Consider the following 72,089-nt stretch of genomic DNA (forward strand, 5'->3'; position numbering starts at 1 on the left):
GTATTTGTAATATAAACCGCTTAAACATTGCCAATCTAATAGTAAACATTTTAATAAATTAATTTGAATAGTTTTATTATGTTTAAATTTATTTGAATATTCTTTTGTTCGATGACGTCATGGATTTACGAACCAACAATACGTACAAAATCTCTTTCGAAAATATATATTAGATTTTATTATTCCTGTATCTATGGTTCTTCGAGTAAGTATGTACATACATAAATGGATTATTTCAGTTTGGTGTTTGACGGTTGGGTCTTTTATTGCCAATAAAGGACCCAAACGTCAAACAATAAATTATTGGCTTACTGACAATCACTTCATCAGTTTTGATTACTTCTTGAAAAATCAAGATTTCCAGCGATCATTTTTAATAGATAGAGTTCCCAAACTGGAAAGTCTATTTTGTGACATTGTAGACCGGGGATGACTTTAAATTAATTTAAGTTTCGAAAAACTACGTTCATCACTTGCTACAGTTATAGGCAGTGTCAGAAAAATTCGTTTAACTGCTCGAATCTTTCTTTCATTGATACTTATGTATGTTGTATTTAAGAGAGGATTAAAAAAACTCGACCTCTTACTATTTCTCAGGACAAATGATTAACTCGTTTTGTGTATTTTCCTAAAATTGCCGTTTCACGGATGTGATTCTTTTTAATTGTTTAAATACCGACTCTATTTGTAATTATAAAATAAAAAATTGAAGCTGAAAAAAGTGAAAACGATCTTTGGAGAATACCGAAAAAAGTTTGCATTATTACAGAAGATTTCTCAACGTCGTATAGCACAAGATTTAAATTATAGAAGCCACAGGAAAAAATGTGAAATTAATTTTTTTGAGAAGCATATCTAATCTATAATTTGGAAAGAGACTTTGTATGTAAATATCCTTGGTCGTCGTCGTCGTCGTCTTCGTCGTCTTCGTCGTCTTCGTCCGTAGATCGGTGACGTCATCGAACACGTGATTCGATTTTTTTTTTTTTCGATCCATGGGCGCCGATTTTTTTTTTCGTTTCAATGGATTCACCCCCGCGGGGGCGCAAGGCGAGTAGCTTCATGGGGCCCCGCCAGGGGCGCCACAAGGGGCGCAGCCCCGTGGGGCTCAAAAGGGGGCGCCACAAGGGGCGCAGCCCCGTGGGGCCCCGAAGGGGGCCCGGGGGGCCCAGCCTCATGGGGCGCAGCCCCATGGGGCTCAAAAGGGGGTGCCACAAGGGGCGCAGCCCCGTGAAGCCCCGAAGGGGGCGCGGGGGGCCCAGCCTCATGGGGCGCAGCCCCATGGGGCTCAAAAGGGGGCGCCACAAGGGGCGCAGCCCCGTGGGGCCCAGCCTCATGGGGCGCAGCCCCATGAGGCTCAAAAGGGGGCGCCACAAGGGGCGCAGCCCCGTGGGGCCCCGAAGGGGGCCCGGGGGGCCCAGCCTCATGGGGCGCAGCCCCATGGGGCTCAAAAGGGGGCGCCACAAGGGGCGCAGCCCCGTGGGGCCCCGAAGGGGGCCCGGGGGGCCCAGCCTCATGGGGCGCAGCCCCATGGGGCTCAAAAGGGGGTGCCACAAGGGGCGCAGCCCCGTGAAGCCCCGAAGGGGGCGCGGGGGGCCCAGCCTCATGGGGCGCAGCCCCATGGGGCTCAAAAGAGGGCGCCACAAGGGGCGCAGCCCCGTGGGGCCCCGAAGGGGGCCCGGGGGGCCCAGCCTCATGGGGCGCAGCCCCATGAGGCTCAAAAGGGGGCGCCACAAGGGGCGCAGCCCCGTGGGGCCCCGAAGGGGGCCCGGGGGGCCCAGCCTCATGGGGCGCAGCCCCATGGGGCTCAAAAGGGGGCGCCACAAGGGGCGCAGCCCCGTGGGGCCCCGAAGGGGGCCCGGGGGGCCCAGCCTCATGGGGCGCAGCCCCATGGGGCTCAAAAGGGGGCGCCACAAGGGGCGCAGCCCCGTGGGGCCCAGCCTCATGGGGCGCAGCCCCATGGGGCTCAAAAGGGGGCGCCACAAGGGGCGCAGCCCCGTGGGGCCCCGAAGGGGGCCCGGGGGGCCCAGCCTCATGGGGCGCAAGCCCTAATAGGCATTAACTAAGGGGGGCGAAGCCCTAGACGGCAATTAATCATGGGGGCGCGGAGGGGCGAAGCCCTAAAAGGCAACTGATCATGGGGGCGAAGCCTTAGACGGCATTTAATCATGGGGGCGCGGAGGGGCGAAGCCCTAAAAGGCATTAACTAAGGGGGGCGAAGCCCTAAACGGCAATTAATCTTGGGGGCGCGGGGGGCGAAGCCCTAAAAGGCAACTGATCATGGGGGCGAAGCCTTAGACGGCATTTAATCATGGGGGCGCGGAGGGGCGAAGCCCTAAAAGGCATTAACTGAGGGGGGCGAAGCCCTAAACGGCAATTAATCTTGGGGGCGCGGGGGGCGAAGCCCTAAAAGGCAACTGATCATGGGAGCGAAGCCTTAGACGGCATTTAATCATGGGGGCGCGGAGGGGCGAAGCCCTAAAAGGCATTAACTAAGGGGGGCGAAGCCCTAAACGGCAATTAATCTTGGGGGCGCGGGGGGCGAAGCCCTAAAAGGCATTAACTAAGGGGGGCGAAGCCCTAGACGGCATTTAATCATGGGGGTGCGGAGGGGCGAAGCCCTAAAAGGCATTAACTAAGGGGGGCGAAGCCCTAAACGGCAATTGCTCATGGGGCGTGGAGGGGCGAAGCCCTAGAAGGCAAAGGCTCAGGGGGGCGCCGAGGGCGAAGCCCTAGAAGGCAAAAAAAAATTTTGATTTTTTTTTTTGATTTTTTAAAAAATTTTTTTTAATTTTTTTTTTATTTTTTTTTTATTTTTTTTTTAATTTTTTTTTTTTGATTTTTTAAAAAATTTTTTTTTTAATTTTTTTTTTATTTTTTTTTTATTTTTTTTTAATTTTTTTTTTTGATTTTTTTTTTTATTTTTTTTTTATTTTTTTTTTTAATTTTTAAATTTTTTTTTAATTTTTTTTTTTTTTTAATTAAATTAGCTTAGTCATGTTTAAGCGGTTTATATTATAAACACTGAGCGAAGCCGGGTAATACAGCTAGTCTAATCTATAATTTGGAAAGAGACTTTGTATGTATGTAAATATCCTTGGTCGTCGTCGTCGTCCGTAGATCGGTGACGTCATCGAACACGTGATTCGATTTTTTTTTTTTTTCGATCCATGGGCGCCGATTTTTTTTTTCGTTTCAATGGATTCACCCCCGCGGGGGCGCAAGGCGAGTAGCTTCATGGGGCCCCGCCAGGGGCGCCACAAGGGGCGCAGCCCCGAAGGGGGCCCGGGGGGCGCAGCCCCGTGGGGCCCCAGCCTCATGGGGCGCAGCCCCATGGGGCTCAAAAGGGGGCGCCACAAGGGGCGCAGCCCCGTGGGGCCCCGAAGGGGGCCCGGGAGGCCCAGCCTCATGGGGCGCAGCCCCATGGGGCTCAAAAGGGGGCGCCACAAGGGGCACAGCCCCGTGGGGCCCCAGCCTCATGGGGCGCAGCCCCATGGGGCTCAAAAGGGGGCGCCAACAGGGGCACAGCCCCGTGGGGCCCCGGGGGGCCGAGCCTCATGGGGCGCAGCCCCATGGGGCTCAAAAGGGGGCGCCACAAGGGGCGCAGCCCCGTGGGGCCCCGAAGGGGGCCCGGGGGGCCCAGCCTCATGGGGCGCAGCCCCATGAGGCTCAAAAGGGGGCGCCACAAGGGGCGCAGCCCCGTGGGGCCCCGAAGGGGGCCCGGGGGGCCCAGCCTCATGGGGCGCAGCCCCATGGGGCTCAAAAGGGGGCGCCACAAGGGGCGCAGCCCCGTGGGGCCCCGAAGGGGGCCCGGGGGGCCCAGCCTCATGGGGCGCAAGCCCTAATAGGCATTAACTAAGGGGGGCGAAGCCCTAGACGGCAATTAATCATGGGGGCGCGGAGGGGCGAAGCCCTAAAAGGCAACTGATCATGGGGGCGAAGCCTTAGACGGCATTTAATCATGGGGGCGCGGAGGGGCGAAGCCCTAAAAGGTATTATCTAAGGGGGGCGAAGCCCTAAACGGCAATTAATCTTGGGGGCGCGGGGGGCGAAGCCCTAAAAGGCATTAACTTAGGGGGGCGAAGCCCTAGACGGCTTTTAATCATGGGGGCGCGGAGGGGCGAAGCCCTAAAAGGCAACTGATCATGGGGGCGAAGCCCTAAACGGCAATTGCTCATGGGGCGTGGAGGGGCGAAGCCCTAGAAGGCAAAGGCTCAGGGGGGCGCCGAGGGCGAAGCCCTAGAAGGCAAAAAAAATTTTGATTTTTTTTTTTTGATTTTTTTAAATTTTTTTTTTGATTTTTTTTTTTGATTTTTTTTTTGATTTTTTTTTATTTTTTTTTTATTTTTTTTTAAATTTTTTTTTAAATTTTTTTTTTTTAATTTTTAAATTTTTTTTTTTTTTTTTAATTAAATTAGCTTAGTCATGTTTAAGCGGTTTATATTATAAACACTGAGCGAAGCCGGGTAATACAGCTAGTAGAATATATAAGGGGCGCTTCAAATGGCGCCCTATCTTACTCGTTGTGTCGTTTGCGACGTGACGCAAATGCCGTTGAGTGGGGATTGCCGTGCGACAATTATTCTCCTTCTTCATATCGTGACTTTGAATTAGCATGTAGCCATAATCTTTTGGTTTTTCTCAATTGTTCTTCTTCCTCGCATATCAAAGATACTATAATAGCGTCCGTTTCGTCCATCTTGCTACGAGGTACCGAACGAATGATTGACATAATTTATTGCGTAGTGTCGCATCGCTGCCGTTCAAGTGCGGTTTACCTAATATTGTCGCACACTGTTGTGAAGTGTCGGATCGTTCGGCTGTCGCATAGTGCGGTCAGACTTTTAAAGGTTTTATTTGCTCGCTACCATAGATGTATAATACATAGATCCGCCCTCACGCTTTATACTGGTCTCCCTTTTGGCGCATGCAAAATACATGGCGCATGCACACTTTCTCTCAGTAGGTAGTTAGCTTCTAAGTAGGAAAGGTCAATTGCGGAGATCTTGTCGTCACTAACTGAGGGGTGCGGGGGGTTTAACTAGCGGGGAAGTGAAAAAAACGCCGACCGCTGCGTCGTAGGGAAAAAAACCTTTTTTTTTCCCCAACTTCCCCGCTAGTTAAACCCCCCGCACCCCTCAGTTAGTGACGACAAGATCTCCGACCAAAATCTCGCGTCAGGGCCCATCTATGTGTATTATATTGTGGCGGCTCGCTATAAGACATGGTCGAGTTTGGTCACCTTCCTGCGAGTGGGGACCAACTCGGCTGGGTTCGCAGAGCGGCTACTCACTCTGCCTTCAGCTGTCATAAATAAAACACGTGCATTCAACATGCCAGTCGTCTCATTCGTTCATCCCCCATAATATATATGCTCGCTACAGAAAAGAGTTTTGTCTATAATTAGAGCTCACACGTGGAATTGCAATTGGGGCATAGGTACGCGACGATCTGCTCGGAATTTCGAAATACAATTTAGATAGGAGTAACGGAAAATCGATTAAGCCGGATAATATATATTTATTTAACGTTTTTTTTATGACCATTGTGGCATTACAGGGAGAACCTAATGCGCCACAATGGCCTACATAATAAAATAATATAAGAGAGGGATAAAACAAAAAATAAAATAAAAAATTAAAAGATACAACAAAAAGCAAAAGCAAAAAATTAAGATACAAAAAAATAAAATAAAAAAATACAGCATTTAACACAATCATAAAAAACTTTATAGTAATTAAAATTAAAAATAAGAAAAAATACAAATACAGGAACGTCTTGCACCTGCAGCCTGTTCCAATAAATGGAAGGCCAAAATGGAAGAGAGTAGATTAAGATTCCACTCATACATCACATTCAAATTAAGAAAGTAATGATGAGTGCAGGTTACCAGATAAATATGTTAAAATAATATCCGATAATCTACGCTCACCGAGGTGGAAAATATCGCATTCAGGGACGGCAGCAACGATTTCATTGAGAAGTCGAATAGCTCTAGGTATAGGAGCCATTCGAAAAAGAACTGTGCGAGCAGGAGGTACAACCATTAAATTATGATATCTACCACGCACATAATTATTAGGTACATAAAGTCCCAACTGTTCCAGCAACAACGGGCATGACGTATTACCACGCAGTAGCTGGAGAACGAAACGAATTAACGAGAAGTTTCTCCGAAGTTCAAGGGAATTATACCCAAGCATGCCCAAAAGGAAAGGAGTAGGATAGAGATATGGGCAATACCCAAACTCTTTCTCATATAAAAAACGAAGAAATGCTTTTTGCACTTTTTCGATAATAAGAGAGTAGTGTGCTTCATGCGAATTCCACACAATCGCATTATACTCTAGCTTACTTCTAACAAGCGAGTTGAAAAGCAAGCGAGAAGACACGGGGTTGGAGAATAACCTAGCATATCTCGAGACAAATCCAAGTCGAAGAAAGGAAACGTCAGCGACTGTCTTGATGTGGTTGTGAAAGGTGAATTGAGGATTAAAAGTGATACCCAAGTCGACCATAGATTCCACACGCTTCAACAACACGGATCCAATGGAATATCCGTGACAAAATATTGATATTGATATTGACACAATTTATTTATTCGTAAGGGCCCATCACAATACACGCAGTGCGTGTATTGTGAAATTGTGAATATTAAGTAAATTCAGTGTAGTGTATATATGTATGTGTTCAAGCGATCTTCAGCAAACAGCCCTGAAATTATCAGAAGATGAATAGTAAATGATGCAGATTCACTTGACCCGTATCTCCACCTAATCATGAGAAGGTAACTCCAGAAACAAATCCCTGTCAATGGGCAGCAGCATTGACAAGTTAAAGAAATTCAAAAGAACTACTGCGATGCAGAAGGTAAGGGAGAAACCACTGCACTAAACAAACACTCCCCTACTGCAGGTCATCAGCTGCAGTAGTACAGAGGTGTGGCGATGTATGGCGTATCATATAGCACGGCACACTTTCTGACACTCGCGGGCAGCAGTTGAATGACGACTTCACTGGCCGCGACACTGAGATGAGGAAAACAACGAAAAACTATCTCATTATCTTTTCCCGGGATGAGTAGATATCCCTGGTAGTGAGCAGCAGCACTCACCAGTAGAGGTAGGATAGTCACAGTGCTATCCATTTTTCGGCAAACCTTTAACAATGCATTTACAACCTTTGAACAATACACGGCCTCCTCAGGCTCCGGTGACTACTCACCAGTACTGGGCTAAGGTTGTAGATTATTGAAATCGAAAAAGCTTAGAACCAGACATACACAGGCGGAGTTGTGACAACGGTACGGCTGTGTAACTGCGATGTGGAAGGCAACGGAAAACCACCACATTAAATGTTCCAAGTAAATATCATGATTGACAAAAGCCTCGGCCCTAAGTCCCGGCAGGCCTTAGATCAGCGTTTCCCAACCCTTTTTGACTCGCGTACCACTTGGTAGTACATAACGCTAAATTGTACCACCATATAAAAATTATTGTTTTTCATGAAATTTGTTTTTGCAAGTATAATTATTATATATAGTATTTTGATGGTAAGGAATGAGAAGACAGGATACACGTAATATGTAGATCTGTTTTGGTAAGAAATTTTGTGGAAAAAAAGTTATTTGCGGAGTCACAATTATAATATGCTCAAAGTTTAATATATTTATCTACTATCTTGTCTAATTCTAATTTTCTAATCATATTGTGGCGGCTCGTTTGTACGACATGGTCGAGTTTGGTTGCCTTCCTGCGAGTGGGAACCAACTCGGCTGGGTTCGGAGAGCTACTACTCACTCTGTCTTCAGCTGTCATATAATAAACACGTGCATTAACATGCCAGTCGTCTCATTCGTTCATCCTCCATAATATGTACTTTCAATTTTATCTGTAACATTAAAGATTATTATAGAACTGTTCTCAAGTGTCAAATTCAAGTTATTTATTTATTGAAGCGTGAATGCGGTAAATTTAAAAATGCACTCCAAAATCCATGCCGGATCTGAGGAAAACGTATCGATTGCCAGATTTTCGATCATCGACTGTACATATTGACGTCGACGATGACTAATTAAGATAATGTTTATTAATTACTAGTTGTTTTACCCGGCTTCGCTCAGTATTTGTAATATAAACAACTTAAACTTCTTAAAATCTTCTCTTCTCATTTGCATTCTTCATTGTATGTTCGATGGATGGAATTGCTACACCGACCGCCTTGAATAGACATAAAATTATTATTATTTATTATTATTAGACTTATTTATTATTATTTATTTATTATAATTATTATTATTATTATTTATTATTATTATTATTTATTATTATTATTATTTATTATCAGTAATATTTATATATTTACTTATGTATTTATTTATTTATTTTTTGTTTACTATTTTTTAATACTTTTTTTTTATTATCTATATATTATTTATATGGGCGTTGGGGATTGCACTATTCTCCTCATCGTCTGGAATAAAAGCTATTATTATTATTATTATTATTAAACATAGCGAATCTAATAGTAAATATTCATTTGTGTTTTATAAAATTTATTTGAATCGAAAAAAATATAATATTCAACCAATTGAATTGTCGTCAAGAAAATTTTATTTTGTTTTCGAAGTTCCCAAACAAAGATACAAACTTAAAAGTCTCTTTCGAAATTATATATTAGATATAAAAAATATTTCTATTTTTATGATTGTATGGGGGATGAACGAATGAGACGACTGGCATGTTAATGCACGTGTTTTATTTATGACAGCTGAAGGCAAAGTGAGTAGCCACTCTCCGAAACTCGACCATGTCGTATAGCGAGCCGCCACAATTGTAAATCATTCATTCCTGCATGTCCGCCATTGCTGATTTTTTTTCGCGTACCACCAACCATCAACCGCGTACCACCAAGTGGTACGCGTACCACAGGTTGGGAAACGCTGCCTTAGATGGTCAGAGGGTGCTAAGAATCTCCGGGTCAATCATGAAATTAGCAACATGGAAGTCCGAACAATGTACGAAGCGGGGCAACCATGGATAGAGAGAAGATATATATCATGATATCCAACCTCCTACGAGGAGAGGAATAAAAAAGAAGAAGAAGAAGGGCCCATCTATTATTATAACATTTCTCCGGCTGGCGGTTCGGACTACAGGACGTACGGACTAAAACCAATTTGCAAAACGGACAGACGAACAGTTGGCGGAGTTGACGGCGCGACATCCTACAGTTGGCAGCCTGCCTGGAACGCGTTCGGCCGCCACTCGCCGCTCGACGCTCGCTGCTCGCCGCTCGCCGCTCGCCGCTCGCCGTTCGCCGTTCGCCATTCGCCATTCGCCGCTCTCTCGGCTTAGGTTCGCCCTCTTTTGAGACACCCTCCACCCCTCCCCTCCCCTCCCCTCTCGCCCCCCACCGCCCCTCGCCCCCCACCGCCCCTCGCCCGGCCGCCCCGCCCCGCCACCCCGCACTCTTCACAAAGCTGCGACATAATCCGTCACCTCACCAGCGCGCAAACCCGCCAATCAGCGATCGCCAATCGCCAACGGGTAAACGACGATCGATCACCCCCTCCCCCACCCCACTTTTGACACTTCAAGTGTCAGATTTTCGCGCTTTTTTTCACCGTCTCTTGTTTTCAGCGCGCTCTATAACGCATTACGCTGCGCGCCGTTTGATAGCAGGATGTCTGACACTCGTTCTAATCGCGCATTGCGTGAGTGTGGCAGATATGTCATTTGGTTCCTGCAATGTTAGGCGATAGTGAAAATATATTGTAATATTATAGATTATATATAGTATTGTATTATCTGGGATAGCCGTAAGCGGGGAGGCACTAATGACCCGAACTACCAATTTTTAAAATACTATTGCAGACAACCGACTGTGACGTTTAATATGTATCGCTTTATTGAGAAAATTATATTTTCTTGTACAAATAAATTTTGACTAGTTGGTCGATTTTCTTCTATTGTGTCGTATTGTGATTAGAGACGGGCAAAAATGGGAATTTTGAACGAACGGGGAAAAAATTTTTTTTAATTGAGAATGACCAACATATATATATTTATTTATTTATTTAATAGTTTTGGACCATTGTGGCATTACAGGAAGTACCTAATGCGCCACAATGGCCTACATTTGAAAAATATATAAAAACATGATATAAAAACAAGTAAACTGTAAATAAAGGAAAAAAGCAAAAGCAGAAAATATGGTAAAATAAAATAATACATCATTCAGAGAGAAAAAAAATAACAAAAGTGTAAAAATTAAAAATAAAATCCATAAATCCCATTCTTTGTTTACACTGAACAAAATTAAAATAGTATATAAAAATATACAAAGGAGAAAGAAAAAGTAAAATAAAATAAAACAAAATATAAATAAAAATAAAATCACAGCGAGGCCCAAATGGAAGAGAGTAGATTAAGATTCCACTCATTCATCACATTCAAATTAATAAAGTAATGATGAGCGCAGGTTACCAGATAAATATGTTAAAATAATATCCGATAATCTACGCTCCCCAAGGTGGAAAATATCACATTCGAGGACAGCAGCAACGATTTCATTGAGAAGTCGAATAGCTCTTGGAATAGGAGTCATTCGAAAAAGAACTGTGCGAGCAGCAGGTACAACCATCAAATGATGATGTCTACCACGAACATAATTATTAGGGACATAAAGTCCCAACTGTTCCAGCAACAACGGGCATGACGTATTACCACGCAATAGCTGGAGAACGAAACGAATTAACGAGAAGTTTCTCCGAAGTTCAAGGGAATTATACCCAAGCATGCCCAAAAGGAAAGGAGTAGGATTGAGATATGGGTAGTACCCATACTCTTTCTTATAAAGAAAACGAAGAAATGCTTTTTGCACTTTTTCGATAATAAGAGAGTAGTTTGCTTCATGCGGATTCCACACAATCGCATTATACTCTAGCTTACTTCTAACAAGCGAGTTAAAAAGCAAGCGAGAAGACAAGGGGTTGGAGAATAATCTAGCATATCTCAAGACAAATCCAAGTCGACGAAAGGAAACGTCAGCGATTGTCTTGATGTGGTTGCATAGGTAATAATTGAAGAAGGATCACATTGATTTGAATTAAATTATTGGCATGTCAAATATAGCATTTATTCAAAATGTATGCGTACAATTCATTTGATATAATGCAAGATCCTCTTTAACATTGAAAATTGTATGTGTTTATATTTCAACAATGGATAAAGGACAGTTTGATGCATATATTGCTTTAGTGAATGCTCGTATCGAGCTGGATGACATTCAGAATCGGTAATATTGTCAAAGTATGATTCTATTCGCCTACGTCCTCAGCTAGGCAGACGTGCAGTGGATGAAATGCATGAATGAAGATTCAGAAGTTGTGGGCTGATCTTTTGCATCTACGTAAGTCGATAATATCGGCATCCATTAGAAGTGATGTCTGAATTATGTGATTTTTTGTCTATTTTCTTGATATTTAGCGCACGTAGATATATGATTTGTCATTTTTTTGTAGCTTTTCTTACTTGTTCCGGACTCTTGCTGAATTCTTGTGATTCCTAACTGTTGATTTTGTGGTCATACCATTTTCTAATGGAATGAAAATATGAATGAATGATAGAATTATACTCTTGAAGTAATGAAACCAAATGATATTGAAAAGAATTTATTACCTTGTATGAAAACTCTTTATATCCGAGATTCCCGGGAATAAACCGGGATTTTTTTTTTCCCGCCAGCACATCTCTAATTGTGATTAAAAAAGAATTAGTTACTGATCAAGTTTATAATTAATTAGTGATGAATATTTCATTTTTTTACCGACCACTTTGGCATTATACACAAACCAAATGATTTGTTGTCTATAATATAATTTGAATATAATCTTTTCAATAAAAAAAACTTGACAAGAAGTGAGTTCCGGCATCAGGTTTTTTTATTTAAAAAAAAGCCCTCTGTATGTATATGTTAATTTGGATTTTATACGCTTGTTGCAATGAAAACAAAGATTCGATATCGATTAAATGTATGTCCAACATAATATGGGTGTTGCCTTTTAAAATATCACACCACAGTTTGATGTTTTTATTTAACCCTTTGAGTGCTGATACGTCTTTTCTGATGAAAGCCGGCCACGCTGAAAATTTCGCCAACATTTCCAACTAGAATTATTCAGATATCCAATAGATAGCAGGTGTAAAAATTGTAGCTTATCCAAACAAAGCCTTGATAACTATCGTCGAGGATTTTGAGTTTAGTAAAGGTGTGTTTAGACTCTCTAATATATCTTGCAACAATATAAAATAAACAAAATAAGTCTATTAATGAAAGCATTTTTCCAAAACTAGTTCCATCTTCTTCGTTGTTGTTAAAATGTAATGCTCGCAATCTTAATGCCAAGCCACAATCTAAAATACTCGGCAGTTAGGGATTTCCATCGAGTAATTCTGCTATGGTTATAAATTCAGATTTTCCGGGGTAAACCAGTCTTTATAGACATTGACACGGATTACACGACCCATGTTCAATGCTACCTGGAAAGGCTTAGTGGGTAGTATTCTTGTTTATTTTTATATACTCAAAAAACAACGGCTATCAGCTTATTTCAGGCACATAGACTTGTTGGCAAAACGCCGATCGGCGTCGGTCAGCATTCAAAGGGTTAAAAAGTAAAAATGTAATTTGAACCAAACTAATTATTAAATAATATATATATATATATATATACAGTAGAACCTCGATTATCCAGACTAATTGGGGATGAAGGTAGTCCGGATAATGAAAAATCCGGATAATCGATAAAATCACAATTTACAGGGAAACACGTGTACATTCAGTATGAATGATTTTTATTTGTCTACATTTACATATATAATAACATGAAGATCAATATTAAATTATTCTTTATTGAGAAATTCAATTATGGATTTTTGCTTAAAGTTAGCTGTTCTTTTTGACGTTGCCAAATCGCGAATACTTTTCATACAATAATGGACCAGATATTGGCTGTCCAGACGATCGTCTTTGAATGAACCACATAAAAATAAACTCTTCGACTTCTTCATTGTCTTTTTTTTTTCATAACCTCACGCTCTGAGCTTCCATCTTCTGACAGTGAACTTCATAATTTTTTCAGTTTGTTTTTTATATATCCGAGATTGTTGCCGTTCCAACACCATATTTATTTGACAAAAAACGTTCTAAGACACTGCTTTTTAAAGTATTGATTGTATTTAATTTGATTTATAATAATAATACAACACGTTTTCTTTTCCATATTGGTAATATTAAAAATAAATATTTAAATCGCGATCTAATTTTCAAGAAACAAACATGCTTTAAGTGTTGACTCATTTTTCCGTCTTATTTTTGAATTTTTATGTTATGCATTTCAAAGCAGCAAAATCTTAAAATTTGTGTTAGTTTTTAACAATCCGGATAATCGAGGTTCTACTGTAGTTTAATACTATTCAAGTTTGATAAATATGATTTGTTTAATAATTATATTAACCCTTTGTTCGCGGCAATAAATATAGCGAACAAGCCCTGTATGCGGCACCTTTTTCGCCAATTTGGCAATCGAGTTTTCGACCTTAAATATGGATTTTAATATTTACTCAAGTGACCAGATATGATAATTAACACACACAGTATTATTTTAAACAATAAAATACATAATATATCTCGTAGTTTTGGCTTAATTGTCAAATAATCATTCTTCATACAATTGAGACGTATCGTCGCCATTGTTCAACAGACGTGACGTCACATAAACGAGGTTTCAGTATAGTTCCACAAAACCACTAATTTTGACTGGTATATATTCATTTTAAGCAAATTGAATAGATGGCATTCAACTCTCAGTGATATATTCAACCAATTTTGAACTTTAACAGTTGAAATAGGCGCATATAAGGCTCAAAATCCCGTGCAAAGTTCAAAAAGTTCAAAGCTTCGATAGAAGACGGTCGCTGGCAAACGGTTAAAAGCAATGTTAAATTATTAACTTATTTTATTTAACAAACATAAAACAAATAATACAAATTACAATTTCATTGACAATTCTACGAAATCCTTATGTTCTTTCCGAACCAGTAAAACTATGGAATCCTTAATAACTAGATAAATTTTATTCATAGTAGTTTTTGTTTAATATAGAAACCATATATATAATATATACATCTTATAGCAGATTTCTCAAAGTCAATCAATATTGAACTTTTACGATTCCTCGTTTTTTTCGAAGAACTTATGGCTATTTTTATTTAAGTTCCGACCGATTGTTCTTTTTTTTTTACTGACACTTGTCGCTTCGGCTTCTTGCCTCATAAGGACCTATAGAAAGTTAGCTCTTTTTATAGAGCGTGGGATAAACTTCACCGTATACACTTGTGAGCTGTATACGGTGATTTGGATTTATCCACACTTTAATTAATCCACAAGAATAGTCGAAATATGATTTTTCTAAGTGGAATGTTATTTAATTCTCATATAAAGACAATTTAATATATTATCCCTATTAATTCAATTCAGATTCGTGTAAATTACGAGTAAATACTAGAACGAGTTTTTAGCTCGCAATTTTACCGATTTAAAATTCAGCACACTTCCAATTGACCCTTTTAAACGAAAACAAAAAATAGTGTGGCCAGAATACTATCCCAATAAACATATTTCAATAGAAAATACTCAATATAAAATAGTATTAACAGTGATATCCCAAGTGAAAATACGTACTTTTGACTTTTGATTTGAACTGGACGACTACTTAAAAGAGATTTGAAAGCTGAAAAGTACTACAAATGAAAGATAAAATACCCGACTATAGATTCCAATATTCATTTTGAAAGGGAAATTGACGGATTTTGAGACATCGACCGAACAACACCAATATATAGAAAAATTGCGCGATTTAAAAAACACATATACCTCCGAATCTCGAACTAATCAACATTTTTTATTACCAGATTCGTGTTTACTGGGCATAGATCTATAACAAAAGTCATATCTCGTTTCTGAACCATTTTTTGTGTCCAACAGTGTAACCAGAGATACGCGTTCGGACGATGCTTTTCGCACAAAAATGGTTCACTATCGTCAACCATGCTTTTTTGCTCTCTTGCTTTGTTAACTAATGAGATACATCGGTTTTTGTCAATGCATTGTACAAAAATTTGCTTTTGATGTTAAAAACGATTTTGGGGACCATATTTCAAAACATTGTCCGTGATAGAGATGACCCTGATGATATTCATGCATCACAATTATTCACAGGTGGAGTTGTACTATGGCGGAAGAGGCCGTGACAAACGAGGAGGCCAACGGGGAAGACGATGCGACACCGAAAATCAACGGTGTCGAGGAGAGCATCGCCGATCCCAAAGAATCCTACAGTGCGGACACATCGTCCAAGACCGATGACATCCCCGAGTCTCCGGTGGTCTTACACTTCGAAGACAGTCCCACGCGAGACAACAGTAAAGCCGGCGCCGCCGAAGAGTCGGACGCTTCGGAAGTAAATGAAAACGCCAACGGCGACGCTGATACAATCGGTATGCATAATAATTGTATGTATTCAGTTGTATACTTTTGTATATGTCGGAACTACATTTTTTTAATTTGAATTACAGAAAGCAATGATTCTATGAAGAATGGTTCTTTGAAAAGGCCGGCCAGCTTTTCGTTTGAAGACAACGATGAGGATTTGATAGCTTGCGATGGATCGACGTGGACCGACCGAGCTCTCGAAAGGCTGTTTCTGTCCATAGGTGCCGTGTTTTCGTCGCGTTTCTATTTGTCGTGAGTTTTGTTACGAATGTTAAAGATGTTTTGTATTTTTGCAGAGAGGCTAGAAAGGGAGGTGGACGAGCATGCACGAGCTAAAGGACACTCCTCTAATAAAAGACCTCGCAACTCGTCTCCAGCTCACAGCGCTACCACAGGTGAGGCTTACTATATAAGTCAGATAGAACACAAGAATTGAAGAGTTTGGTTTTTCGGTGATTTTTGTATGTTTATGTGAACATGTTTCAGATACAGTGTCTTCTCGACCCTCGTCTGGTATGTCCATTCGTTCCGAGAGTGAACTGATAAACGCCGTGAGCGAGGTAAGCTTTCAATTTGAATTGGTTACGGTACGAGAAGTATGCAATGGTCCAAGTGTATGTGTCGTTTTAGGTGTCCGGTGCTGGTTCTCGTGTCTCGTTCAGCCGCAAGAGTACCGTAGATCTGTCCAATCCCCTGTTTAAAATGCCGATGGACTGCGGCTGGCGGCGAGAGTTGGTGTACCGTGCTAACAATGATCAAAGCCTACGACGTCAGGCCGACGTTTACTACTATTCTCCGACGGGGAAAAAATTGCGCTCAACCCGAGAGGTATTTTTTATTTATTTATTTATTGAAAAATCAACAGACAATCGATGTAGAAATGCATAAGAGTAAATGTAACGAAATAAAATAATAAATTACATAAAATGGTACATAGAGACAAAAACGATTGAAAAAGAAATTCATAAAAAAAAAAACATGACTAAATATAGGGTTGCCAAGTGTCATGGACATTAAAAATTCAATTAAAAAAAATTCAATTAAAAAAAAAATTCTGTAACACTAAAAATAAACGTATATAAAAAACCTAATGTACTAAAATATAAAATATAATTATGAAATAAAATAAAAAGGCAATTTAAACAATATTTCAACAACAAATGTACAAATGTGTGGGATTTCATGATTAAAATTTCAATCAAAAAGAGTTCAATGATTGGGACTTCAATCAAAATTATGATCCCCGCTTAAACTAATGGAATTAAATATATTATTAGGAGGTTTGGGCCGCGTAAGTACGTGTGTTGATGATATAAAAGCGGCCCAAACCTGTCTAAAACGATTTTTTTTCACCATCGTAATGGCGGATGATACCTTTACTTATATTGATGAGCAAAATGGCAAAGTATGAAAACAATCGGATAAGAGCCAAAATTTTTACTGAATTGTAATCGTAAGGCGAAGTAAGAAGAGGTATGTAAAAAGAGAACATTTAACAAAAAAATGTTAATTTTTACTTGCCTCTTATTAAGTTCACATGGTTTTCGTGTTAGTGGTCGTTTTTTATATCTCTTATTACAATTTTCTTTATAATTGTGCCGGTTATTATTAAAGTGAAATAAGTCATTTGAGGTACCAAAAGTACCATTATTTTACAAGGTAATGGTAAAATTCCACCAGTGCAGGAAATATTATATATCTATAAGGCTAAGAATCGTAATGTATAAATATATTTTTATGTGGTATCAAAATAGTTTTTAAAACAAATTTATGTAAAAGTCCAATTATCTCAAACGAAATATTACATGACTTATTCCACTTTCATAATAACCGGAACATATGTACATATGTAGTTAGGAACATTGAAAGTGGGCTTAAAAATTAATTGTTGAATTTAATTTTTTTTAATCCACTTTCATAATAACCGGAACTTACGTGTGTAGTTAGGAGCATGAAAAGTGGGCTTAAAAATGAATTTAATCATCTTCATTCTCACTCTCAATTTCATTGTCTCTGTTGCTATATTTGTCTACACTGCTAATTTGGTGCAAAAGTTTCTTATTTTCTTTTATTTCTTTGTAAAATTCTAAATCTGAAATATTTTTTAACACTTTAGAAACCATTTAGTAGCTTAAAAAGGAATGTAGCATCAGTGAGTCGTCGCCTGACAGAAAGATTGTTGTAGGATAGGAGTTTTAACATATCGGGAACAGTATCATGGGCGTATGTACATATATAGGAAAACGGTAGCATAAGGATTTGATAAATTTTAGTTGGACTTTTAATACAATTAATATGGGATATATAAAAAGGTGACCAGATAATTGAGGCAAATTCAAGGTGAGACCTTACAAGGGAAAAATATTATAAATAATTTAAGTACATGAGGATCATTAAAGGGTTTAGTTGAACGGAGTAGGAATCCAAGAGATTTATATGCTTTATTAGTAATGAAGGAAATATGTTCAAAGTAATCGAGTTTATTGTTAAAAATTATACCAAGATCCTTAAATAGAAGAGGATGTATTTAGAATTGAATGGTTTTAAATGGTAGTGATGATAGATTTCTTTCTGGTAAAATTTAAGAACATTTTTCATATATGTATTGGTTGTCGTTGTTGATGTTTTTTTTTGTCTAAGTGTATTTTTATATTTGTCGTTTTGTTGTCCATAGGTGGTTGAGCATCTCATCGATACCGATTTAACTGTTGATAATTTCACTTTCTTCAAAGAACCTATCGGATTAGAGGATCCTGAAAAAGAAATAATTAGGTATATTTGTTTATATGTGTATATGAAGTAAGGTGACCCATTCGTTCTGATTTTACCAGGACAGTACTGGTTTTTTGTTGGGTATCTGTCCTGGTAAGTCGTGAGATAAAACCAGTACACTTTTTTTATCTGATAGATGGATACATATACAAATTCTTCGGCGAAAATGATGTCTCCTACAAAAATATCAATATTTTCACCAAAAAACATATCTTAGCAGCCAACACCTATTTATTTAACCCTTTGCCCGCGTCACCAAATTTAGCGAACATGCCCTGTACGCGGCTGCTTTTTTGCGGATTTTGTTATCGCGTTTTCGACTATAAATATAGGTTGTAATATTTTATAAATTATTTTAGCGTATATTGAATTTTTTTTGACTACTGTCATCTATTGAATTTGGTAAAGTATACATTTAGTAATATTTTCAATCAAGTTATAAAATTTTAACACAATAGACGGCTCTTATACAGGTTGGAACTTCCAAGACATCTATGCGTGTCTCACGCGCTGAGGGCATGTTCGCTAGGACATGTATAGTAGTCGTTAAGGGTCAGGTTAGGTTAGGTTAAGTTAGGGTTGGCCCTATTCATTTAAGATTAGGTTGTCAGGCTCGGTATTATTCTGTCTCACTGTCACACGCGAGAACTGATACAATGAGACCGAATATTAACACGATGGCGGCTGCTGACTCATATTTGTATCATGTTGGGTGCATAACGCTTGGTGACCACTGGTACATATATGATTTACGACTGCGCGAACTGTATCAGTCCGCTGATATATTTTTGTATCACGTTTTTGTTTATGACGAAATCGTGATACAAATATATATCAGTGGACTGAAAAATATATTCGCGCAGTCGTGAATCATATATGTATCAGCGGCCAGTAAGCGTTGTGCACCCAACATGATACAAATATGAGTCAGCGGCCACCAATATGAGTCAGCGGCCACCATAGATAGTGTTAAAGTAAAAACGTGAAGGTACATAGATCGCATAATAAAGTATATATGTGTAGGTAGACCATACACTAAAGTGGCACCGAAAGATATTATGTATCCGTTTTCGAATAAAAACTTTTAATTTAGCTGAAAAATCATTTGAACATATCAAACAAATAGTTTAGTTAAAAAATTTCAATGGTCTGTAATATACAAAACTTAAAATAAGCAATTGCTATTAGCCTGATCAAAAAAATAAAAATGTTTGCAGCAGTGTACATTTTTCAAATCTTAATATATATATTTATTTGCATTGTAGAGAAGCAAAGGTTCTCAATAAAAGCAGAACGGATTCGCCGCAATCGATCGTAGACGATAGTCTGACGGCTGTTTCCGAAGGAAAACGCACACCTAAACCAAAGCTCCCCAAAGGTTCATCGCCTGAACAAATAGCAACCGGAAAAGTAAAACCCTTCAAGGTATACTCATACACACTGCAATGATATGTATATACCGAGGCTTTGACTGATGCTTGACAACTATCTTAATTCTGTCGCCCTGATTGATAGGTCAAATCTGTCGGATCCAGACTGAACGCTGGCTCACCGACGACCGTAGGAAAATCAACACCGAACACGGAATCAGCAAACTCACCGCCCAAAGCCCGAAAATCTACCGATTCCGTATCCAAGTGGAACAAATCAACGTAATACTATGCATATTTTATTATTATTATCTCTTTCTCTTTCTTTTGAATTATTTCTAACGTGTATGTATTTGGCAATGTGTGTAATGTTCTTGAAATTTCTATGTGCCTTTAAAATTACTCTGTCCCCGTCGCGTTCCCCGATTTCCCAACGCAGGCCCGACTTGGAAGATTCGCTGGATTACGAGTCTCCGACCCACTCTGACAAACAACCCGACATTGCGATGAGTCCCGAGAAAGTGTATTTCACGCAGTCGGTCGATCAGCTGACCGTGCCGAAGATTTTCCCCGCAGTGTTGCAGGCATCAGACCCGCCGCCGACTGTAGTCTCGCCGCCTTCGCTGAAGAAGTATGTGGCGCCGCTCGCCAATCCGATCGCAAATTCCATCGCCAACTCAATCATCAATCATATGCCGATTGGGAATCAGATCAATAATCAAATCGCCAATCAGATGATGAATCAGATAGCCAGCCAGTTGGTGAGTCAGGTCGGGAGTCAGATGGTGACCCAGATGGCGACTCAGATGCCCGCCCAGATGGTAATTATCTTCGTCTGTTGTGGTTGTGTGTGTGTGTGTGGCGCAAACGGTTTCTTTAAGAGCTGAATGTCCTCAGATGGGCCGTGACATGTGTCCTATGCGTTGTCCGCTGGCGAATTTGGAGCCGCCCTCGCTTCAGTGCAGTCTGTGTCTCTGTCTTTACCACAACCAGTGCACCGGCTACATTCCTAGTTACAACACGTCCTTCGTGTGCAAGGTGATTATATATATATACAGCAGGTGTTTCAAGCAAGTCATATCTACATATGTGTCGGTGTTGTTTCCGAATACGAATATCAACTGAAGGTTTCAACCGGAACAGAGCTGATTTGGTTTTTTACTTTATCTATGTACGTAGTAACAATAGATGAAGTTTTGTGATCATCTGAAAATTCGAACTCGAGATTTTGACTGATTCGAACTCAGAATCGATCACTGATCACGTTTTCATGATCTAGAAATATGTGTGTCTGTGTATTTTGGGGATTTTTTGAACATCGTTAGTCCTATCGAATTGAAACTTAGTATCGGTTACTGAAATTCTTATCGACACGACGTAGATTTTTTTCAAATTTTTAAGTTGACCGGAAATGGTAGCTCCCCTTATAGGTGTCTTTGAATTGAAGTTTTTGAATTCAATTATCTACCAAACCGCTAACTGAAGTTTAAGTTTAATACCAAGTTAAGTATACAATTTGGTAAGCATTCGTCAACCGGAAGTGGCAGTTTACTCTTGTTCGATATTTTATATATTATTGTTCGATAATAATATCTTCAATTAATGTCTTGTTCGATATTTTATATATTATTAAGTGGGATATTTTCCTCTTATAAAAATCAAAAATGTTGTAACCACAACTCTTTCCACACCCCTGAACGAATCAAGCTGAAAATTTATGTTTGTATTCTTTATGTACTAACTTAGAGCTGATAAGGTTTTGGTTAGAATTCGTAAACCGGAAGTAGTACTTTTTTTAAACCAATATTTCATTATTTTATTTTGATCTTTTAAACTATTTATATTATCTTGATATTTAATGTGTATAATAATTATAGTGATTAAAAAATTCAAACAAAATCCAACAACCGGAAGTAGATATTTTGTCTTGTGTAGGTTTCCCTAGATTTTCTTTCTATTTGCATCGAAAATTCTCTCATAACCAGTATGTGTGAACGTGTATGTATGTTTAATTATCGAATTTTGATTTTTGACATTCTTATATTCCTCAAATACATAGATAAAGTCATGCGTTGGTCACATTTTTTATATATTGATATTACATTTACTTGATACACCTGCAGATTGTTTGATATGTGTATTTTGTATGATATAATGCGCTCACGGCTTCTTTGTGAATCAGAATTGCCATCTGGCGAATTCGAGCATGCCGTCGTCGTCCTCGTCGCCGTCCCAATTGTCGCACATGTCTGGAATCAGACCGATGCAAAAGTCGCCGTCGTCGGCCTCACTGTCGGGATCGTCGGTGCTGCAGCGTTTTCCGAAGCCGTCGCCGATCGTCACTAAAGCTCCGCCGCAGCCGAAGCTCGTCCCCGTCGTCACTCACGTTCGACCGAAGACGACGTTCAACCAGAAGCTGACGAAATCGGACGCGTCCTCGTTCAAGTCCGTTCAAAAGTATCCGAAACCGCTCGTCAGCGCCGACAACAAAATGAATAAAAACAACTCGACGGTGTTCACGGGCACGCAGATCGTCGAAAAGCCCCAGAGGCCGACCGAAGTCGATCCGGCCATCTTTCCGCAGTCGATAGCGATCCTCAACGGTCACAAGTTCATAGTGGTGCCGAAGCCGAACGTGGCCAACACTTCGCCGGTGTCTGGTGTGGTCGCCAACCCGAAGCAGGCGGACAATGCTCCGAAGATAATCGAGACGACGTTCAACATCAGCAGCAACACGACCATAACGGCGATCAAGCCAACGTTCAAGCCGATCGAGGAGATCCTCACCAGGGATGAGAATAAAATCATACAAATGAAACCGACGGTGATCAAGAACGAACCGTTCAACACTCAGACGAACGTGATCAGCTTCGACAACCTCAGCGCCGAGTACGGGAAGCTGCTCTTCAAATCGGATCCGGCGAACATCTCGTTCGAAGCTCCCGGTATCAAACGTAGCCTCTCCTCCGAGTGAGTATTATTGATAGATCAGAACAAATATACATTATATAGCATACTATATAGACCATTTATAAGGGTGCTTGGCGGAATATAGTACATATATACGATCATGTGTTTGGTTTTTTTTTTTTTGTGTTTTTCTTTTCAATGTTTAGGTGGCTGCAGTATCCAGAGGAGTCTCGGAGAACCGCCTGTTTCATATTTCGATTTTTTGTTGTTGTAGTTCATAAGCTTTTGCATGCATTCTTAAGTGCATACTTTGTATGTTTCAGGAAATGTACAATTTGTTTTGATACGATATTATTCTAATCTATGGCTTGGTTCGAATGCTTTAAAACACATCATATATATATCCAGCACCGTCTTGCTCAAAATTCATATACTTACGACGACTTGTTTTGACTCGGTATATTTGCTGGTCGCTAAGGTATCAAGTAATAAATAATGTTTTATTAATTGAATTTTTCGTCGAGACATTTTTTCCCATACGAAATATACCGGTAACCTGACTCCATTTCATCAAAGTTCTTGGGCTTGTTTTCAAGATAAAATTGGCAAATATACAACGTTGTATGGCTCAAGGTTGTATATTTATTTCAAATATGCTTCAAAACTATTCGTTGGGGGGTGGTGGCCTCATGTTGATTGCTTTAAGGGTCAACTTTAACCCTTTGGCAATAAATATAGCGAATAAGCCCTGTACGTGGCATCGTTTTTGCGAATTTAGCAATCGAGTTTTCGACCTTAAATACAGATTTTGATATTTACTCAAGTGACCAGATATGTTAATTAACACATTAAGTATTATTTTAAACAATAAAATACATAATATATCTCGTAGTTTTGGCTTAATTGTCAAATAATCATTCTTCATACAATTGAGTCGTATCGTCGCCATTGTTCAACATATGTGACGTCACATAAACGAGGTTTCAGTATGGTTCCACAAAACCACTAATTTTGACTGATATATATTCATTTTAAGCAAATTGAATAGATGGCATTCAACTCTCAGTAATATATTCAACCAATTTTGAACCTTAAAACAGTTGAAATAGGCGCATATAAGGCTCAAAATCCCGTGCAAAGTTCAGAAATTCTATGGAAGACAGCCAAATGGTTAAGATGGTTTCAATATGATATACGAATTTGTTAGTTTATGTATTTGCAATCTGATTGATAAATCGGTCTGTGTGACAGTTCTTCTCAAATACTGGGCTTGATCCTAGAGGAAAACATGCCAAATTGGAGTGAACTGGTCGTTAGTTGCATTAGCGATATGGCCAGAGAGTGTTTTTTTCGAAACCAAGCTATGGATTATAGTAGTATTGAATTAAAATACACCATGATTTACGAGGATTTCTTGGTTGAGGAGCTGTCGGCCGAGGTGAGTCTCTAATATATCGATTAGAAAGTGGTTGTTTTTGTATTTGGCCGATTTCAAAAGTAGCCAATATATATGTGTATGTATGTTGATTAAATACATTTTGAAGTTCCGCCAGGTGCCCTAATTTTTATTCTAAAAATTGTTATTATTTCTTATATTATGATTTAATTTGTTTTTTGATTGATATTTTTTTTTGTGTGTTTGCGTGTAAATGTAAAATGTGTGTTCTTTTCTTCTGTTTACAGATGACGACACGTCGCAAATTAAATTCTAACCGAACTCCTTTCCTGACCGCTCTCCCAGTACCGTTGCCAAATACATGATTGTTAGATTAAATAATCATTATATATATAATAATATATAATTAAACGTATTTCTTAATTTTAAATTTATGTCATATGCCAAAATGACCCTTATAAATGGTATGCTAATGGACTCGTATTCGCTTCAAGTCGTTTCATGGGTTTTTTTTTTTTTCCATCTCTGTTTGTATTGTTACATATATATATGTGGTTATATTTTAGTGTTGTTGAAGAATCTGCAGCGAGCAAGAGGAAAACGAGGGGTCGGCCGGTGCTGAAGCTGATACCGAGGGTCGCCAAGAAAGCCGAGAACGGAACGACTGGTTAGTGTTATATGGAAGGCTTGAATTGAAGGGCTCGGGGCAAGATAGTGTCAACCATCATTTAGGTCGAAATTTTCCTGAATATGCCATCTCATGTAAAATGATTAATTTACATATTCAGGAAAATTTGGACCAAAATGATGGTTGACACTATCTTGCCCCGAGCCCTTCAATTGGATTGAAACCCGTAGCCGCATTGAATCGGCTGTCGGTTTGAGTCCAGTGTCTTTGGTGTTTTTCGAAGTAGGCTATTTAACAATCGTTGAATATGATTTTTTCAGGGCAGAAAGTCGGACGCCCCCCAAAGGCCGCCGAAGGAAAGAATAAAAACTATTTTGCCGACTTCTATAAAATAAATCAAGAGAGAAAGTATAATTCGCTCGTACAGGTAAATTGGTTTCTATATTAAGATGGTTTTGATTGTTTGAAGAATTCGTGAATGTGTCTGCTAGAGAGTGACTCGGGTGTATGTATGTATTCGGTTTGGATATGAAGTTGAACGATAGAGTGCAAGGTAGTCTCAAACTTTAGCTGATTAATAGATCGTAGTGTGGTTTGCTTGTGCAGATATTCCAGTACCTGAAAATGAGGGAGCTGGCGGCTGCCGCTCGCGTCTGCCGCATGTGGAGGGAGATCGCCGACACGCCTGCCCTCTGGAGGTCTGTGCGTATGAAGAACTCGCAGGTCAACGATTGGGAGGGTCTAGCCGGTGCGCTCAAACGACACGGCACCCGACACTTGGACTTGCGGAAGATGCTGCTGCCGTCGGAGGTGCCCGACCAAGTTTGGGATCAGTTCACGGAACACATAGCCACTGTCGACTCCCTACTTAGGTAATAACATCACCAGACCCAATCTCGATGTCTGTAATATTATTATTGTACTATATTGTAGCACATATGTAGTAAGTGGTACGATTCATGGAAATTTATTTTATTTGTTCAATTAATCATGTAATAGATTGCATCCAAAGCGACGAGTGTACTTTTGATCACTGATCAAGAAACATATAAAACCAGCAGTATGGCTCCGTGTTTGGGTTTATGTTTAGCACCGAGTGATTATTGGGTTCGATCACGGGCTAATCGTTAATACTGCTGGTTAGACTCGGATATGATCATTGTTGAAACGGTTCCCCAAAATTGGCAAAAGAAATCATCCTACCCGCTGTCACAAATATTCTGTATTTAATGTACATATGTACAATTATGTATTTTGTAATTTGTACAAATTCATCTAAATATGAATCAAAACGGGCACGTGTTGTGCCAAATTGACGCTTTTTTTTCACATGTTTTTCCACATTTTGCGTATGTATGTATTTCACTATCATTTCTTCTTCTTCATGTGCCATGTCCTCCTAGAACGTCGGCAACTAGATGTCCCATTCTTATTTTGTCCATTGCTGCTGGGGTGCTGAGGCCGTACCACTGCCGAAGATTCTTTAGCCATGATGTTTTCCGTCTGCCCTGACTGCGTTGGCCTACGATTTTCTCGGAGATCGTATTTTTCGTTCTGCATCACATGTCCGAAGTACTCCAATTTACGCCTTTTCACACTTTTGAGCACTTCGACATGTTTTCCCATCAGGGCAAGCACATCGGCATTGGTACGACGCGCCATCCATGATATTCTCAGCATCCTTCTGTATGTCCACATCTCAAATGCCTCTAGTTTCTTGCATGTGGCATCCGTCAGGGTCCATGCTTCTGTCCCATACAGAAGGATGCTGAAAACGTAGCATCATAGAAGTCTCAGTCGGAGTGCTATACTGAGATCACGTGTGGTTAGGACTTTTTTCAATTTCAAGAATGTATCTCTTGCTTGCTCCACTCTAACGCGAATTTCGTTTCCACTTTCACACGTTTCACCCAAGATATCTAAAACTATCATTTGGATCCACGAAATTATCCTGGTGAACCACTTTCACCAGAATTCGGAATATTTCCGTACGCTGCCCAATATTTAGATGAATTTGTATTGAACCACAAACAAATGCGTAAAATTTCCGTACGCCGCCCAACCATCCGAAATTATATGCGAACCAGGCAGTATATGTCGGAGTATTTCATCAGGTGAAAGTCGAGTTTATTCACGCCAATCACAGGAAGGAGCGGGTCGACCGAAACCCGACTTTAACCGGTTTGCGATAGAAATTAGGGAGGGAGTGCCAATTTTTACAGGAACCGTTTCAATGAAAATCAGAAAAATTGGCAAATTCTGATTAGAAACGATCGACTTTGACAAGTCAAGGTCTGGCCAACAGCCAGGGACTCTAGTGGGAATCGAACCTGTGACACCGTGCACGAAAGTATACGGTTTTAATGACATTATTCCTATCGTTTTTCAGAATAGACCTGTGTCGTTGTCCTGCTTCGGTTGTGGAGCGGGTCTGCGCTCGTATGCCTCAACTCCAAGCGCTGACTGCGATGAGTGTACGATGCACGGAATTGAATCCGTCGCCGTTGACCACGCTCACTAACCTTCAAGAGTTGCGCATAAAGGGCATGACGAAGCTCACTCTGACGTCGGACCTAAAATGCCTAGAAAACTTGACCAAATTGAAACACTTGAGCATCACGTCTGTCAAAGGTGGGGTTGAGAGATTGTGCCTGTTGTGATGAGTTTGATTTCGTTTGATTCGATCGATTGATTTGGGTTCTGTGTGTGTGTGTGCAGATTTGGGACAGTGCGGGTGCATAGCGGTCGGCGGGCTCACGTCCCTGGAGTCTCTGGAGCTGGGAGAGTGCACTGGAGAAGTCGGCGGAGCTGCGCTTCTGCGTCATCTGACCTCCCTCACCCGTTTGAGATTAGAGCGGTGTCCGGGAGCCAACGGCGGTTCGACTCTCATTCGCACAGTGTCCAATTTGCCGCTGCTGCGACAGCTCGAACTCATCAACTTTGATATCCGAGTGAGTGTACTACCTTCAAACCACTGTCATCGATGAACTCTTGTATCTGTAATGTTTTTTTTTTTTTGAAAACAGCCTGGATTCGAAGACGCCCTCGGAAAGTGTACGAATATCAAAAGACTACTCATCATTCCGACGTACGTATCACAATCGGCCACGACCAATCGGTGCGTTCTAGCCGGCGTGCTGCGTCTCCGAAACTCGCTCACCCACCTAGTATGGGGCGTCACAATAGAGCTGCTCCGTGTCACAGAACTCTTCATCGACCAGGTACTTTTCAGTCAAATCCACCTGTCGGAGAGTGTGTCGTATGTATGGTTTTGTGTTAAATCGTCGCTCTTTTTCAGTGCGGGCGTAATCAGAAGGAGTCGCAGACGGCTTCGGGCACGGGTCAGACTTCGGATGCGAAACAGGCGCAATTGGCGCTGATGAGCGTCGTCACGCAGAGGAATCCCAAAGTTGTGGGTGATTGTATACCCGTGTTGAAGCCGGTGCCTAGTCGGCCCGTCGAAGAGTCACGCACCCCGGCCGTTCCTGGACGGCCACAGGTCGAGATACTGCCCCTGCCGGCGTTGCAACGTTTGCTCGCCGAGGAGTTGCCCGACACTCGGCTCAAGCTATTACGCATTCCCTATCACGCCACATGGCGGCAAACCTTCAACGACTTCGACTAACGCATTTCGATTTGATTTTATAATTCACAGTTAGTTGTACATACATGGTTACATTATGATTAAATTTGCACATTGAAGTTCATCATTATAAATACATATACATATATATGATATAATATAATGCATACGGGCAATGTCGCAGTCGAGCAGTGCTTTGTCATAAGGATCGGGGTTTTCAGAATAATTTTTATACAACGTATATTTGTGAAAGTTTCCGTGTCGAGGTGCTGCTCATTTGAGGCGTTTCGTATGTGAGAATATTTGTTTTTAAACGTTGACTTTTTTATTTTTTTTTTTATTAAGTACGTAGTATTTTTTAACAGAATACGTATGCGTATTTTAAAACTCCTTGTTTTTGTTCTCTCTCTTTGGTTATGCGAAGTTGTGAATAAATGAATCCCTTGGTCCGACGTTTGGCGGTGAATTTTGAATGAATCTTTTACACCTCTAAGTAATTTTCAATGTGAATATTGTGATGTGATATCATTTATATTAAAATGTAGAATTAGGGAAAACGTGTTGAAATCATCATTTTTCGCATTTTAGATGTTTACTTCTTTTTCGCTTTCATTATTTTCATAAGGACTGTTTTATGTTAATATAAAATATGAAAAATCAAAATTGGACAAAGTTTTTGAATTATGTATAACAGAGAATAAAATTATACATATGGAAATTTGACTATATTTATACCCCCAACCTTGATTTTGTTAACCCTTTGCCCGCGGCAATAAATATAGCGAACAATACTGATTTTAATATTTACTCATGTAACCAGATATGTTAATTAACACATTAAGTATTATTTTAAACAATAAAATACATAATGTATCTCGTAGTTTTGGCTTAATTGTCAAATAATCATTCTTCATACAATTGAGACGTATCGTCGCCATTGTTCAACAGACGTGACGTCACATAAACGAGGTTTCAGTATGGTTCCACAAAACCACTAATTTTGACTGGTATATATTCATTTTAAGCAAATTGAATAGATGGCATTCAACTCTCAGTAATATATTCAACCAATTTTGAACCTTAAAACAGTTGAAATAGGCGCATATAAGGCTCAAAATCCCGTGCAAAGTTCAGAAATTCTATGGAAGACAGCCGCGCTACAGACTTGTCGTGCAAAGCTTCCATAGAAGACGGCCGCGGGCAAACGGTTAATTTGCTTATTATGATTTATATATTGTGCATATGTATATGCTACAGTCGAAGTGTATTTTCAGTTGTAATATATTCCAATTGGCGTTCATTCATATTCGAACACAATTCAACTAGTTTATTATATCTCTACAAGCGCAAGCACACTTTCAACAATGTGCGCCAGTTGAAATATAACAGTTGATTTTTGACAACTCTGATGATTTTACGAATCTTTAAGATCTCAATAAAGCGCTAATATATGCTAGGTATTAAGAATAAAGGTAAAAAGTATCGTACTACAATAACTAAGAATGTGTTCAAAACAAAAATGTGACTTTCTAAATCAATTTACCAATCGAGTGACGTTTTCACGAAAAGCTAACCTCTCCATCGACTTATAATTGAACTGTATTTTCAGTTGTAATATATTTTGACCAGTTGAAATGTAATTCGCCATATGAATCAACTTACGTGGGTTACACGGAATATATTTCAACTAGTCACTTCAGAAAATACACTTCTACTATAACGGTATTTGGTACCGGGTTAGATGATAAATATTCCAATTAGTCAGTACATATTATAACTGGAAGTTACACTTCAACTTAATAGTGGACAGGAACACCATAGAGAGCACAGAATATATTCTTTAATATCACAAGAGATGTAATATTTATTATTTAAATAAAATTTTAGTGGCCAAATAGTGTTTCCCTTACTATAAATGTTACGTTTTTTTTGTATAGCTAAATTCTATTCTTGAGAACATGAGCTAACCAACCTTTTGGCTGCTATATGCGCCAATAGGAAGCAATTTGTTAGATATGGTATTTATGAATCTCCTTAAATTTTTGCTTGGTCTGGCGTAACCCAGGGGTCCACTTTAGGCCCCTTGCCATTTACAATTGTTATTAATAACCTCATGTTACGCAATGCTTCATGTCTCTTGTTTGCAGACGACGTTAAATTATTACTTGCTGTTAAGGATGAGAGGCAAGCCTCTCTCCTTAAAGCGGATATTAACGCTGTTTTAGAGTTCAGTTCCAGTTTAGAGCTTGATCTGAATACTAGTAAATGTGCCATTATGAGTTATGGACGTGCGCATTCACTCTATTGTCACGGATATTCCATTGGATCCGTGTTGTTGAAGCGTGTGGAATCTATGGTCGACTTGGGTATCACTTTTAATCCTCAATTCACCTTTCACAACCACATCAAGACGGTCGCTGACGTTTCCTTTCGTCGACTTGGATTCGTCTTGAGATATGCTCGGTTATTCTCCAACCCATTGTCTTCTCGCTTGCTTTTCAACTCGCTTGTTAGAAGTAAGCTAGAGTATAATGCGATTGTGTGGAATTCGCATGGAGAAAATTACCCTCTTATGATCGAGAAAGTGTCAAAAGCATTTCTTCGTTTTCTCTATAAGAAAGAGTTTGGGTATTACCCATATCTCTACTCTACTCCTTTCCTTTTGGGCATGCTTAGGTAAAATCGCCTTGAACTTCGGAGAAACTTCTCATTAATTCGTTCCGTTCTCCAGCTACTATATGGTAATACGTCATGCCCGTTGTTGCTGGAACAGTTGGGACTTTATGTCCCTATTAACTATATGCGTGGTAGACATCACCATTTGATGGCTGTACCTCCTGCTCGCACAGTTCTTTTTCAAATGGCTCCTATTCCAAGAGCTATTCGACTTCTTAATGAAATCTTTGCTGCCGAGACTGAATGTGATATTTTCCACCTCAGTGGGCGTAAACTGTCAGATATTACTATAACCCATTTATCTGGTAGTCTGCGCTCATCGTTGTTTTCATGATTGATTTTGATTTATGAGTGGAATTTTAATCTACTTTCATTTGGGCCTCGCAGGGATGTTTTGTATTTGTAGCTCGTTCTTATTTATCGGAACCGGCTGCAGGTACAAGACATTCCCTTCTTTGTATTTTTCCTACTTATTAAATTATCTTTGTATTTTATTACCCATTTAAATTTTCATTTATCCGCTATTTTATTACTTTACTGTTTTTATTTTTATGATTCTGTTTAAATGTTGTTTTTTTATCTTTTCTTTTTTTGTAATTTTATTTTATCTTTTTGTTCTATCTATTTATTTTTTGTTTTCTCCCTTCTTGTTTTATTATCTAGTTCTTCCTATAATGCCAGAATGGTCCTAAACTTTTAAATAAATATACTAAATCAAATGTTGGGTATTTCCTATAATACTGAAAAATACCCAATAAGAAAGCCTGGCAAATTATCTACTCATTAGTGCAAGGAGCAGGGCTTTGGAGTTGAAGTTGGAGCATTTCAAGTGGAAAATCAACTGACTCCCAACTCCTTTATTACGGCATGTGTCAATTAGAGTCCAATTTTGTTGAAGTAAATCCACTAATAAATTTAAATTTAATAAAAAATCATGAATTTAAATTACGTTATACATAAAATCGTTGAATTGCACGTATTTTCATGTGCTATAGGCCAAAACCGATTGTTTCCTCCGTCTCATATTTTTTTTATTAATTTCGTTTGTGTGTTCAATAAATTGGGTTATAGTATGTCAATTTTTAGTGATTATTCTATATTTTGAAAATCGCTATTATTATTCATTACTAATAATTTTATACGTTGGCAAGAAGAGTCGATCTTACTAAAATAGTTCAAGTTGGAATCGGAGTCGATTCATAAGATGAAGTCTGAGTCGGAGTTTGTAAATTTTGAACCACCTCCACAGCATAGGTAAAGCGGTATATATCATTATGTACAAAAGATACCTTACCCCGGATTGGGCTAACGGGACTCAGTAAGTGCCCGAACAAAGGATACGCTGGAGTTTTCACAGACCTAGGTGAGTTCAATAGATACGCCAGGGTAGACCTTTACGTGCCTAAACAATAGACACACTAACAGACCGCAAAGGCTATGCTGTTATAATTGTCCTTTATAAGTAGCGTGAACTAGTGGTTAGCATATATGCTTTCGAACATAATGGTTACTAATTCCCACTGCTTGCTGCTGGCCAGACCTTGGTTTGTGACTGCAGGTCGATCGTCTTCTATCAGAGTTTGCCAATTTATCTGATTTTCATTGAAACGGTTCCAACAAATTGGCGACCTTGACCCATTTCGTGTTTTTCAGCATCTCGAAATTTGACGATTTGAAAATGTAAGTTCATCAAAAAATTTATCCATAGATGTCTCTATAATGCGTCATTAAAATTTTCTAATGAATTTGTAAATCAATGTTTGTAATTGGCCAGAAAGGCACATTGGGGTTTACCTGTTGGCCTTCCTGATATATTTATTTATTATTAAATAGCAAATTGCTTAGGAATTATTTAAAAATTAACAAATTTAAACTTAAACTAATAACTATAATATGAAATAGTTAACAAAATTAATAAAACTATAATTAGTAACCCTAAAATAATATAATTCCAAACATTGCATTTTATTAAACTTAAAAAGAGACAGCTATATTTTCGTAAGTTATTGTTTTCGTCGCTTTTGGGGCGTGGCTATTGAGTTATGCAGTCGCCTGTTGGCCTTACCTATGTATGTACGTTTGCATGTCGATGTTTGTCGTTATTTTTTAATACAAAAACATGCTATAGGACTAAAACTTTTTTATGTTGATGTATAAAACGATTAATAAGATATGTATTGAACGCATTTGTATTGAGAAAAGCTGTATTTTGATTAAAAAACACTGAGGTTTTACTCGACCCCGGTTAGGGATACTCGGACTCCGTCCTTCAGAGGCTAAAACAGTGCACTGGGTATTATTTTATGGTACAAAGCCAAACTGGGTATTGTAAGCCGACAATTTATATTAAAATAATGACAACATCAAATATTCACGTTATATTATTTATTAACACGTAAAAATATAATAATATCTTTTGTATATAAAATCTGAACACCTATTTTACGATGAAATGCTGCAATATGATGAATGATGAACGAATAGAATGCAAGCTTCAGTTAGCGTTGGCGTCGGGATGTCTTTCGAGGATCATTCCGACACCTTGACCTCCAGCGGCGCATGCGGCGATCACTCCGTATTGGCCGTCTTCCCGAACGAGCCTATTGGCCGTGTGCATGGCGAGCCTCACCTGAAACGACCAAACTCTTAACTGTGAACCACAACCTAAAAATTATCATTCAGATCCAGCTCATATTACGTACACCGGTCGCTGCAAACGGATGTCCGATGGAGAGAGATCCGCCCCAATTGTTCCATTTGCTCATATCGGGCGCTCCGACCTACAAATTCGAAAGTAATCAAATGTATTTCTTATTTTGACTGCGTAAGTATAACAATCGTAAGTGCTACTTTAGTATGCCTATATATACCTTCACATATCTACTTTCGTATGCGATCTACCTTCACGTTTTTACTTTAATATGCGGTCTCATTGTCTCAGTTCTTGCGTGTCACAGTGAGACTGGATAATACCGACCCTAACAACTTAATCTTATCCCTTTGCCCGCGGCAATAAATATAGCAAACATGCCCTGTACGCGGCACCTTTTTCGCGAATTTGGCAATCGAGTTTTCGACCTTAAATACAGATTTTAATATTTACTCATGTAATCAGATATGTTAATTAACACATTAAGTATTATTTTAAACAATAAAATACATAATGTATCTCGTAGTTTTGGCTTAATTGTCAAAAAATCATTCTTCATAAAATTGAGAAGTATCGTCGCCATTGTTCAACAGACGTGACGTCACATAAACGAGGTTTCAGTATGGTTCCACAAAACCACTAATTTTGACTGGTATATATTCATTTTAAGCAAATTGAATAGATGGCATTCAACTCTCAGTAATATATTCAATCAATTTTGAACCTTAAAACAGTTGAAATAGGCGCATATAAGGTTCAAAACCCCGTGCAAAGTTCAGAAATTCTATGGAAGACAGCCGCGCTACAGACTTGTCGCGCAAAGCTTCCATAGAAGACGGCCGCAGACAAACGGTTAAGGGTCAGGTTAGGTTAGGATTGGCAATGACTCGAAGGGGGAGGGGCACTATGAGGAGGCCGGTGTATTGGTGGAACGACACCATAGCTGGGCTCCCTAAGAGTTGCCTCGCCCTCAGAAGGCTTGCGCAGATAGTAGGGCACACCCTGGAGGCGGATGAACTGTACCGAAATGCGCGGAAGGCACTCAAGGGTGCCATCAAGGACAGTAAAAAGAAGTGCTGGCGGGAGCTGTGTGAGATGGTCGACACCGATCCATGGGGACTGCCGTACAAAATAGTGCGACAGAAGCTGCGCGGTCGGTCGGCCGATCCCAATCTCGAAGACCCGGAGAATCTAAAAACTCTGGTCGATGGGCTCTTTCCGGAACACCTGGAGCGAGCGCGAGCGCTCGACGTCCCAACTGATGGTGAGGAATGCCCGCTGTTTCAAAAGGGCGAACTGGAGCGGGCCCCAAAGGGCCTTAAGGCCCACAAAGCTCCGGGCCTGGATGGAGTCCCGAACGAAATAGTCTCGGCGGTAGGGAGGGCCTTCCCCGATGTCCTACTCGACGTCTACAGTGCGTGCCTGCGGGAGGGAACTTCGGCGGGGCTTGTAAGAGGCAAAAGCTCGTGCTAATACCTAAGAAGAGCCCTGCGGTGGGACCGTCCTCTTACAGGCCGCTGTGTATGCTCGATGGATTCGGGAAGCTCCTGGAGAGACTGACTCTCCAGAGACTTCAGCCGTTCCTCGAAGATGACGCCACGGGACTCTCCCCGCTTCAATACGGATTCAGGCGGGGCCGATCAACGATCGACGCCGTCAACCATGTCGTCGGAACAGTACGATCAGCATGGGAAGGATCTGTGAAGCGGAGCAAGCATGTCGCTCTAGTGGCACTGGACATCCGAAATGCCTTCAACTCGGCTCGATGGTATAATATCCTAAGAGCCGTCGGGGAGGACTATCGGGTGCCCCGCTACCTGACGAGACTGCTGTCTCCTGTGCGAGCGCATTGCGCAAGGTTAGCTGCTGCCTGGTAATGTCCGGCAGCAGCTGAAAGAGAGAGGGGTTTTTAGTGAGTAAGAATCTCACACTCCCCTTGGAATTCGGGCCGGGGGGGCCTATGCAAGGTTTTCCCCTCACGAAAAAAAAAAAAAAAAAAGGATTGGCCCTATTAATTTAACACTATGGTGGCCGCTGACTCATATTTGTATCACGTTGGTTGCACAACGCTTACTGGCCGCTGATACATATATGATTCACTACTGCGCGAACAAATCTTTCGCGCAGAATATATTTTTCAGTCTGCTGATATATTTTTGTATCACGTTTTCGTTTGTTTTCGTCATAAACGAAAACGTGATAGAAATGCTACAACATTGCTACGATACAAATAAAAAAAAATAGTCGACTGCGATTCAAAGGTAGATCGCATGCTAAGGTAGACCGCATACTAAAGTAGCACCCAATCAAGTACATACTTTAGTCTGTCTTCCGAGGTATTCACGTCCGAACCAGTCCGAGTCCATGGCTTTCAAGTTGGCTAAGATTTGACCCTGAAAGCAGTATCAATGAGTTGATTTGAATATGTGATTCAATAGGTTTATTGTTGGGTGTCGGGCTTACGGCGAAGGCTTCGTGAATTTCCCACGTGGAGATGTCGCCGACGGATAGTCCAGATTTTTCTAGTATTTTCGGGATGGCGTAGGCCGGACCCAGCAGCAGCTGATCGACGGGATCTTGCGATACGTAGACAAAGTCCCTCAAGTAGGCTTTCGGCTTCAATCCTAATTCTTTCGCCTTGGCTTCGGGCATAATCAAGCATGCCGAAGCACCATCAGTCTGCAATGAGATTTAGAAATCAGGTAATGAAACACAAAATAATATATCAAACAAGTGTAGTAACATTACCAAGTATGAAGAGTTAGCTGCTGTGACTGTTCCGTGTGGTTTTACAAAGGCTGGTTTCAACTTTGCTAATTGTTCCGGAGTGGAGACTCGAATTCCGTTATCCTTCTCCACTAGTTTGTCTCTGCCTTCGACTGAAAAAATATGCCAAGGTTAAATCGGAATTCTTCAATGAATTTCTTTCAGATCAGATTAAATAGCCAGTATTGTGGCTCAGTGGTAGCGTGTATGTTTAGCAACAAGTGATTATTGGGTCTTCCCGTCAAGCCTTTCTGGTATATATGTATCTATATAAAATAAAAATATTCAGTACCTTTGATAGGAACCAAGTCGGTGAAATATCCAGCGGCTGCCGCTTTGTGAGCTAGGGTGTGCGAGCGTAGAGCATATTCGTCTTGCTCGGCTCGGGACGCTCCGAAGGCTGCGGCCAGCCTGTCTGCCGAATGACCCATGGTCTCGCTGGTGGAGAACTCGGCGACGGCCGGCAACTGTCGAAGAGTTAATCGTGTAAATGTGGATCGAAGACGATACTACCGTTGACGGTGTGATTGATTTGATACCTCGGGTATGAAGAAATCCGGTCGGACAGAGGCGAGGAGCTGGAGTCGTTGCATTGGGGTCTTGGCCTTGTTGGCGCGCAGCAATAGCGAGCGCATCTTGCGGCTGTGTCGGATCGGAACGTCCGACATGAACTCCACTCCGCCGGCCAGGATGATGTCGTACGTCCCGCACGCGATCAATCCCATGCCCGTGGTGATGGCTTGGTTGGAGCTGATGCAGGCCATGGTGACGGTGTGGGCCGGCGTCTTGTCGCTGAGCCCGGCGGTGATGGCCGCTTCTCTGGCGATATTCGCCGTCTTCACTTCTTGGATCACAGTACCGTATACAATGTACTCGATCAAGTTTTTGTCCAGACCCGTCTTCTGCAAGAGACCCCTGAAATTATTTCGCCACAGTTGAAGCAACAATTCTATACTATTAAACGAGGAATTCTTTTTTCGGTGCCTCTCTTGGCCTTCGATAGTCAATTAATTGTCGCGGTTGAACCGAATCAATACATTTACACTATCTCTCAACTTTGGATGTGATTATAGTGATACTAGTCATAATGATGCAAACAATGTTTAGCAGACAATAGTGTTTTATGATAAGATTAATTCGTGCTACTTACAGCAGAGAGTGTCGTGCGAGATCATGCGGCATGAGTTTGCTGTAATCGGTGAAGGACAGGAGGAATGGCGTTCGCACTCCGTCTACCAGAACTATATTCTTGCCGGTTTTGTCCTGGATGGCCTTCTTCTGACACATCGGCGAGCTCAAACTAAGATTCCTAACACCAACTGCAAACATAAAAAGAAATTGCTAGTCAAAGGACAAATACATTGAAATTATTTCACTCCGACTACATACACATACATTGACTGATTAGCATCAATTGAACTTAAATATGATATTGAAATTTCACACGTTTTTTTTATTAATATGTATGGTTTAACTATCAATCTAAGACTTATGAATTATCCGTCTGAAGTAGTCGAAAGTTAAAAAATGTTTTTATTTTTTAATACGATATATTCTAGCGCAATATGTGATGCAAAAAATTGCTTTTGAATTTTTGTTAATAGTTCTGTAGGACGCGGGAAGGTGTGTTAACCGTATCCCGGCCTATGAAAACTATTTTGTGTTGGTAAGAGGATCTCGTTTATTTATGTTCAGTTTATGCAAGAGTAATTGTATGTACAAAGGAGGTAGTTGCTCAGCTTCGGAGGGGTGAGCTGGCTGAACTCCAGACAGTGCCGGCCTTTTTTTTTTTAAACACCCTTAGAAAATATGGATTACCATCCTCCTTTTTCCGGGCTTGGGACCTTTGGCATTGTCAGCAAAAGCATAGCAACCCAAATGTTTGGATATAATTCTTGTAAATTATGCTGTTTTAATACAATGAATGGAATTTTACCCTGACCTTAATTTGAAAGAAAGACTTTTAAATTGATAAGTTCATTGCTAATAATATCGGATTTTGAATTCGCGGTTAGCTTAATTTGAAGATCGGCTCTTTCCAGTAGATTGTTTACAAAATACAAAAACCCCCTTAACTGTTCACGTAATCATTTAGAATCTTCCAGCGATATAGCGAAGCTGAAATTAGTGTAAACAATCTTTGGAGAATATCGAAAAAACTTTGCGATGTTACAGAAGATTTCGCAGCGTCGTATTATTGCATAAGATTTAAATTGTGGCTACCACAGGAAAATGTTAATTATAATACAAAAGGGAATGCGCCTTCACCCAATGAATAGAATTTGCCGAGTACAAATGTTTGAGTTTAGAAAGTAGAGGCGCCTTTGGCGCTCTAATCTTAAATTTTAAAGCGCCTTTGACGCATCGAGCGGCGCCCTAACTTATTTGGCGCCTTTGGGCACCAGAGGTCCACTCTCTGGCATCTGGAGCTGGTGCATCTGTTTATATATTGTAGTTCGATGCGTGCTGTGTGCAGATATCTTTGTCTTCAGGTCACGTGTTGTAGGTGTATGATGACATCTGGGTCTGGACGTCGTTTGTTTAACGATTGAGTTGAATGAAATCTTTCTTCCGGAATAGTCGAATGCCCTCGAGTAGCGAAGATAATTCTGCATGTTTGTACAGGAGCGATGATGACCCCATCGTAAGACTTGTATAATATATGAGATAATGGCTTTGATTATATGAGATATATGTATGATATCACTGGCTTCGATTCGGAATGGCACAAGTTGTGCTATATTCCCACAGTTCAACAATATCTAATGCAGAATTGAAATGTTTGAATATATTCAACGGATCTAGTTGATATTATGTATGAGTAGAAAGAAATGTAAATTGATCGAGTAATAATAGTTGGACTTGGGACTGTGGGACATGTGACGTAGATGTGTGACGTATGGTGCATTCCACTCACGGCAAACCGCAGAAACCGGCAGCTTCTGAACTCCTGAAGCCATTTGTGACCACATCTTGACTGCTCTGAGAGATCTGAGGGTCTACTGTTGGATCTCGACTTTGCAACACGACTGCGACTCACCGCAAACGTCACCTACGACCAACTGACAGTGGGTCTAACATTTGGTGATAATGCTTGTTAATACGGCCAACTATCAGAGCTGCCATTTGTACCATTTTGTGCTCACTTATGTCAGTTTTTTATTTTTATATTTTATATTAGCGTCTTCAGTGGCGGAATCACTACAGTCAATAGCCATGTGATAGTTGTTGGCCATTTTAATTTAATTTAAAGCAGGAATTCAATCACTCATTTATTGAAAAAAAATATCAGTAAATATTTGTTAAAGTCATTGATTGGCTTGATTAAAATAATATATAAGCTCCGACTTATTTAGTGAACAGGAGCACCATCGATGATACGAAAATTATTCGGTTATATAATTTAAATAACTGAATATGTCCAAGCATAAATTGTCCGGACCGCCCCTACAATTGATCATTATGTTTATATAAAGAAAAATCAAAATTCGTAAAACTTCTGTAGGAATATAGCATAACTTATGCTATCTCGAATCAAAATCAATGATCTCATCTATTTCACAATAATGCGCAAGTCATACGCTGACATAATCACGCTCCTGTAAAGGTCGTTACTGAAAGTCGCGTTCTTGTACTCACATAGAAGCGCGCGAAAGAGACAAGAGTGTCTTTTTATTATTGAACGCAGTGTGACAGTTTGCTATACATCTATTCACAGACACTACACAAGTGCATTTGTTCGCGCTAACTCTCGGTAATATACTTATGCAAACATGCAGAGACCACCTCGCCTGGTTGTCTCTGCATGTCTCTAATTATTTTCGCTACTCAAGGGCAATGACCCAATTCGTCTCGCTTTATAATTACGATCGCGAGCCCGTAAAAGCTTCTAGAAGTATGATTTTATTACTCGATCGATTTGAGGCACAGCTGCACAATGTCCTACCCGTGAAAATACATACCCGTGAAAACTTCCAGATGTATGATCTCGTCACCCAGAGACAAAGGATAACCTAAAAATTCTGAAAGTAAGATGACATAACTCAACCAGAATATATGTAATCCAGAGCAGCAGACTCAGACGCCAGTTCACCCCGCCCTTTCGCTGGAATGGGCAGCTAGCCCACTTCCCCACGAATATACTATACCTGTAATAAACTCGTATACTGTACAATAATAAACGATCCCCTTAAAAACCCAACCGAGTTTCTATAGTCCGAGACACTGGTTAACACACCTTCCTAAACTTCTCATCCTCGTTTTCAAAATGTGTACTCATAAAGAGCTATAAATTGTTTTGTGGGGGCCCTACGACACGGTGAAGTTTTGAATGCCATTCTGCGAGCTGGGACCGATTCGCCCATGTTGGTGCATCCACTTTACTTTCTTTCCGTCACAATAAACAGTTGTGTATAAACTACACCGACTGTAGTAATGGTCCGTACGCACCAAACCAACGACGATTTTGGGCCAACTTTTAAAACCAGTAGCGTACAAAATATCGAAATAAAAATTAAATAAAAAAATTGAAATTAAATATCAAAATTAAGCTAACGAGCGAGATTGAGCTAAAATTAGATCATCGTTGATGTTTTGAATTACAATAATGTTTTGAATTACGACGATGCGCATTACAACCAGAGAAATATTATAATTACGAGCGAAAAAAACCTTGTTATTGTTTCTTTTAAGTCGTCACGATAACTACTGTGTTTCCCCCTTCGGAAATATTTAACCAACAACGATTTTGGGCCAACTTTTAAAACCAGTAGCGTACAAAATATCGAAATTAAGCTAACGAGCGAGATTGAGCTAAAATTAGATCATCGTTGATGTTTTGAATTACAACAATGTTTTGAATTACGACGATATTTTTTTTATTTTTTATTTATTTATTTAACATATTAGCCACAGTGACATTACAGAGATCTCCAACGCGTCGCTGTGGCCGGTCATTCAGTAATAATAACATGATAACAGTAATAATAACTTATAATAATAACAATAGTAATACAACATCATTAAAATCATAAAATCATAAAAAAAAGAAAAAACACATATAACAATCATTAATATTTATAATAGGCAAAATCAACCACTGGCATTCCTCAACAACCACTCAACCAGATTAGTATATTTTATATTGAAGAGGTCAATTTCACCAGAAATCCTGTTAAGCAGATATATCGCTCTAGATATAGGAGCCGTTGACAACATATTTGTGCGAGCCACAGGAGGAACAAACAAATCACGATTTCTCAAGTCCCTGAATTTACAAGGTGCATTAAACCTAAATTCCTTTAGAACCTGAGGATTGTGTATTATCCCATTCAACAGCTTAAAAAAGTGTCTTCCCAGTAACATATTCCGACGAGACTCCAATGAGTTGAAACCTAACGCCCCTAATAGGAATGCACTAGGATATAGCCAAGGATAATAACCATACTGTTTCAAATAAAGATATCTGAGAAACCGTTTTTGGATTCTCTCAATCTTCAATGAATGAGTTATATGGGTAGGATTCCATATAATAGAAGAAAATTCTAGAATACTACGTACTAAAGATTCATAAAGAATTTTAAGCACCAACGTACTCTGGAAAGGTTTGCTAACTCTTAGTAAGAATCCCAGCATTTTTGTTGCACGCAAACAAATATTGTCTATGTGTCGTTTAAATTGAAAATTATTCGAGAACAAGACCCCCAAATCACAATATTCATCTACAAACTTTAATTCAACACCACTTAGGCGATATGGATAAATCAAGCGATTTGAAGATCTTGTCACATTGAGAACACAGCATTTTTGAATGCTAAAAAATAATTTATTATCGACAGACCAACTTGACAGCGCATCTAAGTCCAATTGGAGAAGGGCTGCGTCACTATGAGACTTAACTGTCATAAAAAGCTTAAGGTCATCGGCGAATAAAAGATAGTCTGAATACTTAATTATTTTTGAGATGTCATTAATGTAAATTAAAAAGAATCATGCACAGAGTCGTCAAGCCAGGTTTCCGTTAGTACCAGGATGTCAGCACATTGAATAGCCGAGTTAGAACCTAATTCATCCAGTTTAGATTTAAGGCCTCGTACATTTTGATAGAAAATGCTTATATTATGCATTACAACCAGAGAAATATTATAATTACGAGCGAAAAAAACCTTGTTATTGTTTCTTATAAGTCGTCACGATACACCAATGTGTTTCGCCGTCGATGAAATATTTAACAAAAAAAATGTCGGTGATTTGTCAAAGGGTTTTTTTTTCTTTCGTCGAAATAAAATTAATAATCACACATTATCCGATAAATTTTACCTCTGAGATGGATTTAATTATTTGATTTATTTCGACGAGAGAAACAATTGAAGACATTATCCGATAAAATTTACCTCTGAAATGATTTAATTAATTGATTTATTTCGACGAGAGAAACAATTGAAGACAAAAAAATTTCCTTTGATAAACCGAAAACTTGTCGGGTTGAAACCATCACTCGGTCACCCATACTAACACATGATATATTCTCAGTAACTGCGCATTACGGGGAAGTAAAAATAATAATTCTTTGATTTTTTTTCGATCTTAGTGCGTATCTACGTAAGTCAAAACATCTTCGACAAACAAAAGTCGAGGATTACCTGTATGTGATTGTTGATGATCTAATTTTAGGTCAATCTCGAAAATTTATTTAAATTGGGCATGTTCTGTTTTAACTTTCAATATTTTATTTTAATTTTAATATATTGATTATAATTTTATTTTGATATTTGAATTTAATTTTAATATAATAATAATATTTTTAATTTTGATATTTACTTTCAATTTTTAAATTTAATTTTTATTTCGATATTTTGTACGCTACTGGTTTTATCCTGCTGGTTAAATCGTTGGACCAAAATCGTCGTTGGTTTGGTCCGTACGCAGCATAAGAGATAGATCAGTCGGTGTGTTACCTGTTAAGCGAGTGTTTTTTGTCCCTCCTCTTTTGACACCTCTCTTATTCTAAGTTCGAATATTCTGTATTTGTATAATTAGAAAGTTTGATACGTATCCATTTCATAAATGTATAATATGATCAATGAGTTAACGAAAAATAAGGCTACAAGATCGTCTTTTTCTTTAAGCTTTGAAGAAACTGGGATGATAAAAGCGTAAACTTCTCAAAAGAAAATTGTGGAAGTGGTTTAAAAACAAGAAAAGTTTATAACAAGAAATTTTATTTTTTCGTTCACATACAACAATATAAGTAATAGGCAGAGTACAAATATAAATATTCATATGATTCATCAACATTTCAATATATATCTATATTTTTGTGTGCACTCTTTAGTGCAGCCAATAGATTGCCTTAGAATAGATACAAAAAGTATGAAACAGGTACACTATCAATCTATTTTATAATAATTATCATTTTACAAAAAACAGTCTCTAATAGAGAGATATAGAGAGAAGATACAATCTGTTGGATATTCCTAAAGACGTTGAAACACACAAGACACAATTTCACATTGTGATTGACTAGTTATCACAGCGAGAAGACATACAACGAATTTTTATTTTTTATATTATTATATTACATAGTAAAGCTTTATTATGACGAAACATTCATTACAATTGTTGGTTCAACACGTTCAATGTACAAAACTATATATGTATGTACACATGTACATATATCAGTATATGTATATTTTTAATATTATTTGTATGGTTTTATGTATTTACAAAAATAAATTTGACTGAATCATTAAGGAATGTTTAGTAAATGTATTATGAAATAGAACTCTTTTACTCAATGATTGGGGGATGACATTGGTTGGCTGCTAAATCAAGAAGTACCAATTAAATTTTACATTTAAAAGAATTTTTTTACATAACTTATTATTGATATGTGTATTTTTTATCATAATCAATATTTTTCAGAATGTTTTGAATATTTTTTATTTATGTTAATTATTAGTAGAATTTTAATGATTTTTATTTGGCTTGTGATAGCACCAATGACTGATTTTAATAATTCATGCAATGAAACAATATAAACTTGTGATATACATATATGTAACTCGATTGTTAATCAATCATAATGATATGCAAACAGTTAATGATATTTACAAATTTTAAAATACATTAATAATTATATTTTCATACTGTTATATTTAACAAATTCAGAATATATGTACATAAATATAGAATAGGCCTTTGAAAAGTGTACAATTTTTCAATAATAGAATTAACACAGCCCCATGTTTAAATTGCACAGTGGCCCGAGCCAATTTCGCTTCAAGAATATATCTCAAGTTGACGTTGTATAAATATGGTATGGGTGAGCGTAATGAAGTTTGTACGCTATTAATTTCAAGATGGAGTAGACAATTTAATTTCAGTAATGGATACTGCGACTTTGCCATGTTACTCGAGAGAGCTAGAAAATTATTCAATTACAAGCCGAGTACACTTATTTATACAAATTGTGCAATCACTGGTGATAAATTGCACATTTTACTATGTAAATCTTGCCTCATTAAATTGATCTTCACCTTGGAGAGTGTTGTATGGAATATTTGCTTTGTATCAGTTTCTAAATTCTATAGAATCAACAAACTTGATTTAAGTACTGTAGGAATTAATATAAATGCTTGTACTTGATTATAATTGATGTATAATGAATGAGAGTAATGTCGAACAGTTGGTACGCATGTGTGTTAGTGTTAAGAGTTGGTACCCCAGACACCGGGCCAATGCGGCTGTACGGTGATTGGTCGGCAGTATCGGAGGTGTCAGCGAGTCTGTGCACCATGCTGGGTGCGATGGAGTATTGGATCGGCTGTATTCATATACGTACAATAAAAGACTTGCTCTAAAGTTGCCTATCATTTCTCCCTCTTCACGATCTTCCCTTACATGAATCCCCACAGTACTTGTTCGGTTGTGTGGTTGGAAATACTTGAAATTACTATTGGTTTCATAAGATGATACAGTTAGGCTCGGGCGGTTGTTGTTCCTAGAGCACGTGCAAGTTTTCGCATGACTTGGTTCTTCCAGGATCACCCCGGCAGAAGCGGTTAATGAAAGCTCTGGCCCGAGCCGTGGCTGGGACTCCAGTACTTGAAGATGTCGGCAGAGGTCCGCTGGTTTTCAATCTCACTTGTTTTAATACACCGACGAGCAATTCGTCCACATTGTGTTGTATACCACTAGATGTTTCAATGAATTTGCACTCCCTCGACGTCGCCAAAGATTTACCTTCTGCAAAAGCATACTTATTTAGACTTGCGACATGCAACATTCATAAAAAAACATAGTTACTATTATGTAAACATTTAAAGTTTCATTAGAAATAAAAGGTAACGAATAAGAAGAGTGTCTATTGATATTACATTAATTCGAATGAAAAACACAACCTTGTTTGAATCAAATTTTAAAATTGTGACTTATTCTAATATTTGTTTATATAATGTGATGTACAAAATGAATTATCCAAAATTGTTTATATAATGTGGATAAAGTGTTTAATTTTGATTTTCTTTGTTACATAGGTAAGTGGAGCGTTTGTAAACTCAAACAAGAACATAACCATTTATTAATATAATTTTGTAAATAGTAATTTGTAATTAATTTCAATAATAATTTCAGCCAGCAGCATAGCTTGGTCGTTAAGTTTCTGCCTAACACCGAGAGGCGCTGGGTTCGATCCCATGAGCTGACCTCGATTGAAAATAATTTTTCTGAGTATATCTGTAGTGCTGCTGGTCAGACATGGATATTTGTGACTCCAGGTCGATCGTTTCCTATCAGAGTTTGCCAATTTTCTCTGATTTCATTGTTGAAACGGTTCCTCATTAAAAAAATGGCTAAAAACCTTCCTACCTACTACGTCACCACTATTTGAGCATGATTAATGTACAGTAAAATTTATGTACAATTAACCAGTGGTCTAGTGGTGAATGTTGAATTATTTCGTACTTGATGTTACGAGTTCGATTCCCCGCTAAGTTTCGCCGTTGGCCAGACCTTGATTTGTCTAGGTCGATCGTTTCTTATCAGAATTTGCCAATTTTTCTGATTTTCATTGAAACGATCCCTGTAAAATTGGCGTTTCCTTCCCAATTTTCTGTTGCGAACCTTTAGTTATTGTTATATCTTAGGTTTCGCCATATTGCTCACCATAGATGTCTCTGTGGTTGTTTATCGAATATAAAATTCGTATTGTTACATGAAAGTTATTCATCGTTATTTATCGTATTAATACGATATTTGTAATATCTGACGATAGATGTCAGATATTGTTTAGATTTACATGTATCTATGTAATAATTATGTGGACCAGGAAGGCGCATTTGGGGTTTACCTGTTAAGCCTTCCTGGTATATTTGTATATATGTATGTATGTGAAAATATGTATGTAAAAAAAAAAAAAAAAAATACATGTCTCGTTAATTTGCGAGTTTTCAGTGTGTCGTAATTCAACGACTTGTATAATAAAAATGCTGTATTGTTTGTAATTGACCAGGAAGGCGCATTGGGGTTTACCTGTAAGGCCTTCCTGGTATAAAATGTAATAAAAAAAATTAAATTTATCTGCAAGAACATATCACAAATTATCCAAAATTGTTTATATGATACGGATGAATTATTTAATTTCGGTTTTGTATGTGAAAATATACGTCAAGTAGGTAACCGTTGGTATGGATGACTCTGGCTCTGGCCAAATCCGCCTTGTTCCCCACCACTATGACACTCTTCTCCTTCGTATAATTCTCTCTCCAGAGATAATTGAGCAGCTCTTGAGCGTGAAGGAAGGAAGCCCTCGAAGTCACCGAGTAGATGACGATGCATGCGTGCGGTTCGTATGTAGAAAGCGAATTTTCAACCTGTAAAAAAAAAGTAAAATATTATCGACACATGTGGTTGGAAAAGGCTGTACGATTTGACCTTTGGCACGGAAACGAATGGAGAATTTTCCATCTGGACGCGTAGATACATCAATTCTCGATTCCCGCTGGGGCTTTTAAGTTTTCCCTTCCCTTTTCAACTCAATCCCGCAGCCAGGTTGAAGAGGAACGCTTGAGTGGATGTCGAGAGATGCTCGTGCCCTCGGGGCATGTCGGTTCATCTAAGTGACTCGAGAGAGCAATATAGGCACAAAAACGATCGAAACGGCTTACATTACAAAATTCTCGATATAAAATTTTCCATATTGCATGTTTTCTACATTTTTACATACACATATCAAACAAACATATTTTCATATTATTTGAAATAAAATTGACCCTTTTATATAATCACTTTGAAGCTTTTCAATTAAATCTTTATGGTTTACGCCCAAAATGGATATATGTAGTATTATCGGGTTTGGTGCAAACGATCGACAAGCGCCAGACAGACTGAACCACAGATTCACTGGATGGCTGCTTTAAACGCAATTCTCGACTTCACGAATGATAGATTGCACATCAGATGACGAGTAACCTTTCGATGTGCACAGATGCAATTATTAAAATTGAGTTGGATCTTTCTGGCGAGTTTAATAAGGCAAAATTCGGAACTAAAGTATCAGAAGCACAGAACGTATACAGGGTAGGTATGGCGGGACTTCTGGTAGATTTCGCTTAGTGTAAGTGCGAGCAGTGCGCACGCATAAGGTATACGTGTCGTTAATCTGTGGTTCAGTCTGTCTGGCGCTTGTCGATCGTTTGCACCGCATCGAATATTATCCATTACACGATTCACAAAAACGTTGAACACTACCATTGCTGCTTAGCCATCTAATGTGGTTGTAATTGAGCAATATATTGTTGCGTAGGGGTGGGTGGAGGATCCAAGTAAAAGGCCAACAGTCGTATCACAGCATTTATTGATGATTAAGGATTTATACGCACTGACAATGCTCAGTCCAGAATGACCTGATATCGCCTACGTACCGCCTTATAAAGGGTCGATCTCTCAGGACGTCTAATCTGTTTACCTGTTGTATAGTCACGTATTCGGATATGTATTTCCACGACATTGGGTCTCCCCGTACCGATTCTGAGAAAAGCCTAATAACGGTCATTGTTTAGCCTAAATGCACTTAGAGTCCAGATATAATCCTGGAAGTAAGTGCAAGCACTTAGTTAATCCGATAACAGATATCCGTTGGTCTAAGTGCAAGCACTTAGTTAGTCCGATAACAGATAACCCTTGAACGGTCACATAGTCTCTGGGATTCAATTCGCTTAATCCGCGGCGTACGTAACAATATTATGTTTTTCGGTGTTGATTTCACATATAGACTTCAACAAGTTCGACAACTTATTACTGGTATCAATTGCATTTATTTTATTATTTATTTATTTTATTTTATTTTATTCTAAACAGACCATTGTGGCATAACAGGAATTCCTAAAGCGCCACAATGGTCTGTTTAGAATAAAATAAAATGAATACTTTTCTTACTGAGAAGTCTATTATTGAATGTATTTTTCCAAAACTAGTTCCATCTTCTTCATTGTTGTTAAAATGTAATTCCGGTGTAAAACAGTCTTTATAAACGTAAACACGGATTACACGACTCATGTTCAATGCTAATTGGAAAGACTTAGCAGGTAGTATTCTTGTTTATTTTATATATGCACAACGTACAACGCACATCAGCGTTCTTCAGGGCCATGGACTTGTTGGCAAAACGCCGATCAGCGTTGTTCAGCATTGAAAGAGATATGAGTGTTTAAAAAAATGGCCAATTTTTACAGGTTTTGGCTTTTGCAGTTTAATTCAAAATCTCGAAGGTAATGCTGTGTCAAAAGTGAGTACGAACATTTTCACGACTGCACAAAGGGAAATAATACATCAAATACACAAAGAATCGTAAAATATTCTCAAAGGTTTGTTATTTAGCATTACATAAGTACAACGCATTCCTCGAACGTGAATGTTTTATGAGCATAATGGTTGTGTACGTTTGGCCAAAATCGTTTCTTGTAATTCTATTTGTGGAAAATACTGAATACAGAAGGACTTGACTTAATACTCTGAAGGACTTGACCTTACCGATGAATTATTCCGAGAGTTGAAAATTAATATCGAACAAAGAAGAAGCTTAAAACTGATTTTATTAACACAAATTTTAAATAATTCTAATTTTATACCGAACGAAACATTCTTTAAATGTTGTAATAAAAGCGAATGTACGAGTATATCCAGTTCGGTGATTATTGGTCACAGAGGACTCGTCACAAAGTCACTAAAATCTCTATAACGGAAAAACTGGCAGCCGAAAAGTCCATCACACTAACGATAACTATCATACTAACGAGAACTTGAGTGCCAAATATTGTGTATTCGCGATTTTCATGCCAAAAATTGTCTTTGTGACCACCACAATGTGACGAATAATCCAACTACGGTATATCCTACGGTGAAACTATTATGAAGCGAGTATATTGTTCTTGTATTGACGATTCCACAATGGAAGAAACTCCTTTAATGAAGAATTAAATAAGGAGTTATCAAAGACAAATATATAAAACAAAGTAAATAAAAATAACCTCTACTTTAAAAAAAAATAAAATATACAGGCAGACAGCAGAAAAAACCGATAATTTAAAAAAAAATGTTTTCGTCCCCTTTAACAATAAAACCAACTTCGACCGAAACTGATTTGTCCATTGCTGGAAATTTTTGTACCAAATCTAGAAATAGGCTTTCGGATTCTCATTTAAATATTTTAGTATTCTTAAGAAGCTAATTTCAATAAGTTTACTTTTATAATTATATTTTTTTCAGTTAATAGATATATGTATTATGGGTAGTCACCGGAGCCTGAGGGGGCCGAGTATTGTTCAAAGGTTGTAAATGCATTGTTAAAGGTTTGCCGAACAATGGATAGCACTGTGACTATCCTACCTCTAATTATGGGTCTATAGCTCGTGCAGCGAAAGCTGGCACGTACCAATACAAGCACGTATATTGTGTCCGTGAAGATATGAATAAGATTTTTTGTATCTGTTTTCTAGGACAATCAGTTGGTCCCTTTCATACGCACCCACTTTCCGAGCATGACAGAAACAACAATTATCTTTTGTATTGTTCAAAGTGTGCACTACCGGGATGATTTTTTCCAGTTTCACTGGTCAGTCACCGATCAACCCCCACAAACTGACGTAACGCGTTCTTATATTGTTTGCTAATTGGTTAATTGAAGTTAGTTCATTAGAATTAGTGGATATATGATAATAAAATGCTTTGCAATAAAATTGGTTCTGGGAAAACACTAACGGGACAATCTCGCGAAATTGTGTATAATGTTTTCAACTATTTCATGCATCGTATAGTGAATAGTGAAAGTGACGAAAGAAATAGTTTTATGAAAAATTTATATGCTTCAACTGCGGAAGCGACTGGTGTTTCCAAAAGAAGTGTTCAGCGAATTGTTTGTGAAGTACGAAATCAATTTGTGGTGGCTAACCGCCACCGCCAACATCGCAACCTTCAATATCGGAGCCATCAACGAAACAACCTATATCTTCAGAGTCATATCTTCCTATATCTTCAGCCTATATCTTCATCAGATCCAGCAGCATCCTCATCTTCATCGATTGTGCGAGTTGTTTTAAGGACACCGGGCAAAAATCGTGTAAGGTTATCAAAAATAACTACAGTGGATAGTTTTGATCAAGAGGTCATCAGGCGAACTATCTACGATTTTCATCTAGTTCATAAGACATTTCCGACCCTACAAAAGTTATTAGAAGTTTTGAAAGATAGTTTAAAATTTAAAGGTGCAATTTCTTAGTTAAGAGTTATCGTTCGTAGGCTAGGTTTCAAATGGAGAAAGATGAAAAATAATAAACAAATACTTATTGAAAAAAGTGTAATTCGACTGAAGAGATCCATATATCTTTCCAAATTAGAAGAGTATAGATTGCAAGGCCGCCCTATAGTTTACACGGATGAATCCTATATAAATAGCTCACATACGATGCCAAAATCATGGTCCGATGAAACTAGCAAAGGTTGCAGAGTACCGATATAAGGGTAATATGCTAATAATAGTTCACGCCTGTTCTGAAAAAGGATTTATTCCAAATGCGTTACTTATATATCCATCTAAAATTAAAACCGGAGATTATCATAATAATATGAACGCGATTAATTACCAAAAATGGATTTAAGAAAAGCTTGTTCCAAATTTACAACCCCAATCTGAAATTGTTATTGATAATGCGTCGTACCATAATGTCATGTCAGAACCTATGCCCACACTTCATTCGTACGTACGTACGTTTGTTTTACTTATAATTAAAAAAAAATGCTATTTATCATTTTATTCGTGGCACGTATTCAAATATTAAATAAATATGCCATCCAAATTATATCATAGATCTTAAAAACATTACACGATCGGTTGAAATAAAATATATAAATATTAGCGTGTTTCTTTCAACAGCCTGTATATGAAAAATGCATTTGTGTGAGTACTGTGTACGCGCCTTCTGTAGCTAATATACCTATACCTCACGGGACCTAAAGTGAAATGGTCGAAAAAGCAAATATCGGAAGGCAAAGATCGAAAATCGAAAGATCTTAAGTCGAAAGATCAAAAAAAATGGTGCATGGTAAACGGTACTATGTATATATAATATATATCAGTGGCATGCGGTGAAATTATCTCTCTTTTTGTCATACAGCCTTGTTTAATGTGCGCACGCAGGATACGGGAGGAAAAGCCTGTTCCCCTTGTTCTTGTTGTATCCTGCTCGCGCGAATTAAGTGAGGATGTACGACGGAGGGAGAGAGAGTTTTACCGCACGCCACTGATATATATACTAAACGTTTTTCATATGTATGCATGATAAACGAATATTTTCGACTTTTTCACGGTCACCCATGTATTATGTATTGTGTACTTTTTTAATATTTTTTACGATAGTTACATACATACAAAGTCACTTTCGAAATTATATATTAGATTATATAGCGAAAGTCTTTCTTCTGAAGTTTATATTATATTATACACACATACATATGTACCTATAGTATAATCTGCCAAGTCGACAACTCGAGATATATATTTTTAATGATACACGCACGATTATTGAGAATCGCTGACGTCGAATCGATATCGTTCAGTGTCTGAAAGACGAGCACTTCTCAAAGCTCACAAATTGACAGCCTATAATTGACATTGAAATGTGAATTTATTCGTTCGTTTGACGGAGGCGCTCAAATAATACGAGCACACACACACACACACATATTCTGTTAGAATATTTAATTATATTGAAAATTTATTACACACGATATAAGTACAAAATTAATTACTGTACTTACACATTAGCCGATGTAGCTGTGGTGAATCTATTGCACGCGTGTCAAACATACATGGCACGCAAATCATATAAACATATGTCTATACTAAATATAATAGCGCTATTCTGTGTATGTCACTGTGTGTGTCTGTGTGTGTGTGTGTGTGTGTGTGTATTCTGTGTGTGTGTGTCTGTGTATCTCTGTGTTCATCTGTGTTCGATAACGCTCGCCGTGCTATAAATTATAGTACGGCGAGTCGTTTCTATTCAACATACATATGTATGTACGTCACAGCTAAAACACTTCCAATAAAACGTACAAATATAATTAGTGATCGGACCGGAAGCGTGTCGTTCATTGTTAATTGTTGCTGTGCTTTGTTAAATTTTATGAAGAACCTTTTTTTTGCACTCTAGCTTTGTAAATAGACCCAAAACGCCCTGATCTAAAACAAAACACCGTCACCGCATCGAACGGTCGAAAAATGGAAAATTTTCGCTTACCATGAATACATATGAAAAGCGGGTAGTATATATGTACATATCAGTGGCGTGCGGTAAAACTCTCTCTCCCCCCGTCGTACAGCCTCACTTAATTTGCGCGAGCAAGATACAAGAGAAACAAGAGGAACAGGCTTTTTCTCCCGTATCCTGCCCGCGCACATTAAGCAAGGCTGTACGACAAAAAGAGAGGTAATTTCACCGCATGCCACGGATATATATATATATATATATATATATATATATATATATATATATATATATATATATATATATATATATATATATATATAATATCTGGTATGAAATAAAATAAAAATAAAAATAAAATATATATATATATATATATATATATATATATATATATATATATATATTATATACATAGTACTGTTTACCATGCATACATTCTTTTTAATCTTTCGACTTGAGATCTTTCGATTTTCGATCTTTGCTTTCTGATATTTGCTTTTTCGATCTTTCGACCTTTCGATTCCGTGATGTAGACCCTGTTTATATGTATGTAGGTAGTTTTTACCATTTTTTTTTCATATTAAACAATTAAATATAAATATTAAATTAAATTAGCCAGCAGCATAGCTCGGACGTTAAGCTTCTGCTTACTGTCAAGAAGGTGCCGGGTTCTATCCCTGAATGAAAATGAATTTTTCAGAGTATGCTGTTGGTCAGACCTGGATTTGTGACTCCAGGTTGATCGTTTCCTATCAGAGTTTGCCAATTTTCTCTGATTTCATTGTTGAAACGGTTCCCGGAAAAAAAAATTGGCTAAAAATCCTTCCTACATACTATGTCACCACTATTTGAAATTTGATGGATGTACAATAAGAATTTATGTACAATTCATAGATGTCTCGTTAATTTGCGAGTTTTTTCAGTGTCTCGCAATTCAACGAATTATAATAAAAAATGCTGCATTTGTATTTGTAATTGGCCAGGAAGGCGCATTGGGATTTTCCTGTAAGGCCTTCCTGGTATATATGTAAAATAAAAATAAAAAAAAAAAAAAAAAAAAAAAAAAAAAAAATATATTTAAAAGGTATTTGAAAATAAAGTAAAAATACGAATGCGAATTTCTTTAACTTTTTTTTTACTTGATAGCTTAACCCTTTGAATACTGACTGACGCCGATCGGCGTTTTGCTGACCATGTCCATGGGGCTGCAAAACGCCGATAGGCGTTGTATATTGAGCATGTACAAAGTAAACAAGAACACTCCCTGCTAAGCCTTTAAAGGTATGTAGCATTGAAAAAAAATGCATTGAACATGGGTCGTGTAATCCGTGTCATTCATTTGTCAACGTTTATAAAGACTCGTTTACACCGGAATTTCAGAATTTATAACCATAGCAGAATTTCCCGATGCAAATCCCTAACTGCTGAGTGTTTTAAGATTGTAGCTTGGCATTCACATTGTGAGCATTACATTTTAACAACAATGAAGAAGATGGAACTAGTTTTGGAAAAATACATTCATCAATAGACTTTCTTTGTTTATTTTATATTGTTGCAAGATATATTAGAGAGTCTAAGCACACCTTTACAAAACTCGAAATCCTCGGCGGTAGTTATCTAGGGTTTGTTTGGATTAGCAGCAATTTTCATAGCTGCTTTCTATCGGATTTCTAAATAATTCTAGTTGGAAATGTTGTCGACATTTTCAGCGTGGCGGGCTTTCAACAGAAAAGACGTCAGCACTCAAAGGGTTAATGTGCCATAACCCATGCGATGATATTTCATCGGGCACAACACTACTAGTAGTATTGCATTTTTCTTCAATTTAAATAATAAAGAAAATAATTCGATTTAAGAATGATTTTCATCGACAGTCCGGACGTGGCATTATACCAATTTTGGTAACCATTTTTTGATTCACGTATCAGATATCGGTCACGAAACCACCATATGGCATCAATATTTTCCGTGAAAATGCAGCTTTAGTTATCAGTATACGTATTTATATACATAAATACGTATTTATATACATAAAAACCAGCAGCATAGCTCGGTCGTTAAGCTTCTGCTTAGCATCGAGAGGCGCCAGGTTCGATCCCATGAGCTCAATCGAAAATAATTTTTCTGAGTATATCGTGGTGCTGCTGGCTAGACCTGGATATTTGTGACTCCAGGTCGATCGTTTCCTATCAGAGTTTGCCAATTTTCTCTGATTTCATTGTTGAAACGGTTCCCGATAAAATTCGCTAAATATCCTTCCTACCTACTATGTCACCATTATTTGAGATTGATTAATGTACAATTCCTGGATGTCTCGTTAATTTTCGAGTTTTTCAGTGTCTCGTAATTCAGCAACTCAGTAGTTGGACAGAAAGGCGCATTGGGGTTACCTGTAAGGCCTTCCTGGTATATGTACATATATGTAAAAAAAAAATAAATAAATAAATATATGCAGTATGAAATTTTACTTGCCGCTATTATATTGTGGTTATTATATTATACGGTGATGGCCAGCTACTTGAAGTTAATATTTTATGGCTATAAACCATAAGATGAGGGTAGTGTGAATGTATGTATGCACATATATGTTTAGGTATATATATATATATATATATATATATATATATATATATATATATATATATATATATATATATATATATATATATAATAATACGTTCGTGCGATATTGGTATTAGCAGCGGCAACCCAAATCAGAATTTCTATTTGGTTCTCCCCCGCGGTTTATTGGTGGCTTATTGGAGGGCTTATAAAGCCATTACGGCGTCCCAGGGCTGAATTAAACCGGAACCGGAACGAAAATCCGTCACTGTCTACCCCCCACCCCTTAGTGGACATCTATAACACGCATATAGTATACGTATATGTATTATATGTAGATGTCCACTGAGGGAAGGGTTGTCAGTTTTCATGCAAGTCAAACCGGGGCACCCCTCCTCAATAAAAAAAATCAGATCTTTGACTTTTTTATAGATATATTTTCAATATCTATAGTTGATTTTTTTCCCTTCTATTTTTAATATATGTAAATGAAAAGTGTTACAATTACAATGAAGAAACCAAAGATTGGTTTCACTAAAACTAAAAAAAAACTTTTAAAGCTTCAAATAGCTTTAGAGTGCGTTCTATTGCAGGTAATATTTTTTATAGCCACTTAATTTTTGAATGCGAGGGTAGATTTTTATATTCAATATTAGCAAAATCACAGAAATCTTTTGGTCTTTCTGTTCTGACAGTGTCTATTCCGCATCTGCGTCTGATGAATCATTCCGAGTGTGAGAAAATTATCGATTCAAGATAAATTGATTGATGCCTGATACACATAGTTTCCCAGAAAATATAAAACAGAGATAAATAGTTCATTGTTGAATATTGCTGCAGTGTTTACCAGACTGTCTGGTCCAGACATCGACATTTTGTTTATAGTGTAGGAATATAAATAGTTATACTAAGAGTAATGTCAAATAGTTGTTACACATTAGTTTTGGTTTTTAAGAGTTGGTACCCCAGATACCGATTGAGTGCGGCTGAACTGTGATTGGTCGGGAGTGTCAGTGAGGCAGTCAGGGCATCATGCTTGGTACGAATGGAGTACTGGATTGGCTGTATAAACATAACAACGAATAAAAGACTTGCTATAAAGTCGTGTATAATTTCTCCCTCTTCACGATCTTCCCTTACATGAATTCCCACAATAGTTATATAGGAAGTCCGCTGGGTAGTAGGGAGGATTGCAGGAGAGAGAGAGACAAGTAAAAGCGATCTCAATTCAATCTTATACGTTTATTTAGAACAATAGGTACTCGATGCGAAGTCACACCGCGACGCTACTGTCGCCCGGACAAGGTTCGGTAGTACCAACCTTAAAATTAATACATACAGTGCATAATACCAACTGTTCGACATGAGCCACATCATTATACATAATTATAATCATTTTATATTAACATCCTACAGTTATGTTAATTATGAGTTAAAAACTTCTGCAGGAATTTAAAAAGTAGTAAACTAGGACATTTGGGCGTCTCGAGAGGTTTGTTCGGGATACCGGGACACGAGACTTAAAACTGGTGACAATCCCGATTAATAGGGACGCCTGACAACCCTAACTAATGGGGACTATATAATTGGTCGTGCATACATACATATGTACATATATTCCGGGCTTTATTCCTATTTAACGTGGTGGACTTATAATATGTACATTTAATAAACATATACATACATACTAGGTAATCATTGGTTTTGTTATGAACCTGATCCAATAATTTAAAATACATATATTTATATAGATAAAATAAAAAATATGCTAAGCGATGAAATTTTTCAAACCCAATTATTTTAGCGAAGTGAGTTTGTAACTTTCACTGAATTTTGTACAGCGGAATTATTCGGTTAATTACCTGTGGTAATTAGTTGGAATTTCGAAGCATTTTATCAGCCGCATTTATCACCGACCTGCCTCGCAATTAGCTCAGGTAAAACACCTGTAATTATCACCCTGAAAATAGGAACGACAACGCAAATCCATCTAATCAGAGAGCTGGAGTGTTAAATGTGATATTTTTTTTCCTGAGTAAACCTGTGTATACATATGTATTATATGTTATTTTCATATCTTATCTGCGGACGGTGCTAAAATCGATATTTTGCTTAGATATCGAATAAAATATAATAGCAGTTGTCCAAACTTTGAAAAATATGTCCTGTCTGATTATTTTTTGTAATTATATAATACATTATGTCAGTTAAAAAAGCGGTAGGAATATAATATTAATCAGCAGCGTGGTCTAGTGGTGAGTGTTGTATTGTGTCATGCAAGGTGTCACGGGTTCGATTCCCACTAGTTTCGTTGTTGGCCAGACCTTGATTTGTCGAGGTCGATCGTTTTTTATCAGAATTTGTCAATTTTTCTGATTTTCATTGAAACGGTTCCTGTAAAATTGGCTTTTCCTCTCCAATTTTCTATTGCAAACCTTGATTTATGGTTATATCTCAGGTTCCGCCAGATTTTTTTTCCATAGATAGTCTGTGGATGTTTTATTGAATGTAAAAATTCATATTGTTACATGAAAAATGTTATTAATCGTATTGTATACGATGTTTGTAATGTCTGATGTATGTTATGTATTTAATATATGTAATATATAATTTCGCAAGCCTTAATCTGTTTAGTACACTCGCCGCTTTGGAGCAATCTGTTAGGCGAGATTAATTGGAAAAAAAAAACTGAATTTTGAACTAACTTCAGATTTCGATTCATATTGTCATACGAGCTTTGTCAATAAGACCAATAAAGAAACGCATTATTTTCTTCTCACTGTTCAAATTACATATGTTTTTATACATACATAGATCTATAAAATGAAATGAATTGAACAATAATACACATATATGTACGTCCATTAAATCCTCTTTGATTAAAATCAAACGACGTCACGGGGCTGTATAAAAGTTTTTACTACCGCCACTGTCAAATGAAAGTCAATATTGTTACCCATGAACATTTTGATTTGGCCATAAAGCTATTTTTATGTTGTGCGTATTTTTCGCTTTACATAGAACGAACGATGATTAAATTTGGCCTTTAAATAAGATGCACTTAAAATTTAAAATTTATAGGAAAATTGTATATAATATTTAACCGGCAGCGTGGACTAGTGGTAAGTTTATTATGTTTTCGAGCGGAGTGGTCACGGTTCGATTCCCACCAGTAGCTGTTGGCCAAACTTTGGATTTTGACTCCAGGTCCATCGCCCTGTTAACAAACTCTGGTAGGAAACTATCAGAGTTTGTCAATTTTTCTGATTTTTATTGAAGCGGTTCCGGTAAATTGGTTTTTTCTTTCCAATCTCTCTTGAAAATCTTAAGTTATTCAGCGTCTTGAGGTTCGTCAATTTCTATATTAGAATACTGCGAAAATTTCTCCATAGATGTTTGTATGATTTCGCGTTGTATAAAAATGCTTGTATTAATTTAATAAAAAAATACTAATTTTAGAAATTGTAAAAGAGTACAAACAATTCATCCAATATATAATAAATGTATATATGTATATATATATATTTATTAAATGTGAAAATTAATCAATACAGTAAAATTGTGTGTTGTTCAAACGACGTGTATATTCGTGTGTGTATGTACATATACATATATACATACATACATACAGATATCTAATATTTATTTTTCAAACGACAGCAAAAAAAGACGACAAAACGTAGCTTACGACAAAGTGTTCCATTAAGTCTTGCCAAGATTGTCACCTGTCGATCAAGTTGATTGTGGGTTGGGGTGTTTGTGGAAGGGGTTGATTGTTTCGGTCCTCTTCAAGAGGGAAGGTGAGGGCTTTGTGTCGTGACCTCGTTGCAAATCGTCTGTGAAATCAGCAACGACGAATTACAACTGAAATTGAGGTTATGTAAATTTCACGCGACGCCATCTTGAAAATCAGACGGCCATTTCAGAGCCATCAATAGTAATCTAATGAAAGATAACTTTTGGAGTTTGTACTCTATTTTTGTTCGCTTTTGGAAACAAGTCGTTCATTTTATGTTATTTAGAACCCGACAGATTGTATTGCGTTGTTAAAAGCAGACGTTGCTCGTCGTTGAGAAGCAGCTACCACAAACAAATGGCTAGATAAACTGTCGATTTGTTCGAAGACGAATATCTGTCAGTGGGAAACTTAAGATGATATTGCGAAATGATTACATAATCAATTTAAAAGTATCGAAACACATCTGGAATCTTTTAATAATCCCATATGTACATTTTCCGAGTTGTCACTGAAAGGAAAGTTCGAAAATATATTTTTTACACACCTACCCAATTTTAGTGGGTCAGCTCTCCTTTCTCAAATTGGGTGTGTGTTTATTTTGTGACGCGTTCCACAGTTTAATATAATGCTACGTGGTGTGACCAAGTGACAGACAATGGCCGCACACCTGTCAATCACAGTCACAGTCTGACGGATTGGCGACCCGGTATTTCTAGACACATATCGGTCACGAATTTTCAGAACGAAAACTTCATATGAGCCAACGTCTGATACACGGAGACTTCAGTGTCAATTAATACGAAACTTTATTATATGTATTTTGAGTGATTGAATTTCATATTTTCAAATTGAAAGGACTCCCCTGTCTGGTTTGATAGGTCTGACATGAATAGGGTTGCCACGTCAGACCTACATACATATGTAAGTTTCACCCGGAGATTATGACAAAAAAATCTATATATATAAAATTGAATGTTTGTCTGTCTGTCTGTTTCGAATAGGCTTCTAAACCACTGAACCGATTACGATGGAACTTTCAGGATTTGTTGTATTCATGTCCAGGAAGATTACTGTGAAAATAAAACGGGAAAAAAACCTCTTAATAATAATATTCGTAATTACGATTTCACCAACGCGAAAGTATGAAGCGCCATTGTGTAGTTAAGGAAATGTGTACGTTGGTAACCAGCTTGCGCACACGCACGCCAACCTACAAATACGTACCACTCATAACAATCCTACATATGTATATAAATCAAGGTTTGGCTGTTTGTCACAAATGCGTTCCTATACTTAACTATAATTTAATTTAATTATTAAGTATTAATTTTGTGTGTTTGTTGGTAACCAAGATAATAGGTTGGTTTATGATGGCACGGCGTTGAACCATCACTTGAAACGGGAGCGGGAGCGGGAATTGCATGCGTTATTGTGGCATTGCAACGCATGCCGGGTTCAGCTAGTATTTATATAAATTGATGGAAATTAATTTATATAAATACTAGCTAAAATTAGGAAAAATGTACATGCTATCTTCCTTACCGCCTCTCGACCAATAGCATTTCCTGCAGACGGTAGAACATTTGATATACTAGATTTTGAGTCAAAGACTGCAAAAGCCAAAAATATGTAAAAATTGCGCATTTTTAAAACCGTAAATGAGAAAAAGCCAGCAAAAATCAATATCATATTCAAATTAAGCGGCTCAAATTAAGTATAGATTGATTATTTTCTCAGTGTCACCAATGTTTCCAACGTCAACTGTTGCCACAATAACGCGAGCAATTCCCGTTCCCGTTCCCGTTTCCGTTCTCGTTCCCGTTCCACAGACATTCAATTTTATATATAGGTATAGATATATTTGATGACGTGGCCCATTCGCTGTGTGTTTGTGGTACAGCCCTGAATGGTCAGTATATTCGAGTGCGAGGTAGTCGTGGCGCGATTATTGTCACATTCGCCGCGTGATGCGTTGAAGGTGGGATAGCTTTACTTTGGCGTCAGTAAAATCGTAATTACGAATATCATTATTAAGAGCCAATAGCATAGCTCGATCGTGAGGTGCCGGGTTTGATCCCAGGTCGGGCCTCGTGTGAAAATGAATTTTTCAGAGTATGCTGCTGGTCTGACCTGGATTTGTGACTCCAGGTTGATCGTTTCCTATCATAGTCTGCCAATTTTCTCTCATTTCATTGTTGAAACGATTCTCGGTAAAAATTGGCTAAAATCCTTCCTATTTATATGTACAATATGTCACCAATAATTTGTTTTTGATTAATGTGCAATAAATAAGTTTGTGTACAATTTGATAGATGTCTCATTGATTTGCGAGTTTTTCAGTGTCTTGTAATTCAGTGACTTATATAATGAATAAAAAAAATGCTGCAATATTTGTAATTGGCCAGGAAGGCGCATTGGGGTTACCTGTAAGGCCTTCCTGGTATGTGTGTGTAGAAAAAAAAAAGGTTTTTCCCGTTTTTTTTTCACAGTAATCTTCCCGGACATGCATACAACAAATCCTGTTCAGTGGTTTAGGAGCCTATTCGAGACACACACACACACACACAGACATTCAATTATATATACATACATATATAGATTCACCGCTAGCAAGTTTCACTGTATTGTGTGCGATCTCACACAAGCATGTGATGTTTTATTTATCTTTGAAATTCAAGTGACCAAATATTATTGCGATTCAATACAGTTTACCGATTACAGTGTTTAAATCATTTTATTTATCTTTTGAGATATTTCTACGATTTCATTCCGAACAATTGTTATGTAAGTAAGTGCTTATAAATATTATAATTAATTTTGATTATTACTTACAGACATTTCAACTGATGGATGATCGATGAATACTAATTCGGATTCTTCACCGTCTAACAGAACGCTGACAGATTTCTCTCCAAATTCGTCGTCTACAAAGTGAAATAAAATAAAGGTTTAATTTTCAATTAGCCTTTTTGTGTCCGATTGAACTCTGACAAAGCTTTTTTTATCCATTGAGCTGCTTTGAGTGGAAAATGTCAATAAAGGATTTATACATAATTTCAAGAATTCATTAAAAAAAATACATACCGAGACTGGCGTCGTACGTGTTCATGTATTCAGAGGTCATGAACTGTGACACGAGAGCCGTTTTGCCAACCCCTGAGTCACCCAATAGCACCACTCGATATTTGGGAATCTGCGAAACAAAAATCTTATCAAAAATAATAAACGAAAAGAACGATTCTCAAATTACAAAGTTTTCACATCGAAAAGTCTTATTTTCGATCAGACAACTTTTAACGATCGACATGCCTGCTAATTACTAATCATAACTTCTAGGCAACATTCTGTATTTACTTTTCAAAAGTTATGTAATAATCATCGAACTTATTAAGGCTCGTCTCACACGTCAAATTAGCCACGAAGCCAAGCTCGGATTTTCATCGATAATGTACATATATAATTTTGCTCTAATTTCTCTTGAGGGGTGTTTCTACTTTTTTACCTGTGGTGCTTCGTCGGCAGCTGGGGAGCTGGGAGTGCTGGAGTCTACTTGTTGATACCCAGAACAACAAGATCCGTCGAAAGGTGATCGATCACTTGCTCTGAAATCAGAATTTTATCTTGAAAATTGGATTTACCTACGGAGAGGCGTATAATTAAATCTTAAAAAGTTTCAGCCCTTAGCCTGAGTCATTCTCAAGATGGCGACTTAGCATGAAAAGTATGGTTTTAATATCTATGTTTGCAGCCGTCTAAATATTTCTTGAATTTGACCGATTCATAGGTGTAAATATTTTGAAAACCACTGAATTACAGTAGATATTACTGAAGAGTATTCAAAGGTAAGTGGAGTCAGGTCGAGGTACAAGAAAACACGCAGGCAGGTTCCAGTTCTTTATTGCTGCTCGTCCGGTGGAGGTCAGGATCCGAATGCCACCGATCGAGAGCGTACCGTTCTTATATCATAGAGCGCTCAGCGCATACACGTTTATGACACGTCAACAAGTACAGTCATTGGTCAAGGAGTCGGGTGTAGCCATTGGCCACAACGCCCGACTCCACCATTGGTCGGCGTCACCATGACGTCACCGGTCCACGGGGCGTCTCCCTATGCAACGCTACACAACCCCCCTCTTAAGAGAGATCGTCCCGATCGACCCACCAATTTACACCTTAATTTACACATTAATTTACACATTAATTTACAATTACAAAACAGCTACATACAATTACAGTCAATATTCGACGGCCTTATACCTTGCGAGTCTATCCAGGTGCACCACCATTAATCGGTTTGAGCCGTCGAATTCCCTGCGTATCCTATATACTACGTCACTAAGTTTAGTCACTATGGTGTACGGTCCTTCCCACAACGATTGCAGCTTTGGTGAAAGCCCTGGAGTCTTGGCAGGGTTGTACAGCCATACTCGGTCACCTGTTTCGTACGCCGGTTCGGTTCTGCGGACGTCGTATCGCGTCTTCATACGGCTATTCTGCATCCGGAGGTGGGCTCTGGCGAACCGATGTACCTTGGCCATGCCTTCGGTCAACTTCGTGGTATATCGGTGTGGATCTTGAGGTTCGCTGTCTGGTGGAGGGCCCCCATATAGTAGGTCCGCCGGCATGCGCAGTTCTCGTCCGTACATCATGGCTGCTGGTGATGCTCCTGTCGCATCGTGTTGGGCCGCTCTATATGCCATGAGGAAGTGCGGAACCAGCGTGTCCCAGTCGTCCTGCTCGTCGTTGACGAACTTCGTCAAGTGCGCCCGCATGGTTCGATTGAGTCGCTCGACCATTCCATCGGACTGAGGTCGGTATGGTGTTGTTCTCGTTTTGTGTACGCCCAGCCGGTCCAGTGCCTGACGGAACAACTTCGACTCGAAGTTTCGTCCCTGGTCAGAGTGCAGCTCGTTCGGGACGCCTAGCCGCGTGAACACTTGTTCTACCAGGGCGTCTGCTACGGTCTCTGCCTCCTGGTTCGGTAGTGGAATCGCTTCCGGCCACTTCGTGAAGTAGTCCATGGCCACCAGTATGTATCGGTTTCCTCGTTCGGTGGCCGGGAGTGGACCCAGAATGTCGACTGCCATTCGTTGTAGTGGCGTCCCCGAAAGGTACGGTTGAAGTGCCCCGCGATTCCTTCGGTGTGGTCCGTTGTGGGCCCCGCACTGTGCGCATCGTTCGCACCACTGGGTGACGTCGATTCGACACGTCGGCCAGTAATATTTTTGGCGCACGTTTCGGTACGTTTTATTGATACCGAAGTGGCCCCCCGTGGGCGCGTTGTGCATCTCCCACATGATTTCGGGTATCTTCTCAGTCGGCACCACCAGCTGCTTTGTGTGACGTGTTCCCGCGGTGTTCTCCCATCTCCGGTACAGCTTACCGCCTTCCACCTCCAATGCGTCCCATTGGGTCCACAGTATTTTCAGTTCCTGCTCCTCAGCAGATACTGTTTCCCACGGTGGTCTCGTTCCGGCGTTCTTCCACTCGACGATTTTGTCGATCGTCGAGTTTGTCATCTCGTTGGGCAAGATCCCTACGAGGGCTACTCGTGCTTCCGGTTCTGCGGGTTCTACTGGTTCCGTTCGGGCCGAGTCGTTTTCTTGATCGGTTGTCTCTGCGCGTGAGCATTTGGGACACTCTTCCGTACACGGCCTTCGCGATAGTGCGTCCGCGTTCCCGTGCTTTATCCCCGGTCGATGAATGATGGTCACGTTGTACTGGCCCAGAATTTCCAGCCACCTCGCCAACTGGCCCTCCGGTCTTTTGAAGTTCTTCAGCCACGTTAACGCTGAGTGGTCGGTTCGTAACGTGAACTTCGAGCCCGATAGGTAGTGGTGGAAGTGTTGAATGGCTTTAATTGCCGCCAATAGTTCTTTTCGGGTCACGCAATAGTTTTGTTCGGGTTTGTTCATTGTCCGGCTGAAATACCCGATCACTTTCTCCACCCCCCCTTGAACTTGAGACAAAACTGCACCGATGCTATGTTGACTGGCGTCGGTGTCCAACACATATCGCTCTCCCGGCTGGGGATACGACATAATTGGCGTGGTAGTCAGCGCTTCTTTCAACTTTTCGAACGCTTGTTCGCACGTCGGTGTCCACTTGAACTCGCGCCCTTTTTCCGTTAGCTGATGGAGTGGTTTCGCGATCTCGGCGAAATTGCGCACAAATTTTCGGTAGTACGTGGCCAGTCCCAGGAAGCTGCGCATTTGGGTTTGTGTTTTCGGAGTCGTCCAGTCCCGCACGGTTTGGACTTTCTTCGGATCTGTCGAAATTCCTTCGGCTGACACTCGGTGTCCCAGAAATTCGACCTCGCGGCAGCACAATCGACACTTGTCTGCATTCAATTTAAGGCCGGCTGCCTGTATCCGTTCGAACACATTGTTTAAATGCACCAAGTGTTCGTCGTAAGTTTTGCTGTGCACGATAATGTCGTCTAGATACACGAGGACATTGCTTATGTCACCGACCACTTTTGTCATTAACCGTACGAACGTCGCTGGCGCGTTACACAACCCGAATGGCATCACTTTGAACTGAAACAGACCGAACTCTGTTACGAACGCTGTCTTCTCGCGGTCTTCCGGGGCGACCGGTACCTGCCAGAATCCGCTCTGCAGATCCAGTGTGCTGAAATAGCTCGCTCCGTTCAACTGGTCGAAAGTGTCGTCGATCCTCGGGATGGGGTGTGAATCTATTTTGGTGACGGTGTTCAGTTTCCGGTAGTCCACGCACATCCTTAGCGACCCGTCCTTTTTGGCGACCGGAACTACCGGTGACGCCCACGGCCCGTGCCCCGGTTCTATCGCGCCCTGCTTCAGTAAGTCGTCGATCATAGCGCGTACTTCCTCTTTCCGTGCTAGCGGTATCCTTCTCGGCGGCTGTTTCATCGGCTTCGCGTCTCCCACGTCGATGGTGTGGACCGCCTTGGTGGTCCTTCCTTGGTCCTTCTCGTCCCGGGCGAACGCTTTCCGATTTTCCCGAATCATGGTCTCGAGGCGCCGTTTCTCTTCTGGCATAATATCGGCCCTCTCGAGTAACGCCGTGATCTTCGGGTGGGGTACTTCCCCGCGGATGCTCTTGACAGCAGGAGCATTTTTCTTGCCTTTCTCGCGTTGCACGCCCCTGATGATACACTTCTCCTCTCCGCCCAACTCGAACGTAGCTCGGACATGTCTCAGTGCGTCCAGTCCCAACAATATGGGATCCTGGATATCCGCCACCGCTACGTTCCACGGAAACTTTTCGCCCTGCAGATTAAGGGTCACCCGTATCCATCGGTGGATCTTGATGGTTTGGCCCGCCGCTTGCCGCGCTCTGCTGTAATGGCCCTTCACGACGGTGTAATCTTTAGGAGAGATCTTCGCGAACAGTTCCGGGTTGATCACCGTGATGCACGCCCCGGTGTCCCCCACCATTCGACACGGCACGCCTCCGATCTCTCCTTTCACGACAAACGAGCCGGCCGTGCCGCTGCCGTCCAGTTTGTTCACTCCGGGTGTTTTGCGTGCACCGGTGATCGGTCTGACCCGTAACAGGCCGATCACTGCTCGTTTCCCGAAGCCGCCTCCTCCTCGTCGTCTTCATCCTCGTCGTTCGTTGGCTCCAGCTTCCGGACCCTCTTCTTGCGGCACAACCGGCTAATGTGTCCCGTTTGTCCGCAGTTCCAACACGTTGGAGTGGTAGTGGCTGGTCGCGCTGTCTGGTCCGATGACACCCATCGTGGGGGTCGCACGGCCGGTCGAGATGGTCTGAACGCTCCCGCGTCGGGACGTACTGTTCTCGACGTTGGTTGTGCCGACCGTTGTTCCTTCGCTTCGAAGATGACGGCTTGTCGTGTTGCGTCGGCTCTGGTTATCACGTCCGCTGTAGTCGGGGTGATCCGGAGCGCGCCAAGTTTGGCCCGTAGACTGGGGTACGTGAAGGAGTTCGCCGCTATGCACACGGTCATGCGTTCGACTGCTTCGGCGTTCGTGTGGACGCCCTCCAGCATGTCTTCGCAGAGGGCTCGTATCGCGTCTATGTGGTCCGCGGCTGGTTCTTCCGCACTCCATCTTCTCTGTTCCGCTGCCGCATGGCATGCAATCGGTGTGCCCTGTCGTCTGAAGCGTTGGGCCAGCTCTTCCGTCAAGTCATCGTAGCTCAGCGTCGATGGCAGCTGACTGGCGAAAATGGCGGCCGCACCTCGGAGTTGGCAGCACAGTCGGTCCTCCAGGTTCGTCGTCTCCTTGTTCAGCCGTGCAGCAAACTCGAAGTGGTTGAGGAAGTCCTTCCACCGTTCAGTACCGTCGAACGTGGTGTAGTCGTACCGGTGGGAATGTTGCCGCACCCCGTACGTGTCTCGCTGTGTGGTCCGCCTGTCCTCGTAACATACCTCTGATCTCCTCGGTGGTTCTGGATGTACGTCGGCTTTCGGCTGCGTTGGTGTCGCAGACTTCTCCCAGGACTGCAAAAACGTGGCGAAGGTGTTTTGCAGGGACTGGACCTGCTCTTGGCAGCTCGCCATTCCCTGGCTTAGCTCCTTGTAGCTCGGCTCCGGTGTCCTTGGCACCCGGCTCCTCGACACCCGGCTCCTCTGCTCCTCCCGTCTCCGTCCTCCGTTGCTCAGCTCCCCAGGGCTTTGTTCTCGATTCGGCTCCATTTCTTCCGGCAGCGATGAAGACCCCGAATCCGCACCTTTGTGGCTCCTTGTCTCAACCATGTAGATCCCACTTCTGACACCAGTGAAGAGTATTCAAAGGTAAGTGGAGTCAGGTCGAGGTACAAGAAAACACGCAGGCAGGTTCCAGTTCTTTATTGCTGCTCGTCCGGTGGAGGTCAGGATCCGAATGCCACCGATCGAGAGCGTACCGTTCTTATATCATAGAGCGCTCAGCGCATACACGTTTATGACACGTCAACAAGTACAGTCATTGGTCAAGGAGTCGGGTGTAGCCATTGGCCACAACGCCCGACTCCACCATTGGTCGGCGTCACCATGACGTCACCGGTCCACGGGGCGTCTCCCTATGCAACGCTACATTACAAATTTTTAATTTGGCAATGAGATTATTTTTATTTTTATATAGGATCATACCATATTATAAGATTTGGAATATATGTATATTTAGAAGATGTTTTCATATATCTATTTCATTGATTTTATTGCATATTTTCATATCGAAATAGCCGGTCTCCGTGACGAGCCGGAATGTTAAATTACAGAAAACGCAAATATCGGAAGGCAAAGATCGAAAATCGAAAGATCTTAAGTCGAAAGATCAAAAAAAAGGTGCATGGTAAACGGTACATACTCACTTAATTTGCGCGAGCAGGATACAACAGGAACAAGAGGAACAGGCTTTTCCTCCCGTATTAATGTGCGCGCGCAGAATACGGGAGGAAAAGCCTGTTCCTCTTGTTCCTGTTGTACCCTGCTCGTGCAAATTAAGTGAGTATGTACCGTTTACCATGCACCTTTTTTTTTTTGATCTTTCGACTTAAGATCTTTCGATTTTCGATCTTTGCCTTCCGATATTTGTGTTTTCTGTAATTTAACCTTCTGGCTCGTCACGTAGACCCCGAAATAACATACCATGAGACTATTTTACTAAATTGTTTTTGCATCAAAGAAATGTGAAACGTAGTTATTCAATATTTTTTCTTTATTTAGGATATTTCTTTATTATTAGATTTTATTATGTTATTATAAATAAAATAAATTTAATATTGAATCCTTATTTTATAATTTTTAATAATACATTTTTTTAAACTATCACTTTGGTATATTCGAATGACACTTTGATTTTGAACTTATTATTGGAACGATGAAATTGAGAGATGCATAAAACAGATTTTACGAGCATTTGCTCGTACTTGTCGAACTGGATATATGTACATACTGTACTAACTGTCGCACCGAATTGCGGTTTATATAGTCGATACTTATTTATTTATTTACTTATTTTTTACATATACATACATATGTATACCAGGAAGGTGCCTTCCTGGCCAATTACTAACATTGTAGCATTTTTTTTATTATACAAGTCGCTGAATTACGAAACACTGAAAAACTCGAAAATTAAAGAGACATCTATGAATTGTATATAAATTTTATTGTACATTAATCAATATCAAATAGTGGTGACATAGTATGTAGGTAGGAAGGATATGTAGCCAATTTTACCGGGAACCGTTTCAACAATGAAATCGGAGAAAATTGACAAACTGTGATAGGAAACGATCGACCTGGAGTCACAAATATCCAGGTCTGACCAGCAGCACTACAGATATACTCAGAAAAATTCTTTTCAATCGAGGTCAGCTTATGGGATCGAACCCGGCGCCTTTCGACGCTAAGCAGAAGCTTAACAACGACATAATTATGGACTTATTATTAAAGCCCGGACCCAGAAGGTGCCGCGTATTGTTAAAATGTTGTAAATGCATTGTTAAAGGTTTGCCGAACCTTTTTTACAAAGGATTTACAACAATGGAACAATGAGCGGCCCCTTGGCTATCCTACCTCTACTTATTATATCCAATGTCTGACATTCCTGTTTTATAATCTGCAAATATCTTATTGCAATTTACTAATCGCCTTTAAAGATCGCTCCAAAGCGACGAGTGCACTTAAACAGATACAATTAATATAAATAAGTATTTTATATAATTCATACAAATATCCACAGTGATATATATGGAGAAATTTTTAAAATCAAATTGGCGCATCTGAAGACGTTGATTTACTTGAGATTAGCAAGAAATATAGGAAGGAAAAGCCAACTTTACAATAACCGTTTAATTAACCGTGAAAATCAGAAAAATTAGCAAATTCTGATTAGAAACGATCTACCTAGAGTCACATAGCCAGCAGCGGGACTATAGTGAGACTCGAACCCGTGATCACTTTGCTCGAAAGCATAATATGCTAACCTTGCTAGTCCACGCCGCTGGTTAATATTTTTATAGTTTTATTATTCCCACGTATGACCATGTGAAGAGTGAAATTGGAGTATGGGTGATTGGAAGATAGGCGATGTACATAAGAGTACATATATTTTTTTATTAATTTGTTATAATATATGCACACTTGTAGATACCGTTCGGTGATTATTGGTCACAAAGCGCTCACCCAAAAGCCTCTATAACGGAACGTCTGGCAGCCAATAAGTCCATCATACTAACGATAACTATCATACTAACGAAAACTCGAGTGCCAAATAATATTGTCTTTTGGCTAATAACACTGTTCGACACGAAAAATGGTTCAGAGACGAGATATGACTTTTCTTATAGATCTATGCCCAGTAAACACGAATCTGGTAATAAAAAATGTTGATTGGCTCGATATTCAGAGATATGTATGTATATGTGTTTTTTAAATCGCGCGATTTTTCTATATCTTGGTGTTGTTCGGTCGATGTCTCAAAACCTGTCAATTTCCTGTTCAAAATGAATATTGGAATCTATAATCAGGTATTTTATCTTTCATTTGTAGTATTTTTCAGCTTTCAAATCTCTCTTAAGTAGTCGTCCAGTTCAAATCAAAAGTCAAAAGTACGTATTTTCACTTGGGATTTTTTTCCACTGTTAATACTATTTTATATTGAGTATTTTCTATTGAAACATGTTTATTGGGGTAGTGTTCTGGCCACACTATTGTTTGTTTTCGTTTAAAAGGGTTAACTGGAAGTGTGCTGAACTTTAAATCGGTGAAATTGCGAGGAAAAAGCTCGTACTAGTGTTTACTCGTATTTACACGAATCTGAATTGAATTAATAGTGATAATATATTAAATTATCTTTATATGAGAATTAAATAAAATTCCACTTAGAAAAATCATATTTCGACTATTCTTGTGGATTAATAACAAGAATTCTATTGATAACTGGCTTACCTCGATAAAATAAACGAAGCTTGTTAGCCTTGTAAATTTATCTTCGGTTAAAAACAATATCTTAATGCTATCTTTTATATAATAAATATTCAAAATCCAAATCTGTACGAAAATTTAGAACCATAACTACAAAAATAAGATAAAAGAATTGTGGTAAAACGTTATATTCTCCCTTAAAATCTAAAAATAAAATTTTAGGTTTACAAATTAATGTAACTATAAATAAAAGCTACATCTCGGACATTAGTTACATTGACACAATCACATGCATAAATGATACTCGTATGTACATATGTAAGGTACTATGTAAGGCAATTTCTATTTAGAAAATAGAAATTGAAGTGACGTCGCGTGAAGTGATAGCACGCACAGAATCGAAAATAAGTATCTTACAACATGAAAAACGATAATTAATTTGTAATTGAATTAAGAGGCGGGCAAAGGAGGGGGAGGGGTGGTGTAAAACTCAGGAAAATCCCCGGAAAAGGCTAACGGCTTAATTCGCGAACAATCGCCGGAAAAGTTTTAGTGCTCTCGACGCCGTGTTATTAAATTTAACTTCGACGTCTGTGTATACATAATAATGTAATATTATATTATTAAATCTCTTTCACAAGTGAGTGGCCCTCTTTTGACAGAGGAAAATTGCGATTTATGTCGACATTTTCAACGACATGGCTTGAATTTTCGGCGAGGGAATGAAAGGTCATCGCGAAAGGAAATTGGCGTATAATGTGCTCGTGGATGTGTACGTACAGGTAACTACAATAAATAAGCTCGCACCTGAGAAATTTGCTCAAGTGGGTCACGACCTCACCGTTTCTTTGATTGCGAG

General features: G+C 39.2%; 2 protein-coding genes across 2 annotated transcripts; one reads left to right on the forward strand and one right to left on the reverse strand.

Moving 5' to 3' along the window:
* The first annotated feature begins 9,234 nt into the window (after positions 1 to 9,234).
* On the forward strand, positions 9,235 to 31,600 carry LOC143909336 (uncharacterized). The gene is made up of 19 exons (XM_077427259.1): positions 9,235 to 9,356; positions 15,283 to 15,560; positions 15,639 to 15,776; positions 15,852 to 15,950; positions 16,042 to 16,115; positions 16,186 to 16,383; positions 18,230 to 18,327; positions 19,593 to 19,752; positions 19,843 to 19,979; positions 20,137 to 20,518; positions 20,595 to 20,735; positions 21,880 to 22,667; positions 24,570 to 24,670; positions 24,952 to 25,058; positions 25,238 to 25,503; positions 27,021 to 27,262; positions 27,350 to 27,582; positions 27,658 to 27,852; positions 27,930 to 31,600. The coding sequence occupies exons 2-19, from the start codon at positions 15,296 to 15,298 to the stop codon at positions 28,254 to 28,256; spliced, it is 3,951 nt and encodes a 1,316-aa protein (XP_077283385.1). The 5' UTR covers positions 9,235 to 9,356; positions 15,283 to 15,295; the 3' UTR covers positions 28,257 to 31,600.
* Positions 31,601 to 33,246: 1,646 nt separating this feature from the next.
* Positions 33,247 to 39,421, reverse strand: Mtpbeta (mitochondrial trifunctional protein beta subunit). Its single transcript, XM_077427283.1, has 9 exons — positions 39,224 to 39,421; positions 37,457 to 37,625; positions 36,846 to 37,221; positions 36,599 to 36,773; positions 36,289 to 36,419; positions 36,004 to 36,219; positions 35,859 to 35,933; positions 33,593 to 33,670; positions 33,247 to 33,519 (listed from the first exon to the last, which is right to left on the reverse strand). The coding sequence occupies exons 1-9, from the start codon at positions 39,276 to 39,278 to the stop codon at positions 33,385 to 33,387; spliced, it is 1,410 nt and encodes a 469-aa protein (XP_077283409.1). The 5' UTR covers positions 39,279 to 39,421; the 3' UTR covers positions 33,247 to 33,384.
* Between the last annotated feature and the right edge of the window lie 32,668 nt (positions 39,422 to 72,089).

Source organism: Arctopsyche grandis, chromosome 3 (assembly GCF_051622035.1).
Source record: "Arctopsyche grandis isolate Sample6627 chromosome 3, ASM5162203v2, whole genome shotgun sequence".
NCBI classification, from domain to species: domain Eukaryota; kingdom Metazoa; phylum Arthropoda; class Insecta; order Trichoptera; family Hydropsychidae; genus Arctopsyche; species Arctopsyche grandis.

Excerpts from the sequence above, each read along its gene's own strand:
- LOC143909336 (XM_077427259.1), top strand. The coding sequence starts at position 15,296 with ATGGCGGAAGAGGCCGTGACAAACGAGGAGGCCAACGGGGAAGACGAT. Across the intron at positions 16,116-16,185 it reads TGATAAACGCCGTGAGCGAG|GTGTCCGGTGCTGGTTCTCG; the intron begins GTAAGCTTTCAA and ends GTGTCGTTTTAG. Across the intron at positions 19,980-20,136 it reads TCCAAGTGGAACAAATCAAC|GCCCGACTTGGAAGATTCGC; the intron begins GTAATACTATGC and ends TTCCCAACGCAG.
- Mtpbeta (XM_077427283.1), bottom strand. The coding sequence starts at position 39,278 with ATGTGGTCACAAATGGCTTCAGGAGTTCAGAAGCTGCCGGTTTCTGCG. Across the intron at positions 37,626-39,223 it reads GCCGGTTTCTGCGGTTTGCC|TTGGTGTTAGGAATCTTAGT; the intron begins GTGAGTGGAATG and ends TTATGTTTGCAG. Across the intron at positions 35,934-36,003 it reads AAATTCACGAAGCCTTCGCC|GGTCAAATCTTAGCCAACTT; the intron begins GTAAGCCCGACA and ends TACTGCTTTCAG.